Raw genomic sequence first — 72089 nt, 5'->3', positions numbered from 1 at the left:
TGCATAAGTAAGCAATCAACAACATCTGTAGGTATAATAATAATAGTGTATGCACGGATGGTCACCCCGCCCACCACTCTGCACCACGACCCATGTATTGTCGAGAGGCTAGATCCATGACAACTGTACTCACTCAAAGGTCGCTCATGGGTAGTGGTTGAGAGGGTCATTGGCCAGAGTCGCACGCTCGGCCACTCATGGGTAGTGGTAGCTGGAGCAGATGTCGCTTGTCCTATCGTGCCACACTCGACCACTCATGGGTAGTGGTAGCTGGAGTTGTGAGCAGCAAGACCCCCCTTCGCTATGTAGGGGTGGCCTTTGAGTGAGTACAATTGTCATGGATCTAACCTCTCGACAATACATGGATCGTGGTGCAGAGTGGTGGGCGGGGTGACCATCCGTGCATACACTATTATTATTATACCTGTAGATGTTGTTGATTGCTTACTTATGTAGTTGTAAGATCAATCGGGTGAACCTATAGTAGATGGTGCCAGGCAGTAGATGGCGTTTACGACGGAAGCTAGGGCATGAGGACAAGTTTATGGTTGTCGTCGATGATGAGTCAAGGAAGAAAGATCGCATGAGGGGGGAAGGGACATCGTGAGTTGGGCGAAGAAGAGAAGAGGGGAATCGGTAATTATGCATAAGAATCAGGAATTAGTGCTTAGGTTTTTTATTTAAATACGTATGTTAACTTAATTAAATTCTAAGTTAACTTCTCATTCAACTCCCTCTTAATTGGGTATTCTAAACATGCTTTCTCTTAGCCTAATCTATTCATCCTCTTAAACATGTCATACAAACTCTGTTTAGATCCCGAAAAATTTATAAAAATCTCCGAAAAATCTTATAAGATTATTTCTCTAATAACACTTGTTACTTAATTACTGGATCTTACACGTATTGCTTTTGCTTTTAATGAGCAATATTCAACCTTGTTTCTATTGCGCCGATCCTTTATTGTACATTAATTTAAAAAGTACAATAATATAAAATTACATTAATTAAAATGTACAATAATAAAAATTGCATTAATTGAAAAGTATAATAATTAAAAATTATAATAAATGAAAATTATCTATTCCATCTCCCATAATCTCTTGACATAGATGTTCGTGGATGATAAGTTGCTCCTCAATCATATACGAAGTGTCATTCGAAAGGATTGCATGTTCCTTTAGTTGAACTTTGGCTAAGACAACTTTTGCTTTCATCTCGGTAGCTTTTGCTTTCATCTTCTCAACTTTGAGTTATTTTTGTTTCATTTCAACTTTAGTCATTCTTATGCTTATATACTCAATAAACTTTGCAAACATATTGTCTAAATTTATTGTCATACCTTCAATGCCCAATTTCATTTTGCCCTTTCCCTTTCTTTTTGTTACCTTTTGACCCATTGGATGAGTTTATTCTTCATTTAGGTCTACATGTAGACTCACATCTTGGTTAGATGATGTGTTGCTTGTCCCGGACTCTGAGGTTCTTGCTTTCTTCGTGCCAACAAGATGATCAACGGGTTGTGGAGTAAACATTAGACAGTCTTTTACGATTCTCCATTCATGCTTTAGATTAAATGGAATGCCGTTATTTTCCTCGCGATATTTTTCATATGTAAGCCGCAATATATTCTCATCACTATAGTTGCTATGATACACACTATTGTAATTTATGTTAAAGCAATATACCTTTTTTAAAATGATATTGTACTAGTACGATTATATGACACTTGCAATTCTGCTAGGTGTACCTGGATGACGATTCTCATTGTAGTAACTTGCAACATGCCTCCGAAAAACATCCACCTTTTGATCATTATCGATGATTGGATTATTGCTGATAGTGACAAATAATCTCACTGTATACTTGCATGAACCTCCCTCCATATCCGTGGGGTCGGCACTAGGGGGTCGCTAAGGTAGCAGATCTACCTTTTTTGTAAAAGGCATACTGATTGCATGTGGATTAGATATATAATTTTGTGGATGTGAATAATTTGATGGATATGAACCATATGAATTATTTGGTGGGTATGGATTATGTGAATAATTTAGTAGATATGAAAAATATGGATAATTTGGTGGAATTTGTGAATTTTAGTAAGAGGCCTTTTCTAAAAAAATTCTTAAAAATCCTTGGTTATTTTTACCTATTTAGGAGGACAATAGTAGAAAGAATATTTTTAGAGGAATTTAAGTGTTTATATGATTAAAATAAGTTGTGTAAGATGATGAAATGAAATTTTATTTTATTTATTAAAATAATTGTTAACGGGCCATTGTGTGAATTTACTAGTCGTTAATTAGCCATTTGTTGATTTACTAGCTGTTAACTAGCCGTTTATTTTTTTCATTTTAATCGTATCGAAAATATACCATCAATTCAATTTTATTTGTTAGTTTTAATTTTAAAATTTAAAATTAAATTTTATTTATTGGGTTTTAATTTTAAATTTTAAAATTTATATTTTTTAATTAAAAAAATCTCTTAAGTGTGTGCACTAGGTGCGAATTTTATTTTTTTTTTTTATAAAAAAACTTTTGAATGCATTCAATGACATTAATGACATGTTAGAATTAACATGTGTCTAGTATTAGTTTTAGTTTTTTACCTAACCAGGTAGGTAAGATTTTGAAATCATATAGGGTAGTTTTAAAATGATCAAATCACATACCTATTTTCTATTTTTATCTCTATCAGTCAAGTAATTTTTTTAATCAGTCGAATTGTTTTTTCATTATGTAGAAATGTCGAAATTCTAAGTAAATTAGTCGACTGATTTTTTAAATCAGTCGACTGATTTGTTTTTTTTTATCAAAGTCGATATTACGTAAAATTGATTGATAGATCACATGACTTCGGATTGACATGAAACTAGTTCCTATGTATTTGGCTATCTCTTATGATTATAATCATGTCCTCAAACATTAATTTGACTTAATATATTAACAGTAGTGATTTTTTGAATATGAATGTGTTTGAAAAAATCATTGTTGTTAATATATTGGATCAAATTGGTATTTAAGGGTATGAATATAATTAGAAGAGGTAGATAAACATATAAAAATTAGTTTCATGTCAATGCGAGATCATTTATTCCATCAATCGATTTGCTCAAAATCGGCTGATGGACTAAATGATTTCAGATTGACATAAAATTAGTTCCTATATGTTCATCTATATTTCCTAATTATATCCATGCCCTCAAACATTAATTTGACATAATATATTGAGAATAATGATTTTTAAAATATGAATTGAATTTTTTTAAATATATTTATGTTTTAAAAAATCATTACTCTCAATATATTGGGTCAAATTGATGTTTGAGGGCATGCATATAATCAGGAGAACTAGTCGAACACAGAGGATCTAGTTTCATGTTAATTTAAGGTCGTTTAGTTTATCAACCGATTTTGTCCAAAATCGATTGATGGACCAAGTAATCTCTGATTGACATGAAACTAGTCCTATATGCTCGTTTATCTTTCTTGATTATATCTATATCCTTAAATATTAATTTGATCTAATATATTAAGAGCAATGATTTTTTAAATATGAATATATTTGAAAAATTCAATTCATGTCCTCAGCAAAATTGGTTGATGGACTAAATAATTTTTGATTGGCATGAAACTAATTCTTATGTATTTGTCTATCTCTCTTGATTATATCTATACTCTCAAATACCAATCTAATATAATATATTAAGAACAATGATTTTTTAGCATGAATTAATTTTTTCAAATATATTCATGTGTAAAAAATCACTATTCTTAATATAGTGAGTCAAATTGACGTTTAAGAAAATTAATTTTATATTAATAAAGTTCATTTGATCAACTCCGCCCATGATAACCGGTCATGGCCGGTCCCATGCCCGGATAAAGGAGGAGGGTTGCGTTAGGTTGCCAGCCAGCGTCAAACTATGGCAAATATTCAATGAATGAATCCATTAAACTATTGTGCTAATGCTAGCTTGTTCCCCGGAAGGAACGCGTTGCAGGGTCTGACTGTAACGTCTCGGCAAGGACCACTACATCTCCAGAACTCGGATGTAGTGATAAATATGTAAGAGTTCGTGTTACAGGGTCCGACTGTAATGTCTCAGCAAGGACCGCTACATCTCCATGAGAACTTAGGTGTAGTGTTAAATAGGCAAAAGTTCTCACACCATAGGTTAGATAAGAACAAATATGATAGGAAAACTAATAATCTAAGATTTGGAACATGAAATATAGGAACTCTCACTGGTAAATCAATGGAGGTAGTAGATATGATGATTAGGAGAAAAATTAGTATTTTGTGTGTAGAAGAGACAAAATGGATAGGCGAGAAGGCAAAGATGATAGAGAACTCGGGTTTTAAGTTATGGTACATTGGAAAGAGTAAAACAAGAAATGGAGTGGGTATCATTATAGATAATCTGTTAAAGGATGAAGTTGTAGGAGTAGTTAGAAAAGGAGATAGAATTATAGCCCTTAAGATAATAGTGGCGAAAGAAACTATGAACATAATTAGCGTATATGCACCACAAGTAGGATTATATGAAGCTACCAAATCAAGGTTTTGGGAGGACTTAGATGAAATATTACAAAATATTCTACCAAATGAAATGATTTTAATAAGAGGTGATATAAATGGGCATGTCGGAGTGAAAAATGAGGAATATGAGAGAGTACATGGGAGTTATGGGTTTGGAACGAGGAATGAGGAAGAGAAAACTATATTAGATTTTGCAATAGCATATGACCTTATATTAGCTAATACATTTTTTTTAAAAAAAAGAGAAGAACACTTAGTCACATTCAAAAGTGGGAATAATAAATCGCAAATTGACTTTCTTATAGTTAGGAAGAAGGATAGAAAGATTTGTAAAGATTGCAAAGTCATCCCAGGAGAAAGCTTAACTACTCAACATAGGGTAGTAGTGTTGGATATACGCCTCAAACATAGTATCAATAGAAAGAAAATATATACAATTCCTACAATTAAGTGGTGGAAGTTAAAGGATGAGTAACAAAATATATTTAAGGAAAAGGTAGAAGTATAAGCATTAGGTGAAATATACGATGACTCTAATACAACATGGGATAAGATGGTATCAAAGTTGAAAATAGTAGCTAAGAGTGTACTTGGTGAGTCAAAGGGACATGCACCACTAAGTAAAGAATCTTGGTGGTGGAATGAGAAAGTACAAGAAAAAGTGAAGGAAAAACGAATAGCTTATAAGAAATTATATATTTGTAAGAACGAGGAAAACTTAAAAAAATATACAATAGCCAAGAAAGAAGCTAAAAAAGTAGTGAGTGAAGCAAAAAATAAAAATTTTGAACGGTTATATTAAAAATTGGATACAAAAGAAGGGGAAAGAGATATTTATAGAATAGCTAAAGTGAGAGAAAGGAAAACAAGAGATCTTAGCCAAATAAAATGTATTAAAGATGAATGTAATAGGGTATTAGTAAATGATGGAGAAATAAAAGAACGGTGGAAGAGGTATTTTCATCAACTTTTTAATGAAGGTTTAGGTGACCAACTTAACTTAGGTAATTTAATTAGGTCAAATGAACATAGAAATTTTAATTTTTATCGTAGAATTCAAACTTCAGAAGTAAAACAAACTTTAAATGAGATGCACAATGGAAAAGCTATTGGACCAGATGATATTCCGATAGAGGTATGGAAGTGCTTAGGGAAACAAGGTATTGAATGACTTACAAAATTATTTAACATGATATTGAAAACGAAAAGAATGCCTGATCAATGGAGGATAAGTACTCTAGTTCCCTTATATAAGAATAAGAGAGACATACAAAATTGTGCAAACTATAGGGGTATTAAACTAATGAGTCATACTATGAAACTTTGGAAAAAAGTAATAGAAAAAAGATTAAGGAAGGAGACCACAGTGACAGAAAATCAATTTGGGTTCATGCCTGGAAGGTCGACAATAGAAGCTATACATCTCCTTAGACAATTAATTGAAAAATATCAGGAGCAAAAACAAGATCTACACATGGTATTCATTGACTTAGAAAAAGCTTATGATAGAGTCCCAAGAGAAATTATATGGAGAATTTTAGAAAAGAGAGGTGTTAGCGTAACATATATTGAACTAATTAAGGATATGTATGAGGATGTATGATAATTTGTATTTTGATGCACTATTTTGGCTCTGATACTTGACATTTTATACTCTCTCGTATGCTTAATTCCGTATTTATATCATGTTTTACGAGTTGAGTTTTATTGGGGCGTTGAGATAATTTTTCATATATTTTTTGGCATTTTATCTAAAATTATGCATCTTATTTGTAGGTAAGCAATTTGGAAGATTTGGACCGCCCATAGAGATTATCCTCATCCAAGTACAATTCATCTCAAATTGGGCTCTTCTCTTGATCCAAATTGGAGATGAATTGTACTTGGATGAGGATAATCTCTATGGACGGTCCAAATCTTCCAAATTGCTTACCTACAAATAAGATGCACAATTTTAGATAAAATGCCAGAAAATATATGAAAAATTATCTCAACGCTCCAATAAAACTCAATTCGTAAAACATGATATAAATACGGAATTAAGCATACGAGAGAGTATAAAATGTCAAGTATCAGAGCCAAAATAGTGCATCAAAATATAAATTATCAACTCCCCCACACTTATTCTTGCTCGTCTCGAGCAAGTAAACAAAAGAAGAAAATAACAAAATGCATTCCCCTAGTAATTCTCAATCATATATAAAAAATAGTGAAAGAGAGTTACCTAAAATTGTCAAATTCAAATGACTAAAGCAATCATGGATTCAATTTATACACTAATTAACAAGCATGACAACTTACATCCATAATAGATAAATTGAGAATGATAACAAAATAACCTCACAAGGCGAGTGATTGTGGCTCTCCTTTCACATACATGCAATAGTGGAGCTCACTCAAGCTACTCATGATAAATGCACTACCATAAGCTTGATTTTCTTCTAATCTCCACCACTATATACATAAGAGTGCACAATAAAATAATGAAGGCATTATTTGAAATATAAGGGAAACATGAATCAAGCAAATGATAGTATAAGAGAAGAAGTGAAGAAGATAAAACAAGTTATTGGTGGAAGACATGGACATAATGGAATGTTGCATAGATGAGTTCAATAGAACAATGCCCAAAAAGATATTCCATCCAACTCTCAAGCTAGCTTTTCACAACTCAATAAAAATATGAACAATCTGTACGATAACTTTTCAATAAACACCTACTCATGATGATCTAAAATAAAATCTAAATATCGCTACAATAAAGATTGTCACTCACAAAAAATTATATCACCTTTCACCAATACAATAAAAATATGAACAACTCCTACTCTAGCATTTCACACTAAAAATCTACACATGATATACAATAATATCACAATATCGCTAAAGTAAAAATTGTCACTCACAAAAATTCTACCACAAATGAATAAAAATGGCACATGTCAAAGTCTTTCACAAATCCAATAAATATATAGACAACCTCTACTATAGTTTTTCAATGAAAATACAATAATAATATGCAATAAAATCTCAATGTCACTATAATAAAGATTATCACTAACAAAAAGTTCTACAACATATGAATACAAAAATAGCACAACATGTCAAAGCTCTTTTTCTTTTCTTTTCATTTTTTTTTTGTTTTTTTCTTTTCACTTCCTGTTTCTGTTTTGGTTTTTTTTTTCCTTTTTTTCATTTTCATTTCTGTTTTTTTTTCCTTTTTTTTCATTTCTAGTTTTTTCCCTTTTTTTTCACGTTGTGCATCACTATACAACATCATCAATAGCTCAAATAAAAAGATACAAAGCATGGTTTACCTATGGTGATCAAGCATGGTTCACTTATGCCTCTCTTAAATTCTACTAAGCTATTTCTCTCCCCCACACTTAAACTTTTGACCGTCCCGGGCAAAATACTCATCATGTACATTCAAAAATATCTATATCCATGAGAAGAGAGAAAAAAAAATGGAAATAAATTGAAGGAAGAAAAGAATGAAATGACAAATGATAGGAATTTATTCAAGAAACATGTGATAATAAAAGGGATGAATAAAGAAAGTGAGATAGCCTTCATAAAAATCATGCAAACCTATGATAATGTGGTCTTGAAAGAATTAAGCAAGTTCTAGAGTAACATTAACCATAAGTGCATCACACATAAATAGGAATAATAGGCTCAAAAATATCCTCACTAGGTATATCAAAATTATCATCTCAATCTACCAACATGAAATCCATCATCAAGTTGTGATCACATGCAATCCAAGAATTCAATCATGACAATAAATCATTAAACTCGACAATCAAATTTAACTGGCTTTCACAATTTCTAAGATGATAAAAAGAATGCATAAGGAATTTATTATGAAAACCAACAAGGCAAACCAAAAATGAACTACCAACCAAAAGCAAACAACACAAAGAAATATATACAAGCATAAAGGAAAAGAAAAAAAACGAGATGGAACAAACTCCCTTAAAATTTTGGAGGTCGAAGTCGATTCAGTTTTAACAGCCAATCTGGAAGTGGTAGGAGATGGTTCATTTGAAATATTCACTCCAGAAGCTTGCTTATTGCATACATTGTTAGAACTTTCATCAAGTGGTAGAATGCATCCTTGCATGATTGACTACAATTAAAATATCTGAAGAAATTCTGCACACAAAAAAGAAAAGGATGCATTTCCTGCACACATGCTGTGTAAGATGTACTAGAAACAATATCAAAATCAATAGAGCATGAATCAAAAGACATGTTACATCCACTACAATCAAATAGAACTACCTCCATGGTATTTCCTAAAGATTCAGAAGAAATATTGTCCTTACCATCCTGAAAGATACCTGGAGGCTCTAGTTGAGTGAGACATTTTCTTGGCCAGGTAAAAGATCTGGCTCTGGATTAGGTACAATCAATGGAAGTGATTCTTGAGTTTCCCCTACACTTCCATCATCAATATGTACAATAAAAGGCTCAACTGGCTCAGCTAGTCGTATAATCAAAGGAAACGATTCTTGAGTTTCCCCTACACTTCCATTACCACTAATATCACCTACAACATCAAGATTATCTGGAACAACAATATCATCAACAAAAATATTATCAGGATCAACTACAACATCACAATGTAAAAAACTAGAATAGACATGTAGAGAAGAAGAATTAAGATCAGGAATATCACAAACTCTACAATCCATCTCCTCAGGAATTGATGTAGTAGGTTGATCTGATTGCAACTGTAACGGTGTCGATGAATGTGTTCTTGGCTGGAACTATGTTTCTTGATGTTGACAAAATTGTCGTAACTGCTCCCTAAAATCCTGCTCAGGCTGATGATACTGGGTTCTGGTTGGGAATACACTAGCAAAGGAATGAACATCTTCGGTAATCATCGGTCTAGTCCCATACTGCTGATAATTTAAAGCCATAATCTCGATAAGTTCTCTGGCCTGAGTAGATGTCTTGTTAACTAGAGCCCCTCCATTAGCTGCATCAACCATACTCCTGTCCATGGGACACAATCCCTCATAGAAGTATACAATCAGAAGTTGATCGTTTATCTGGTGCTGAGGGCAACTAGCAACAAGTCTTTTAAATCTATCCCAATAATTTTGAAATGGTTCTCCTGTGAATTATTGGATTCCACAAATACTCCTCCGAATAGCTGCAATCCTAGAAGCAAGAAAGAACCTCGCCAAAAATAATTTCTTCATCTTGGTCCAACTGGAAATTGAATTGGGTGGGAGATAATACAACCAATCTTTTGTTGAATCTGCTACTGAAAATGAAAATGCTCTAAGTCTAACATCTTCTTCTGATATGCCATATGGATTCCATGAAGAACAAACCATCTCCAAATCATGCAGATGTCCGTTGGGATCTTCACCAGAAAGTCCATGAAACTTCGGTAATAAATGAACAATTTTCCATAACTCGAAGTCTACCTCCAAATCAGAATAATAAATGTAGAAGGAATCAACCGACAAATTTGGTGCCCAAAGTTCTTTGAGAGTCTTTTTAGTGTTCTCCATTTTACTCATCAAATCTGAAATCCTGAACACACTGAAACTCTGGAACTGCTGATAACACACAAAGATTCCCTGGTCTTACCTGAAACACTCATGCAAATACCATCAAAAGACACAGGAAAATATAAAAGATAAAATGTGTGCATACAAGAGATGAAACAATTAAACCCCTAACAATGTTTTTGAATTTTTGCAACCACAAAAAATAAAAACAAGAAAAGAGAGAGAAACAATCCTAAGATTACCAAACACCGCTACTTTTTCCCCGGTAATGACGCCAATTTGATTACGACCCAATTTTGTCGCGAATTGGGCATCAAACAATGAAGTACCAAACCCCTCCTACGCTAATGTAGCATAGGAATGACTCAGGTCGTCCGCCAATGAAAGCAACGATAGGATGGTAAACTTAGGATCGAATGTTATTTCTTTTTTTGGGGTTTTCAATATGGAAATGGGGTTTTGGATTTTAATTCTAAATCTAAAAAATGAAAAGCAGAACAAGTATAGAAAACTAATCTAATGTTGAAATGAAATCTAACTATGTGTGAATAATTAATCCACAACGCATTGTCACTTTACGTTATGGATTAACTATCAACACAACTAAACTAAGGATCGAAATAGCGAAGCATCAAATGAAATCTAATCTAAATAATAGAAGACAATGCAAGTAATAAGCTATGTCTACCCTAACTAACCATTGAAGATTTTCCTACATCGCATTGTCACGCTACGATACAAGAATATCTATCAATGGGAATAACATGAAACATAATAAAGAACTCAAACATGCATAAAGAAAGCAACAATCAAACAAAGACAATTAACTAAACAAACTTAACAATAATTAAACAAAACCTAATTATGCATAAAAGCTAAACTTGTACCACATTATCACCCTATGATACAAGATTAACAATCATACATAAATGAAACTAACATGCATTAATGAACTAAACATAATGCAATTTAACAATCTAAAAAGCAATAACAAACATAACAACCTAATTAAGTAAGAAAGTAAACTCCATTAACCTAAAACAATTAACATGAAGATAAACTAACAACTAAGCAATATGAATTAAAACATTAACTACAATATCCAAAATGCATAAGAACAAAGACTAACAAATCAAACATTGAAAACAAACTAAAAATCAACCAAATCCACTCCTCCATGATCATACACCAATTGACTACCTCCGTCGTCACACGGAGGCCCAGATCTGGAACGACATCACTGGTGAACAGCAAACTCAACGACTGATCTATGATCGGATGTAAATTGATACACAATTGAGATGCTAGAGTTTGCTTCTCCCGGAATTGGACACACTGAGATGCTCGAGTTCTGCCCACCTTCGGAACACCGTCCGCAGGAAGTCCACAGCAGCATCAGCCTTGGGATTCAGATGGGAAGCTCGCTGGAGAAGAAGTAGAATAACACGGACAACTCAGCTTCTGCCGGAATTTGATACACTGAATTGTTGGAACTCCTGCCTTCGGAACAATTCAGTGTATATCATGTTATTTCCAATTTGGATCAAGAGAATAGCCCAATTTGAGATGAATTGTACTTGGATGAGGATAATCTCTATGGACGGTCCAAATCTTCCAAATTGCTTACCTACAAATAAGATGCACAATTTTAGATAAAGTGCCAGAAAATATATGAAAAATTATCTCAACGCTCCAATAAAACTCAACTCGTAAAACATGATATAAATATGGAATTAAGCATACGAGAGAGTATTCTATGTAACGACGGAGGTAGTCGATTGGTAGTTGGATTGGTGGAGGAATGGATGTGGTTGATTAATTTAGTTTATTTCCATGTTTGATTTGTTTAGTCTTTGTTGTTATGCATTTTGGATATTTTAGTTACATTTATGTTTGAATTGTTTAGTTGTTAGTTTACTTTCATGTTAATTGCTTAATTAGGGTGTTATGTTTGTTAATGCTTCTTAGATTGATAGATTGCACTTTGTTTAGTTTTGGTACTTTGTTTAGTTCATTATGTATGATTGTTGATCTTGTATCATAGCGTGACAATGTGGTACAAGTTTAGCTTTTATGCGTAATTAGGTTTTTGATTAATCGTTGTTAAGGTTGCTTAGTTTAATTGCTTTTGTTTAATCGTTGTTTTCTTTGTGCATGTTTGAGTCTTTATTATGTTTCATGTTATTCCCATTGATAGATATTCTTGTATCGTAGCATGACAATGCGATGTAGGAAAATCTTCAATGGTTAGTTAGGGTAGACATAGCTTTATTACTTGCATTGTCTTCCATTATTTAGATTATAGATTTCATTTGATGCTTCACTATTTCGATCCTTAGTTTAATTGTGTTGATAGTTAACTCATAGCGTAGAGTGACAATGCATTGTGGATTAATTATTGACACCTAGTTAAATTTCATTCTAGCATTAGATTAGTTTCTTTCTTGTTCTGCTTTTCATTTCTTAAATTTAGAATCAAAATCCAAAACCCCAATTCCATATTAAAAACCCTAAAAAAATAGAAATAACATACGATCCTACGTTTACTATCTTATCGTTACTTTCGTTGGCGGACGACCCGAGTCATTCCTATGCTACATTAGCGTAGGAGGGGTTTGATACTTCATTGTTTGATGCCCAATTCACGACAAAATTGGTCGTTAAATCAATGTAACGACCAGAGTAAAGACTTCAGGCGGAGTAACTGAAGCATTTCCAATAAAGATAGGGTTACATCAGGGATCAGCCCTAAGTCCCTATCTTTTTACACTAATTATGGACGAACTCACTGTGTACATTCAAGACACAGTACAAAGGTGCATGTTGTTTGCAAATGATATTATTTTGGTAGATGAGACACGTGAAGGAGTAAATGCTAAGCTAGAATTTTGGAGGGAAACACTAGAAGGGAAATGTTTTAAGCTTAGTAGATTAAAGACAAAATATATGGAATTTAAATTTAGCAATATTAGAAGTAATGAAACAATTGTTAAGATAAGAGAGGACGAGTTGTCTGGAACCGATAGATTTAAATATTTAGGATTATTTTTACAAAATGATGGAGGGATTGAGAGAAACGTCTTACATAGAATACAAGCAGGATGAGTGAAATGGAGAGGAGCGTCGGGTGTTTTATGTGACCGTAAAGTACCTCTTAAACTTAAAGGTAAGTTCTATAAAACCGTAGTTAGACCTGCTATGTTATATGGAGCTGAATGTTGGGCTATGACTCAAGCATATGAGCATAAGATGAGAGTTGCAGAGATGATGATGTTAAGGTGGATGTGTGGATATACGAAGATGGACAAAATAAGGAATGAGACCATTAGAGAGAAAGTCGGAGTTGCATCTATTGAGGACAAACTCCGAGAGACACGTTTAAGATGGTACGGACATGTACTTAGACGACCAATAAATGCTCCAGTTAGGCGATGTGAAACTATGATAAACATGCATATCAAACGAGGAAGAGGAAGACCAAAAAAGACTTGGTTAGCAACAATAAAACAAGATAAAATTTATTTAAATATAGATGATGATATAATAGGAGATAGAGCTCAATGACGTAAAAAGATTCATACAACCGACCTCACCTAGTGGGAAAAGGCTTGGTTGTTGTTGTTGTTGTAAAATTCATTTGATCAATCAATTAATTTTATCTAAAATTAATTTTGATTAAAAGAAATAAATTAATTGATTTCTTTAAAATTTTAGCGTTTCTTATAGAGTTTAAAATTATCCGATATGATTTATTAATTTTAGAAACCTACTGGTTTTATACAAAAAAAAAAAAAAAAAAAAAATCGTATTAGTTTTAACACCAATAACGTTATAACACACGTGTTATAACGCAAACGTGGAAACCCTTATTAGTGATCACTCGTATAGTCACCCTTTCACCCCCACAGCCTTGCCGTCTCGGACGAAGCAAGGGCTTCGGGTAACCATGTTCGGGACCCCGTCGGCTTCGTCAACGCCGGCCTTTGGCACGCCTTCTTCCGCTCCTGCCTTCGGTTCTTCTCCGTCTTTTGGCACGCCTTCTTCGTCTCCGGCTTTTGGAGCGCCTTCTTCCGCTATGGCTTTCGGCGCGCCTTCTTCCGCTCCGGTCTTCGGCACCGCTTCGTCCACTCCATCCTTCATCACTCCTACCTCAAGTCTGCCGTTCGGTACACCTCCTTCCACACCTGCCTTTGGTACGCCTTCATCCATGCCCGCATTTGGAGCGCCTTTGTCGGCGCCAGCCCCTTCCCCCCTTTTTCCACAGCAGTCGCAGCAGCAGCATTTTACAATCCAGCCGGCCTCCCTCCCTTTTGGAAATCCTCAGATAACGACTCAAATGGCTCCCGTCGCTCCCGTCCGGCTTTCCCTCGCTGATCGAGACATCCACGTCAGTGCTTCGCAATAAAATTCACTACGCTGTATGCATTGTACAAAAGATGGAGTTCCCAGGATCAAATCGTTCTAAATACTACCACTTCTTGGTTTGTTTGCAGGCAATCATAGATGCTTACAAGGATGAGCCGGGGAATCCTAAGTACTCGTTTAGGGTGAGATGCTTCTTCTCCAGTTCTACTTCGTTTATTCTACTTTGTGTATGCATATTGCTTACTCATTTATCTATTTGATAAATTTTGCAGCATTTGCTGTTAAGCGTCACAGATCATGCCGCACGGGTGAAACCGTTTGGTGCATCTGATGTGAGTTATTTTATTTTATTTTATTTTTTTGGGTTTGCTTTTTTTCTTTATAGGCGAACATAAGGTTGCCAGATCCTAGTTCAAATGTTTAGTTCGGAATGACAGATCTCCTGGGCAGAGGCAATGAGGAAGCTGGAGGGAATGGACAGTTTAGATAGAGACAGGTTGTGGCCTCAACTTGTACAGGGCTTTAAAGATCTATCCGATCGCCTCAAGGTATAGTGTGTCTTCTTCAAGAGCTTATTATCATTATGCAGGATCAAGCTATTGTTGAAGTTCTTTTCCATCACATAATTTTCTTTTCACTAAATTGAGATCATATCCTCATACTTTCATTCTTGTGCTAGGGTAACCACCAATTTCTTTCCTTAGACATCTCAAATTGAGAATTATTCTTTTAGATGTATGTGCAGCTAGAAGTTATGTTTTTGAGTCATGGAATTGTTTAAGGAAGCACACACTCTCAAGTTTGCATTTTAGAACTGTGGACAACTTTATGTGTACTACATGTTTTTGAACTACGTTATTAAGAATGTCCTGTTTGCTAAGAGCACCATGTAATTTAGGTGCATATGTGTGTGTACATAGAAAAGGCGCAGTGGTCAGTGATACTATGGGCCTATAACTACAGTGGGAGAAAAGCTTTCACACATTGATTGAACTTTAGTGGGATAGACAGGATAGAGTTGCTATATTTCTTAAAATGATTTCATATTCTATGACACTTGCATATGTCATTGATATTATGGTAATCTTAAGTTATACACATTTTGAATTGACTTGAATTTAGGAAATCACTAGATATATCAAAACCTTCAGCTTTGCCACTATGAATAGACAACTGAACTTGCATGAAAGCTAATATGTCAATAAGCCTTGGAATCTGGATCTTGATATTAGGCCATTCTATTGAGGAATCTTTCTTTTGATGAAAAGATGCCACTATGGTTGTTAAGACTATAGTGATCTCACCTCAACATGACTTTGTGCTGTCTTAAACTGCTACTTCAAATCATTTCAGGAGTATGATTTGCTTGAATTACTGACTGTGTTAGTTTGTTTATTTTCCTTTGAATTATTTTGTTAGAATGTGTTTGTTACGTTATTAGGATCTTTGATGGCGACTTTGATAATACATAAGAAAGGGGGAGAAAGCTAATGTGGAATACCAATTTCTTGTCCATGTATCTTTGAGATAAATGGGCTGTCACATCTAATGAACCCATATTGAATCATCAAAATACTGCTGAGCAAAATGGAGGTAGTAGGACATCCTTCAAAGTAATCCATATGATTATCTGCTTATATTTTAGGTAGAATTCAAGAAGAGGAGCCTTAGTGCAACAATTTAATAGCTAGCATGTGACCGAGATATCACAGGTTGGAGTTTGGGAAACAACCTTTTGCAAAACAGGCTGCGTATGATAGACCTTGGACCTTGCATTGGTGGGAGCTTCATGCACTTGACTGCCCGTTTTATTTTTGGTAGAATTCAAATAGATTGGAGCAACTGCTAGATGAAATAATTTAGATTTGTTTTACTGAAAGGATCTACAACTTTGCACAAATTGGCATACATCCTTGTGCTTCTATAACCTTCTCATGCATGAAATAATGGAAAGTGGATATATTGTTTTGGCGAAGTGGATAATCAGTGGCTAAGAATTACCTTGGTTTTATAGAAAATTAAGCCATCATGAATTTTTCACTGAGTATTTCTTTTCATGACCATTTGAACCTTTTGTTGTGATTGACATAATTCTTTAATCTCTTATGGAATTTAAACACAAAAATTGTTGAGTGGAAATAGGGAGGGCAATTCCTTTGTAGGTATGCAGTGAGATTAAGCATCAAGAATACTGCACTTCAGTCTTGATTTTCATTGGTGAATTCATCTTTGAGAAGTTTAGAAATTCTTTCTTATTGAGCAACAGTCCCAAGTGCTGTCTCTAATAAATCTGTAAGATTTAAGGATCAACTTGTACTGTAAAAGGATCTTGTAGGGATCTTTGATGATAAACAAATTAAAAACACAGTGGAAATTGATACCTCCAGGGATCCATGTGATTGCAAAACTACTCTTGCAACTACACTAGCGAATAGGATTATTACCTTTGATGTGCCAACAAACCTAAGAAGACTTCTAGTCTGACTGATCTCAACGCGATCAAAATATCCACTCCTCTACAGTATCCACACAAACATGTCCCTTCCTTCGTCTCACGAATTCCGGACTCGGAGTCTTACACCACCTCACCTTCTTGCTAGAGATGACTATTCAAGGTGGCAACAAGTGAAGAAGAAGAAGAAGAAGAAGAAGATGATGATGATGCCTTTTCTGGCTAGAGATGGGTATTTAAGTTGGTAAGGAAGAAGCTACCTCTTCACCTTTTTGCTAACCCTTCACCTTCTTGCTAACCCTTCATCTTCAAGAACTCTTCATCTTCAAGAAGAACTCTTAGCGGACTCGATAGTTGGGTTGGACCTTAAATGGATTAATCAATTAATCCAATAAGTCTAAAACTCAATTAGATTAACTTATTAATCCAATAAGCTTAAGGTTCGAAACCATAAAATAAATCAATCTCCAAATCAACATGTTCTTTGTGTGTGACCTATTAAGTTCTCATGATGTTGATAGTGTTTCTAAAACTATTTTAGATACACAAATAATGAGTGATATTTAGCAATGCATCATTGCTATCCAAGTGACGAGAATGTTGAGATCCGACCTAACCTGTTCGTGACCATTATCTTATATAGCTTAGTCTTTTTGTTCTTGATATCTAGATTGATCCATGAGACATAGACCGTATCATCCTCTAATCAATCTATGTTTCTTGATCTCTAAGTAGACTCACTTAATCAAATAATGTTAATATCTCATATTGACTTACTTAGCATGACAGTACATTTCAGTACTACTCAATCAAGGGGCCCACAACTATGTCTTCCGTCATATGGAAGACCCTCTGCATAGCTTATTACATACTAACAATTTGATAGTTCACCTTATTACAGGTGACGCTTGTCGATACCAAAGTATACAACTCCTTATGTAGACAACCGTAGTGACTTCATGTCTGAGGATTAATTATACTAATAGTCATTATAAGAATGCTTATGATATTCATATAACGATCCATGAAACTTCTCATGACGAGTCCATTCAGTACAGATTCTCTAATATATACCTATGTATCAACTTGATATCTTATATCAATGTCTTGTGAGAATAAGTCATCAATTGACCTACATGCTAGTCTCAGCATATTAATATTACCTTTGTATATTAATACTTGATTAGGAATAATTAAGAATAGTGTTCTCTATCGATAACCTTCCATAATCAATTCAACAATTGATATACTAAAACCTATTATTTTAAGTCATTATTATATTTATTCAGCTAGCACAAACATGAAATAAATATAATAACCAAAACATTGCCTTTTATTGATAAATATGATAAAATATGTCGTAAGTCAATCAACTCATGATTGACTTTTAGGACTTACACTAACAATCTCTCATTAACACTAGAGCCAATCAATAAAGTATCTAATAATGAGTGACATAGTGTGACCATCATGCTTCTTCTGTGCTATAGCCTTGGTTAGTGGGTCCGCTACGTTAGCATCTGTTGGTACCATGTGTGCTCACATTTCCTCCAAATATCAAGAAATAATCTTTAGTTCTTTTTAAGTACTTAAGTATATTTTTGACCATGGTCCAGTAACTTTCACCCATATCTAACTAGTATTTGCTTGTCATGCTTAATGCATACGAGACATCAGGATAAGTACACGACATACATGAAAATCCAATAGCAGATGGATAAGGAATTTTATCCATGCTATCTCTCTCCTCCATATTAGAGGGACATTGAGTCTTAGAGAGGCTCACACCAAGTGATATTGACAGAAATCCCTTTTTAGAATTTTACATGACAAAACAATTAAGCACTTTGTCAATATATGTACACTGATTTAGGCCAAGCAATCTTTTATATTTATGTCTAAAATATAGACTGCTTCACCTAAGTCTTTCGTTGAGAAACAATTCCCAAACTAAGTCTTCACAGATTGTAGGACAGATCTACATATAAGATTAGAAAGAAAACAGTGCTCTCGCTAAGCCTTATGTAGACACAAGGTTTATCTTCATTCTTAATGAAACCAAACTCTTTGATTGCATCATTGAATCAAAGATTTCAACTTATGGAAGTTTGTTTTAATCCATAAATGGGCTTTTGCAACTTACATACCTTTCTAGCATCCTTTTGGATCCACAAAATCTTTAGGTTGTGTCATATACATATCCTCGAGTAGATTTCCATTAAGGAATGCAGTTTTGATATCTATCTGCCAAATCTCATAATCATAGTAAGCTGTAATAGCAAGCAAGATCCGAATAGATTTAAGCATTGCGTAAAAAGGTTTCATCATAGTCTATACCATAAATTTGCTCGAATCCTTTAGTTATTAATCGCCCTTTATATGTATGCACTTGACCATCCATGTCAGTTTTCTTGAAAATCCATTTATACTCAATAAGTTTGATCCCTTTAGGTGAGTTAACCAGAGTCCATACTCGGTTGCAATACATGGATTGCATTTCAAACCTCATGACCTCTAACCATTTCTCAGAATCTGGGCTCATTGTAGCTTTCTGATAGGATGTAAGCTCGTTCAAATCAACAAACATTATATCATTTTCATTGGATAGGAAAAGTGAATATCTCTCAGGTTGATTATGTACCTTATCAGATCTGTGTAGAGCTTATTCTACTTGAACATGTTATTGCTCTATAACTTCTTATGGTGTAATAGAGTCATGATTCAAAATACATTTGATGTCTGTTTAATTTTCATCAAGGGCTCAGTGCTAATTAGAATTTTTTTAAGATATACTTTTCTTCCACTAGTTCTTCTAGACAAATTCTCTTTCTAGAGAAATATCATTTTTAGCGACAAACACTTTGCCTTGTGTGAGATTATAAAAGTAATATCCCTTCGTTTCTTTGAGATATCTTACAAAATAACACTTGTCAGATTTGAGTTATAGAGTTCTTCTGAGACTTGTCATCGAACATAAGCCTCATAACTTCAAATCTCTATGAAAGATATCTTGGGACCCCAGTCCATATCGTATATGGTGTCTTTGTGACTATCTTAGACGGAAGGCGGTTAAGTGTGAATGTACCGTCTCTAGAGCATGCCCCCAAAAGGACAAGAGTGCCCACTGGTGGAGTGAGTTGGGATAGGATTCCTAACTCAACTAGATGATCACGAAACTCTTGGCCTAGGTACTCATCAACTTGATCTGATCGAAGTATTTTAATACTTTTGTCAAGTTGATTTTGTACTTCATTCTTGAATTCTTTGAATTTTTCAAAGGATTTTGACTTGTGTTTCATTAGGTACACAGACATATCTATTGAAATTATCAGTAAACGTAATGAAGTATTGATAGCTTCCTCTAGCTGCTATATTGAAAGGGTTACATACATTATTATGTATTTGTTCTAACAAATCATTAGCTCGTTTGCTGTGTCCACTAAAAGGAGTTTTTTGTCATCTTGCCTAGTAAACAAGATTCACATAACTCATATGATTCAAAATCAAATGGGTCCAAAAGTCCATCCTCATGGAGTTTTAATATACGTTTCTCATTTATGTGGCCCAAGCGACAATGCCAAAGATATGTTTAGTTTAAGTCATTAGATTGTAATCGTTTTGTATTTATATTATAGATTGAGTTTTCAAGGTTTAGAACATAGAGTCCATTTATTAGTTGTGCATTATAATAAAACACGTCATTTAAATAAATAGAAAAATGTTTGTCTTTTATTATAAATGAAAATCCTTTTCTGTCTAAACAAGAAATAGAAATTATGTTCCTAGTTAAAGCAGACACATTATAGCACTCCTCAAGTTTTAACACAAGCCTAGTGGGCAAAGATAAAATATATGTTCTTATAGCTATAGCAACAACTATTTCGCTATTGCCTACTCGTTGGTCCACTTCACCCTTTGTCAACGATCTACTCTTGCATATTTAGTACAAATGTGAGATGCATAGTTAGTATCTAATACCCATGAAGAAAAAATGGATAGATTGACTTCTATAATATATATACATGAGGCAGAAATCTCACTCCTTTTTCTTTTTTACTTCCTCCCGGTAAAACTTGCAGTTCCTCTTCCAATGTTTAGTTTCACTATAGTGGAAGTAAGTTTTTTCTTTAGCCACTCCACCTTTAGGTTTTAATGTATGAGACTTGGTCTTGCCTTTAGCTTGGGATTTATCCCCTACCTTTGGGTTTTCGTTTGCTTTTGCCCTTTTGCATTATTAAAATGGTATTAGGTTTTGTCTTCTTAAGATTGAGTTCAACAATTCTCAACATGTTTAACATCTCAGGTAACGATTTATCAATTTCATTCATGTTATAGTTCATGAGAAATTAACTATAGCTCTTAGGCAACGATTGCAGAATAAGTGGCCAATTCTTGGCTCAATGAAAATCCCAATCTCTTAAGTTCTACTTAATCATTTTTAGTACATGAATTCCTACGGGATTTCCTTCTTGCATCTTGCATTGAAATAAAGCCTTAGATATTTTAAATCTCTTGTGCCTTGCCTACCTCTGATATAGTTGTCTAAGATGTTCAACCATATTGTAAGCATCCATGTTCTCATGTTGCTTCTGGAACTCAAAATTCATGGTGGCAAGCATAAGACATGACACATCCAAAGCATCATCCTGATGTTTCTTATGAGTATCCTTATCGACACGAGTAGAGCATTAGAGGTGGGTGGTTTAGGAATAGTCTGGTCTAGGACGTACAATTTTCTCTCTTGCTTGAAAACAATTCTTAAGTTTTTGTACTAGTCTAGAAAATTAGATCCATTGAGCTTGTCCTTATCAAGGATAAATTGAGAGGATATTAGATGTGTGCCTTGACATGGTGATCTATAATAAGAAATGTAGCAATAAGTATTATATTTAAATCACTTAATTAGACCTTTAATTAAATAATTCTCCCACTAAAATGTAAAGATTGGTAGGAGTAAGTCATGGATGTGGGTAACCGTAGTCTACCCACACTACTAGCTTTAATAATAATATTCAAGTGGGACAAGATCCATATTATACTGCATCTTGAGTTAGCTTTGGCTAATCGCCTCAGACTTTGATATATTAGGTAGGTAACGTTTACCAATTACATCATATGCAACTCTTGGATAATTTGGTGAAACAAGATTATTTGTTTTGTTGCCTATCGAATGAGCATATGCCTCTAAGTTTTCAATCTAATAAAGGTAACTTAGTTAATTCACACCTAAAGTTCAATAATCGGACATCACAATTGTCCTGTCGCACTCTAGCGAGATAAATCGACTCACATTGCTTTTACAAACATGTCTACAATTGATCAAGATATTAGTGAGTGTTAAACTTTGGTAGGCATATTAAATTGACCTAATTATGATAAAACTACTAATTATACATGCATCAAATTTAAGCATAACATATATTAACATATATGCAAAATAAGCAAATAAACGTGACATGGTTATGACCCGTCTACTACGATCTTCTTAAGTTAATAAGAGGATTGATAAGTCAACCTAGGGGATTGCATCATCTTCTCCAAGTGCTTTCTTGGTTGTGATGTGTTGTTGGCCTCCTTTTCAATTGTCGTCCAATATTATACCAGGACCATAGTTGTCAAAAGCGCAAAGCGTAAAAAAGCGCTCAAGGGTCTTGGGGCTTAAAGCGCAAATCGCAAAGCGAAATTCAGGCTTTACGGAAAAAAACGTAATAAACAAAAGGGCTATTATATCTATTTAAAAACTTTCAAAATGTCTTTGAAAATCCAAATAACCATAAACAAAATATTCTTTGATGAAATGGTAGATTATTAAAAATTAAAAGTCTTTGAAAATATGATACATGAAATATCAAATATCAAAATAATCTTCTTCATCTTCATTGTCCAAATCTATGTCATCAGCTCCATCGCTTGATTTGTATCCATCAGTATCTTCTTCTTCAGTTTCATCATCAAGATTAATTTCTTCATTTACAAGACTAGTTTGAGCTGAAGACTGCTTTCTTTTTGCTAATGCAGATGATGATGCCTCGTTTGAAGAAGACACATTTCGAGATCGAAAGTCATATGCACTTTCACCAATCCCAGATGCTCGTCACTCCAACGCAAATCTTCACCTTCAAAGACAAAATCATTATCATTGTCTTTATCACTGTCATCTAATTTTCCCAACAACCATTCATTACTATCATCTATCTCTGACAAAGCAATAGGATCAATCTTATCTCGCATGTCATATCTTCTCCTCAAATCTCTATTGTACTTGATATATATCAAATCATTCAATCGTTGTTGAGATAACCTATTTCTTTTCTTAGAATGTATCTACAAAAAAAAATTAAAAAGTAAAAGGTTAAGTTCATAATATAAATTTTAATATGTATTAAAAAAAAAATCCAACCTACATGTTCAAAAACACTCTAATTACATTCACAACCTGAAGAAGAGCATGTGAGGTTTAAAATCTTCATTGCAAATGTTTTTAATTCAGGCATTGATGCACCATAAGAAGACCACTAATCAGCTTGAAAAACAAAAACATATAAATTATAAGATTAACTTTATTACCATCCAATATTGATATTGCACAATATATTATTTATAAATTTACCTAGTGATTTTAAAGTTCTTTGTCGGACAGTCATTGGCAAATCAAAAAGTCCTTCTGCTTTCTTGTATTTTTCTAATTGATTCGTTATCTTATCTTGCAAATCCTCACCTCTCACCAATCTAGATATGCACTTGTACAAACCCTCCATCACTTCTGTATCATTTTCTATGTCAGGGTTTGAGTAAAAACACTCTGGATTCAAGAAATATCCGGCTGCGTGCAAAGGTCGATGGAGTCGAATGTTCCATCTTTTGTCAATGAATTCAAAAATGCTACGATACTTCTCTTTTTTATTGTTAAATGACGCAGCGATAGCTTGTTTGCCCTGTCCATTGACTCATAAATATAACCCATGGGAGACCTTTTTTCACTGTTTATCAGTCGTAATATTTTTACCAATGGACCACCAACCTTTAATGCAAAAATCATATTTTTTCAAAAAGAAGACATCAATATCACTTCTGCTACACGTTTTCCTGTAGCCTCCTTAGAAAATCAACTATTTGCCCACTTTTCAGATGTAAACATCTTTCTCAGATTTGCTTGTTGTACATGAAATCGCTTTAAAGTCAAAAAAGCGGTTGCGAAACGTGTATTTACGGTTCTTACCATGTCTCTATGTCCAGTAAACTCTCTCATTATGCTCAATACTTATGGTGTATTGTAAATATAAACATTAACCATCAACGCTCGTTCATGCAATTTTCTGAGATGAGGAATTTTGAATATATCCTTGAGCAACAAATTTAAACAATGAGCTGCACAGGGAGTCCAGTACAAGTGTGGAAATCAGTTTTCCAAAAGATGACCTGAAAAAACAAATAAATTTAGTAAAAAAAATATTAAAAATATAATTCAATTATAATTGAAAGTAACAAAAATTTAAAATATTATTTGCACTGACATTGCAGCTTACATTGTCTATTACAATCTGAATCACATTTTTTTCTCCAATGTGATACACAAATTTAGAAAGTAACTCAAACATCTTGTCCACTTTGTGAGAATAGCCTGAAGCATTAACTGATTCGATAAATACACTTCCTTTGGGACCATTCATCAAAAAATTTATAAGAGTCCTACCTTTTTTATTGGTCCATCCATCTGCCATGATTGTGCACCCAAACTTAGCATGATCTTTGGGATTTGAGAAGCGAGTTCATATTTGCCAAATCCTTCAAATACTTAACCCTTTCATGATATGATGGAGGTTTCATCCCCGATCCAAATTATCCAATAGCTTCAATACAATGCTCAAAAGAATCATATTTAACAACATTGAAGGGAATTCCAGCATCATACATCCTTCTTGCAAATTTCTCAACTGCAATATCTCTTAACTTCTTTTTATTTTCATCAAATTGTCCTTTATTTTGTGTACGTCTTTATTTGACAATTTCATCGACATCTTTCATAAAATAAAGGTTAATAGGTCCAGTTTGTTTACACTTTTTACCTTAGACCATAGGATGATTGTTTGAATCGGATATTTGTCGTTTCCCTTTCACTTTAGTTTGATGATCATCTTCTTCATGTTCTTCCAAATTTTCTAAATTATCAATATCATCAGAATGAGGAATTTCATCCATTTGATTTTTCAAATTATTATTTTTTTTTTTGCATGAACTTTCTAATTTTTTCTTTAACATGCTCGGGATATTTCGAACAAGCTTTTATATTTTTATTGCCCCCAACTAAATGTAGCTTGTGTCGATAAATTCCACCATTTATTATTTTATCACAAAAAATACAACTGACAACATTTGAATTTTTAGGATCCGAACATGTTGCATAATTCCAAACAATATCCTTTCGAGTTGATGGAGTTGTTGTATTTGACATGGTTAAGAATCAATACTGTTGAAAATGAAATCAATAATAATCAATCAATAAATTTTTATGCATTTAAATTTTAAAAATGATTTCCTGATTTATTTGAATTAATAAATTTTTAAAATTTTTAAATATATTTTTTATATATTTAAATCTGATTTATATAAATTAATTATTTTTTTATATTTAAATATATTTTTATAAATTTTAAATCTGATTTATATTAATTAATAAACTTTATTAAATTTTTATATTTTAAATATATTTTTTATAATTTTTAAATCTGATTTATATTAAGTAATAAAAATTATTAGATTTTTTTAATATAAATATAATTTTATATATTTTATTGGGATAATTTAATTAGGTTTTATAAAACCTATTCGAAATACCCCATTTAAGTGAGGAGTTCTTTAATTTAATTAAATGCTTAAAAAAAAACGTTGCTGCGATTATTATTTATTGATTGATTATTATTGATTTCATTTTCAGCAGTATTGATTCTTAACCATATTAAATACAACAACTCCATCAACTCGAAAGGATATTGCTTGGAATTATGCAACATGTTCGGATCCTAAAAACCCAAATGTTCTCGGTTGTATTTTCTGTTATAAAATAACAAATGATGGAATTTATCGACGCAAACTACATTTAGTTGGGGGCAATAGAAATGTAAAATTTTGCCGATATCTCCCGAGCATGTTGAAGAAATTAGAGAGTTTATGCAAAAAAAAGAGTAATTTGAAGAATCAAATGGATGAAATTCCTCATTCTGATGATGTTGATAATTTGGAAGATTTGGAAGAACATGAAGAAGATGATCACCAAACTAAAGTGAAAGGGAAACGACCAATATTCGATTCAAACAACCATCCTATGGTCCAAGGTAAAAAGTGTAAACAAACTGAACCTATTAACCTTTATTTTATGAAAGATGCCGATGAAATTGTCAAACAAAGACGTGCAAAAAATTAAAATGATATTGCAGTTGAGAAATTTGTAAGATGGATGTATGATGTTGGAATTCCCTTCAATGTTGTTAAATATGATTCTTTTGAGCTTTGTATTGAAGCTATTGGACAATTTGGATCGGGGATGAAACCTCCATCATATCATGAAGTAAGGGTTAAGTATTTGAAAAAGGAGTTGGCAAATACGAATTCGCTTCTCAAATCCCATGAAGAAGATCATGCTAAGTTTGGGTGCACAATCATGGCAGATGGATGAACTGATAAAAAGGGTAGGACTCTTATAAATTTTTTGGTAAATGGTCCCAAAGGAAGTGTATTTGTCGAATTAGTTGATGCTTCAGGCTATTCTCACACAGTGCACAAGATGTTTGAGTTACTTTCTAAATTTGTGTATCGCATTGGAGAAAAAAATGTGGTTCAGATTGTAACAGATAATGTAAGTTGCAATGTTAGTGCAGATAATATTTTAAATTTTTATTACTTTCAATTATAATTGAATTATATTTTTAATATTTTTTTACTAAATTTATTTGTTTTTTCAGGCCGTCTTTTGGAAAACCGATTTCCACACTTGTACTGGACTCCTTGTGCAGCTCATTGTTTAGATTTGTTGCTCGATGATATATTCAAAATTCCTCATCTAAGAAAATTATATGAACGAGCGTTGATGGTTAATGGTTATATTTACAACAAACCATAAGTATTGAGCATGATGAGAGAGTTTATTGGACAGTGAGACATGGTAAGACACGTTTCGCAACCGCTTTTTTGACTTTAAAGCGGTTTCATGTACAACAAGCAAATCTGAGAAAGATGTTTACATCTGAAAAGTGGGCAAATAGTCGATTGTCTAAGGAGGCAGCAGGAAAACGTGTAGCAGAAGTGATATTGATGCCTTCTTTTTGGAAAAATATGATTTTTGCATTAAAGGTTGGTGGTCCATTAGTGAAAGTATTACGGCTGGTAGACGGTGAAAAAAAGTCTCATATGAGTTATATTTATGAGTCAATAGATAGGGCCAAAGAGGCTATCGCTGTGCCATTTAACAATAATGAAGAGAAATATCGTAGCATTTTTGAATTCATTGACAAAAGATGGAACATTCAACTCCATCGACCTTTGCACGCAGCCGGATATTTCTTGAATCCAGAGTGTTTTTACTCAAACCCTGACACAGAAAATGATACAAAAGTGATGGAGGGTTTGTGCAAGTGCATATCTAGATTGATGAGAGGTGAGGATTTGCAAGATAAGATAACGAATCAATTAGAAAAATACAAGAAAGCAGAAGGACTTTTTGATTTGCCAATGACTGTTCGATAAAGAACTTTAAAATCACTAGGTAAATATATAAATAATATATTGTGCAATATCAATATTGGATGGTAATAAAGTTAATCTTATAATTTATATGTTTTTGTTTTTCAAGCTGATTAGTGGTCTTCTTATGGTGCATCAACACCTGAATTAAAAACATTTGCAATGAAGATTTTAAACCTCACATGCTCTTCTTCATGTTGTGAATGTAATTAGAGTGTTTTTGAACATGTAGGTTGGATTTTTTTTTTAATACATATTAAAATTTATATTATGAACTTAACCTTTTACTTTTTAATTTTTTTTTGTAGATACATTCTAAGAAAAGAAATAGGTTATCTCAACAACGATTGAATGATTTGATATATATCAAGTACAATAGAGATTTGAGGAGAAGATATGACATGCGAGATAAGATTGATCCTATTGCTTTGTCAGAGATAGATGATAGTAATGAATGGTTGTTGGGAAAATTGGATGACAGTGATAAAGACAATGATAATGATTTTGTCTTTGAAGGTGAAGATTTGCGTTGGAGTGATGTAGCACGAGCATCTGGGATTGGTGAAAGTGCATATGACTTTCAATCTCGAAATGTGTCTTCTTCAAAAGAGACATCATCATCTGCATTAGCAAAAAGAAAGCAGTTTTCAGCTCAAACTAGTCTTGTAAATGAAGAAATTAATCTTGATGATGACTGAAGAAGAAGATACTGATGGATACAAATCAAGCGATGGAGCTGATGACATAAATTTGGACAATGAAGACGAAGAAGATGATTATTTTGATATTTGATATTTCATGTATCATATTTTCAAAGACTTTTAATTTTCAATAATGTACAATTTCATCAAAGAATATTTTGTTTATGGTTATTTGGATTTTCAAAGACATTTTGAAAGTTTTTAAATAGATATAATAGCCCTTTTGTTTATTACGTTTTTTTTCCGTAAAGCCCTCGTTTTGCTTTGCGCTTTAAGCCCCAAGACCCTTGAGCGCTTTTTTGCGCTTTGCGTTTTTGACAACTATGTTCATAACAAATCATTTAGATATTATTATGTCAATGACTATTTTTGAAAATAATTTTTAAGAAAATATTTTTCAAGATGTGTCAAATTCTTTCTATTCGGGGTGAATTTTGATTATCTTACTTAGGAAGTCAAATAATATCATTTATCCTTAATTTCACAGAGTTAATGAAACGCATGAGTATTAAATGCATGTTTCATGTATAATTTTTTTAAAAATTACTTATACTGGTTGACGTAGTTGGTGCCTACATGAGTGTTTACTTCAAGCGGGTGCAAAATATCTCGTTGAGTGCTTGATCTCCCCATACAAATGGCCGTTGCGTTATGACAAAATGTCTCCTGTGATTTTCCTGACTATATCTTGCCGTGGGTCGGCAATAGTGGGTTGCTTGGGGTGAGCGATATCACTTTTTGCTATAATATAATTTAGAATTGACTTAATAAATTGAGGTTCTAATAAATTTTTTTACGCATTTGTATAGTGAAAGATAAAATCTGACATGTTTGACATGTCATGCATATATAAATAACAAACTTGTATAACATGACATGACAAGTATAGCATTCAATACAATGCACATAAGTATGCATAGAATCGGAATATGATCTATTCGTTGGTTTTTAATAATGCATCAAATACACAATTTGACACATTGTGTGTGATTTCCTTGAATGTGCTTTGACATATTTTTAATTTATTTTTATATGTTAATTTCAGTAGATTAAATATTTCATTTGTAAGGCATGATTTTATGATTGGGTTAACCACCCATTTAGTTGACATATTATATTTTGTGTGAAAGAATTAAATCCTTGGGAACCCAATATCTATTTGGGCTCTTTGGTTTACTACATATTCACTAGGGATTACCTAGATATTGTCTTAATGACTTGTTTATGCCACTTGAAAGCTTTAATTCTAGCGATATCCTCCCTTATTACCTTATTATTATTATTCCTAGACTTTGGTTTTGTTCCATAATCAAATGGAACTTTTAATAGGTTGGTATAAGGTTATTTATTTATTTGGATTTATTTTCTAGTCCTTTATTATTTTTGGCCTTATGACCTAAGTTTAGGTTGTGCCTTGGACCAGTAAATTTTCTAAAAGTCTTATCTAAGCTTTCAATTTAATTTTTTAAAATATTATCTTTTATCGAAGTTTTCAATTTTCTAGAGTTTAAATTCTGATTATTTAATTTTTTGAAATTTAAATTATGATTTTTTGTGTGTAAATTTTTTTTTTCTTAAATTTTAATTTCTGTTTTTCTGAAATTTATATTTCTGATTTTCTGAAATTTAAATTTTTATTTTCTTTTTATCTGTAATTTAAATTATGATTTTTTTGTTTTAAAATTTAATTTCTGTTTTTTTTTTGTTTTTAAATTTAATTTCTATTTTTCTGTTTTTTGATTTTCTAAAATTTAAAACTTTAAAATTTAAATCATTTAATTTACCATTATTTAAAATTTTATTTTCATTTTTTTTAAAGTAGTTTGAATTTAATCTATGAGAACATACAAAGCATTATAAACTATCAAATTATCTAATTTACTAACATAGATTTTTCAAAATCATAATTATTGTCATAAGTGGATTTACATAAGAATTGAATTTTGTTATCTTAGAGGTTACCTTGGATACTCTTTGTGGATTTGAGCTTCTTGCTTATCTTTAGATCTCCTCCATGGACATTAATTTTTATAATGACCCATCTTCTTGCACTTAAAGCACATTACATGTTCCTTACTCTTTTGACGTCAGTTAATGATACCTCCTTCACTAAGGGTTGTGCAAGAGTTTTCTTCAAGTAGGAGGACATTTATTCTTATAGTGTCCTATTTCTTTGCACAGAAAACATATTATTTTATCTTTATTTTTAATAGACAAAGTTATACTTGTGAAGTTCTCGGCAGTTCTCTCCTTAATTCTTGGTGATGTAGATTCTGGTTCATCCTTTTCTTTTTCTGATAAGGTAGATGCTCTGTTGATCTCAACTTCCTCTTCTAGATCCTCCTTTGTGTTTTTGTTCTAGTTTCAATGGATTCTCATGTATCTCGATTAATCTCATCTATAGATTTAATGCATTTTTGAATATACCTATTATGCACAAGATATCGTTAGACACATTATCGATCGATCCACCAAAAACCTATCATATAACAAGGCGGGCCGACCCGCCATCTTGGCGGGTTGGGAAATCCCCAACCCAACCCAAGGCGGGTTGCTAGTTAGGTGCACCAACGTATGAGCTCACCCAAAAATTAACAAAAAAAAATAGACAATGTTGAAATGTTTAAGTTTGGATCGTGGATTAGATGACTCAAGCTCACGAGACCATTGGGCTTTTCCATTTTAGTTTTAAATTTTAGAAGATTTTTTTTCTCAAACCACGGGCCAACTCGGAGCCCACCATGGGTCGATCAACCGACGTAGGTCGCGGGCCAGGCAGGTCGACCCATTTGAATCCGTCTTAAAATGAATTAATAAAGTCTCAATCTAACCTACTTAAATTGTTTAGCAAGGCAGGCCAACCTGACAGACCTAATCCGATGGCCCTAATCCTCTATTATTAATTAATAGATTAATTACCTTATCGTTTGCCTTTGAATCTGATCCTTTGTGTATTGACTTTTCTTACAACTTTGCCTTGTCTTTTGGTGGTTTAAAGCTTCTCATCAGAATGACTCAATCTTTAAAATTTACCTTGATGAAATATTCCATTTTCGACCTTCAATAATTGAAATTCTCCATTTCGGATAGTCATGGTTCGTTAATGTTGTAGCCGAGTTTGAGTTGTACTTCCTATAAGGAACTAGATGCGCTAAACACGCAAACGCGCAGCGGAAAATACTAGTTCCTCCAGAAGATCCATGCGAAGGGAAAAAGAAATTACTACATATACTAAGCTTTCTAACATGATAGTATTATACCTTTGTAGCGTGTTCACGGACTCCCGACAGTTCGGATCACAGCACGATCTCATGTTCGCGCCTCTATGGTATCCACACAAACAAGCGTTCGTTTGTCTCACAAACTCACAAGATGGAGATGAAACCACCTAAGGTTGTGCTAGTAACCTTGAGAAGGTTTCGGCCAAGAGGAGAGGAGAGGAAGAGGAAGAAGCCAAAAATGAAGAAGTTACAAAAAATGAGAGGAAAAATGACTTAAGTATTTTCATCCAATGAAAACACTTAATGTGCATTAATTCCATTAATGAGCCTTAATGATCATTCACTCTCCATTAAGGACACATTTGAAAACCTCTCATTTTAAATTTAAATTTCGAAAATTAAATGACATGATTCAGTGAATTCGAAATTCAATGAATTTCTTCATTAAGCCTCACTTGAGTCTAACTCAAGTCTCCTCACTTGAGTCTAACTCAAGTCCAATTCACTTGAGTCTAACTCAAGTCTAATTCAATCGAGTCTTACTCAATTAATCTCATACAATTCAAATTCAATGAATTACATTTCATTAATTTGAATTAACTCCTTGAGTCCAGTTTGAATTGGACTTAATCCAACAATTAGATCCAATTGAGTCTAACTCAATAAGTCCAATTCCAATGATTCATCATATGAACCTATCTCCAAATCTATTTGTTCTTTTAGTGTGCCCCAATAGGTTGACGTTGACAATGTATCTAAATCAACATTTAAATACATAAGCAATGAGTGACATTTAGTAAGACATCATTGCTACCCAAGTGACGAGAAAGTCGAGATCCGACCTAACCTCTCCGTGGCTATTATCTTGTATGACTTGGTCCCTCTATCCTTGATATCCAGGTTGATCAATGAGGCATAGATCGTGTCATCCTCTTATCAACCTTTGTGTTTCTTGATCTCTAAGTAGACACACTCAATCAAATAAGCTCAATATCTCATATTGACTCATTTGCGCATGACCATGTTTTCTTGTGTCCTACTAATCAAGGGGTCCACAGATATCGCTTCCGTCATATGGAAGGGATAGATCCCATCTACATCACTTACATCCCTCCGCATAATTCATTGCATACCCAGTGATCGACTTTATTGTCCACCTTGTTACAGATGACGTTTGTCGATACCAAAGTACACAACTCCTTATGTAGGGAACCGTAGTGACTTTAGGTCAAAGGACTATTCATACCAATAGTCACATAAGAATGTTTATGACACTCATATAACGATCCATGAAACATTCTCATGGCGGGTCATTCAGTATATATTCTCTAATATATACCCATGTGTCAACCTGTATCTCATATCCATGATTTGTGAGATCAAGTCATCCGTTGACCTACATACTAGTCTCAACACATTAATATTGTCCTTGTATATTAATGCTTGACTAGGAATAGTTAAGAGTAGTGTTCTTTACAATATCTCACTATCAATTCAACCAATTGATATATTGTAGATAAGAACCTACTACCCAAAGACATTATTATACTTATTCAATTGGCACTGAATTGAAATAAATATAATAACCAACTTTGCCTTTTATTAATAATGATATATGATACCATAATGTGTCATTTACAATCATCTCATAATTGGTACTAGGGCTAATACTAACACTTCCATCCTCCTATTCTTTTACAATAAAAAGAACAGAACAAAAACAAACCACTAAAGTTAAAAAATAAAAAAATTGAATTTCAAACTGATTCTGCTAATTTTATTGCTTGAATGAGAGTAAAGCCTCTTCAAAGCGACCTGCTCTGATACAATTGTAGGATGGAGCGTGTTGTTTATTTCATCACTTTTTTGTCAATTGTGCTTATCTACAATTTAGTATGTAGTGGAAATATACAATGCAAATAATAAAAAATAAACCACAATGAGAATACCAGGATTTACTTGGTTCTGTAGCTCCCAAGTTCCTATTCCACGACCTATATCTCTAGCACGAGTAATTATCTTTCTCCTTTTCAAAAATTCTTTGTAAGTGGAAAAAACTTTTACTAGTCCTATCTTTATAACATTAGCACAATACAAAAGGTTTTAAAAATATAACGATATTGGAAATTAGTCTTTATAGAATTTGATCCCTTCTAAAAACTCTGAATGTAGCAGCACTCGTCTTGACACTTCTTAGATCTCACTAACAGTAGAGTCATTGATAGCTTTGGATGTAAAAATGAATGTTGAGTTCTTTTTTTCGAGATATGCTCGGAAACCTTTTATAAAAGTTTTTCGATGAACCGATCCTCTTGTAAATCAAGATCTTGGTCGTGAGTTTAGACCTATTCTTCCAAGTCATTTATTTTTTTTGATCGTTTGATCCGTTCGGTCTACCAAACACCTTTTTTGATCATCTTTTTTCTCTAATCCTTTTGGTTGACTAGAATATTTTTTCAAGTGATTGAAAATTAAAATAAAACAAAAATAACTTTCTGCAAACTTAGGATTTGAATTTGTGACCTCTTGCAAACAAGACATGTGCTAACTAGTTGAGCTACAGAACCTTTAGTTCAAAATTCCATGAACAATTTATTTAACTAATTCATCCATGAGTCAACTTTGACTTTGTAGAATTTTAACTTTGTCTAGTATCTTAATCGACGTACTAGAATTTCTCCTTGCTTAAAGACTCTTCACCTCTAGGATTTCACTTATTGCCCAACCTTATAATGCCATGAGTTCCACTTGCCCAACCTCACTATTAGGACTTCTACTTGCCCAACCTCTAGGGCTTCCATATTTGACTAAAGTTTTCTTCTTTAGGACTTCTCTCTTGCCAAACATCCGACCTCCCTTTGACCTATTTGAAGTTTACACCTACCTAGATTTCACTCTTTAAGGGTTTCCTACAACTTGCTAGGACTTTTACCTTGCCAAGTATTCGGTCTCCTTTGACCTGCTTTGACATCACACCTACCTAGAGTTCATTTCTCTAGGATTTCCCATCTTATCTAACATGTAGTCTCTTGTGACCTGCCAGGACTTACACCGACTACCAAGCAGCTTGGCACTTTTAGCTTGTTTGGATTTTACACTTATTAACTCTTAGTTAATAATGATTGAAGGTAGATTGTTCTAATAATCTCCCTCTGATACTTATTCAAATGTATTGATCAAACATTAAAACCCTAAACTAGAAGTCCATTGTACCAATATTTTCTTAGTTTTTACAAGTGTATAATAACTTATAGTTTATTTATTTTTTCGCCACTCTTGAACTTTCTCATTCCACCTCTAAAATTTTTTATTTGGCGGGTTAAGTCGAGTTAAGGCGATTATGCTCTTGGCCACCGTATTCAAATTTGATGTCATCTTATCTCATGTCGAGTTAAGTTGCCATGTATTTCTCCATATACTCGTGCTTTTACCTTCTCCTTAAAAATACTTTGCTTTCCATCCTTTAACTTCCATTATTTGATCTTAGGAACAATGCACGTTTTTCTTTTATTGCTACTATTCTTGAGGCACATATTTAATAACATTAATTTATGTTGGGTGGTTAAGTTTTCTCAAAGGATAACTTTACAATTTTTTGAATCTCTTTTCTTGAATATAAGAAAGTCAATTTGCAACTTATTATTCTCATTTTTTAACATAGCCAGGTATTCTCTCTTATTGAAAAAAATTTAGTTAATAAGTTCATAAGCCATCAATAAATCTAATATAATTTTTCTTTCCTCATTTTTTGGTCCAAAATCATGATCCCATGCACCTTATCATATTTCTTATTTATTACTCCTATAAGCTCATTTAAATTTCCTATTGAAATCATCTCGTTTGTTGAAATTGTTTATACTACCTTATCTAGATTTTTCCTAATTTAGTTTTGATGTTTTCATCTATTTATGCTTGAGATGCATATATGCTAATTGTATTAATAGTTTTTTTTTCTATAGAGTTCATAATCATATCTTCCTAACTATTGCTACTTTCTCTCATTTAGGTACTTACTCCATTATTATTACTCCATTCTTCTTATTTTACTTCTTTTGTTTTATCTTTACGTTCTTACATACCCATTTTATTTCTTTGAAGTATAAAACATTAATTTTTCTTCTGTTCATCGTATTCACTACCTTCATTGAACATTCTTATGTTTCATGTTCCAAATATAAGACAATCAATATTCCTATAATATTTGCTTATCTAATTTAGGGTGTGAAAACTCTTGCATATTGAATACTATGTCCAAATTCTCATTGAGATATAGTGATTCTTGTATAGATGTTGCATTTGAACACTATAATACGTTCATTAACATAATAGTTTGATGGGTCCATACATAATACGTGCCTTTGTTTAATGTTGACCGACAACCTAACATAACCTTCCTTTATCCAGGCTTAGGACTAGGTATGATGGAGTTTTTTTTTCATGAGCAGAATTACTTTACACATAAATATTTTTTGGTATTTATATGGATACTAAAATAGTCTATTTTTGTAGAATGATTTTAGGTTTCATTACTTCTTATTTAACCTTATAAATTATTTTCAAAATCATTATTTTAACTTTATGCATAGGGAAATCAATTTCATTGATCAGATGGACTTATTTACAAGGTTCAAATATTGACTTTTTCAATAAGATTATCCACTGAGCTTAATTTTGCAGTGACAACACTACTATATTTACCGCCTAGTTGCTAGATCACTTATGAGTTATTATTTTTAGTTCTTCTCAAGCCTAGGAGTTGCAAACGTTAATTGCTTCATTTACGAGATAGACTCTATGCTTCATAATTGATGGTTCAAAAGTCTTGACCCTTAACGGGTCAAGATTTACAATTTGGAATTGCCCGTTATGGTTCGGGTCATGGTTCACTGCCGGTTCAATGGTCGATATTTATTATGTTTTATTTTATTTTTTTTAAAAAATATCAGCTCCAATGAAGAAGGCAAATGGGTTGATTTATAAATGAAAAATGACTTGAATGAAAAGGTGTAACAATCCCATTGGTAAATTCAAGACAAATGGATTTGTTTACATTGAATGACGTTTAATGTTATAAATATTATTGAATGAGGCACATCTATTTTAAGGAAAGCCTCTTTGTTCTTCACTAAGTTTGCATTTTTAATTCTATATTTAAGTTTATTAATGTGTTTTTATCAACAAAAGGAATGACCAAGGAATTCATTCTTTATTCTTTTCTCTCCAACTATCTAATCAAGTAAAACATTTCTATCTCTCTTCCTATGATTTCTCTCTACAAATTTTTATCCTCCATTTCATCACACTCTTCCGTTGAATGTCACTATTTTATAATTATCATCGCTTTTACTATAATAATGTATCATAAACCACTAAACCAATTGCTTTTTTTATCTAACATTAACATTATTATATTTTAGTGTCATGAGATATTTATATATCACACAAGTTATATCTTTTGATCAATTTTGTATGCTTGGTGGTAGGCTCACTAAAATTTTATTTTTGAACAAATTATTGATGAACATATCATACAAGTTAATGTTCTTTATAAACTCAATAAGTTAGATGTTGGATGGATAAAAAAATAAAATAAGACCAACGAGGGATCTGCTAAGAGAACTAAATGGGATGAAAAAATTGAATGAGTTGAAAGTGGAATAGTTCCACATTGAAAAATTCGAGGCAAATGGGTTGGAAAATTAGTTCCAATAAAAATGTGAACTAGCCTTGTATTGAAAAAGGCAAATGCATTGATTTACATTGAATCAAACTATTAAAATGTTATGAATATTATTGAATGAGTTGAAAGTGGAATAGTCCCACGTTGGAAAATTCGAGGCAAATGGGTTGGAAAATTAGTTCCAATAAAAATGTGAACTAGCCTCACATTGATAAAGGCAAATGAGTTGGTTTACATTGAATCACACTATTAAAATGTTTTTGAATATTATTGAATGAGACTCTTTATTGATTGAAAAAATCTAGACTGTTAAAAAAAAAAAAATCATCCAATGTGTTTTTTAGTGTAAACTGACAATTCAAACCGTGGGTCTATTGTGAGGTTGCCTTAGAAGGGGAGCTGTGGTTTTTTTGAGGGTGGCTTCTCTACATTGCATTTTCATTGGGACTTTATAAATAAAAGAAAATAGGTTAATATGGGCATCTTCTAAGTTCTAAGTCCATATTTACAGTTAGACAAAACTAAAGTCGTGAGTTCTATGGATACTAAAAAAACACTATTAAAAATGATTTTAAGATATGGCCTAAATATTACTTGCGATCTAATCTAGATAAAGAGGTCAATGAAGGATAAGAATTATGTAGTCAACATAGTCAACATCAAATAGTGATTGTTTATGTAGAATTTAGATGATGTGTATGGACCTATAAATATTCTCTTTCTTACATCTACTTTTTCTATGTTATTTAGTTATAAATAAAATTTGAAGAATTCGTATGATTGATCTATATCTAAGCAAGAATCATGAAGAAGTAAATCACTTCTTGTCCTGAAATTATCTTTAAATTTTCAGATCATTCTGTTTTGAATGCCATTTTTCCTATGATTATCTTATATAATTTTAAATGTCTGTGATAATGTGTTTGTATTCCTGCAGCTTCAGGATGAAGTTATTATTTCGGATGCTGAGAGGCTGAAAATGACACAAGCTAATGTCAAGCTAGTTAGTCTCAACAATTTTGTGGTAACTAGTAAATTTTTTTGGTAAATTGCACTAAGTGCCCATAGAAAATTTTGATGCATGAAATTTTAAAAAATTTCAAATTGTTCTCTGCACACTGATCGATCTATCATTCATTTACTGACTAAATGTCACCCAGCATTTTTGTGTATTATTTTCATCCATGTTAGCAAATATTTAATTTGATTGTAATTAAAAATTTGAAAACTCCTATACATTACTCTTGACGTACCACCACCAATCTGTTCACCATTGCACATGCCACTCTTTGTTGATCTTTCTTGCTAAGAATGTTGGCCCATATCACTTGATACTAGTGAACAAGGGGCGTGCTTTCACCTTATGCCAATATGTTGCGTCCTTGAGCAAGAGTGATAAAGTTGTCACGAAGCTAGAATGGCTTATCAATGGCAGAGAAAAGGGAGTGTCAGAAGGGGTGCAAATCATCTTAGAGTAGAAGGGGATGGACATAAGAATGGGGTTTTAGCATTCAAAGGGTGAATTGGTAACTAAAAGTGATAGCTTATAGCATGCAATTGATCTATAGTCATTTGCCCGTCATTCATAAATAGATCCTTAAGCTTCTCAACCTCCCATAATTAGTTCCCATTTTTTGTGATCAATTTTCTTTCGACCAAAAACCCTTACGAATTTCATTAGCCCCAAGGAGCATTCCATCTTAGGGATGGCAATTGACCTGCCTTGATGAGAACCTGCATGAAACCCACCCTCTTCCCCATGACAAGATTGAGCATGTTGGCTGGGCTTGATCCTGTCCCACATAAGAAGAGGGGTAGGGCAGGGTTTGGGAGGAAGGATTGTATGAATAGCTACTCCTAAACCCAAATGAGAGGTTAAATCCTCACCCCTCCCCTTCCCCCAATAGCGATTCCTACTCTTCTTCGGTGGTCTCCTTGTTATGGAAAAAATATTGAAGGTTGATTTCCTTGTGATAGGTAGGAGGAAAATGATATTGGGGTATAAGGATAAAATTACCCATTAGTCATCTCTTTTGGGTTGCAGTTAGCATCAACAATCTTTTTCATGATCACCAAATTACCCATCAGCCTTCCCTCTCCTTTAAGGGCACAGTCGAGCTGACAGACTCAACTGCAAGCACTGACCATGGTGGTGGTGTTACCTATGAAGAGCCACACAAGTACTTGCAACAACGTCAAATTGTGCTACCCTTGGAAGTTGGCTGGTCAATCATTGTGATAAAGTCAGCTCTCCTGAAGGACATCATCATATCAGCATTATCAAGATAGCTAATGTTGATCTTTTTATTTGGGTTCTAGTATGCACAGTGGTGAGGAACATCAGTGAGGGTAGGGGGAAGAAAGACATTAATTCGTTGATGTAATGGGTGGTGAGTATGTATGTTTTAGGGGGTAAGACAAGGCAAAAAAAGCCAAGGGTGACATGGAGTGGTCAGTAGCCCAGGTGATTCAATAGGGTTAGGTGTGTAATGGATGGAGGAGGTGCAATGTGTGTAGATGGCCATGCAACAGTAGTATTAGAGCAAAACAGTGAGCAAAAATAGTCCAAATCCCTTCCATGATGTCTTTGGTGTAGTATCCCTTTGGCGATTCGTCAAAGTAATTGACGCAAAGGGGCATTTGTGTAGTTGAAATTTCTCTTTCTGAAGTAATTATAACCTTAGCGCTGAGTGTTGACAAGTGACCTTTCAATGAGTAGTGCCAATGTGTTAAGGGGAAGTGATGTGGTATGGGTGAAAATCATTAGCCTTGGGTGTGACAGGCCAATGAAAAATAATGAGAGAAGACAAAAATAATTCAATATTTATATACATAATTTTATAAGGTGCAGGGCTAACTAAACTCTATAAAAAAAAAACTTATAACATAAAAGTTATTAATATTTTTGAAAAAAAAATTCTACATGTTGCCTTTTTATATATTCTATCATGTCATAACATTTTTGCACTTTACCTCTATTAATCTTGTTTCAGATCGGGGCTAATATTGCCAGCTTTAATAAGATCAAGGATCAAAATTTCGTTCCATACCGCCCGGCACAGACAAAATTTGTCGTTCTGCTTGACGCACGAAACCTTATTTCGTTCGTCACAGTAGTGACAGGAGGAATCACGTCGTGTTCGTCGCGCGTGCATCGCCAACCAAGAATCGCGAGGCAGACGAAGGCAACCTTTAAGCGGGGAGGCAGCTGCGAAGCGACGAGGTAGCAGCAAGCGTCACTCTCTGAATAGGTATGAGTTTAATTTGCCCTAAATGCGAGCTGAGGCTCACCGGAGGCGAGGGAAGCTCACCTGGAAGAGTCACGGGACCTCCGATCATCTTCGCAGAACTACAGAAGATTCGAAGGCGTCGCAGGCGGGGCCAGAGGCGTCGCGGGATGCTTCCGGCGCCACCGAAAGCGTTGCCGGACGCCTCACCTGATTTTGCCTCCAGCGTCGCCCGACGCCTCGTGTCCGCTCGCGGGAGCCCTCCAGTGCGGCGCCCGTGTTTGCGTTTTTATTCTTTGTGAAGTTCGTGAGAAAATAAATCCCATCATTTATTTAATTAATTGAAAATTTTTCTAACTTGATATTTCAAACAGACTTTTCTAAACTCCGATTAAATTATCCCAATAAAATATAAAAAAAATTAAAAATAAAAAATATTAATTAATATTTTGAAAAATTAGTTTTATTGATTTAAATTTTATTTAAAAATTCTAAACAAATTTTTAAAATATTCTAAAAAATCAGATTTATATTCTGATAATTTTTAAAAATTATTTTGTATTTTTTACTGTTTTACATAATTATTTAAATTATTTTTTAAATATATATTATTTAAATTAATAATTAAATTAATAAATAGTTAATTTATATAATTATTATATATAAAGTAGTATTTTTGTGTTAATTTATATACTTATTATACATAATATTTTTTTATCTCTGGAGTTGACCTAAGCAGAATGTTGCAAGAACCAATACTTCCATTTGATTCATGTCGTTCCTTTTGGTATTAGTAATGTACATATTATGATGTATCAATCAAGCTTGGTATCAATTTTAATTAAAGTCTAGATCCATTTTCTTAAATGAAAACTATATTTAATTATTTTTTCAAACAATATTATGTTGTTCAATAATTGAGAATTTATATAAAATCAATATACAACTTATTTTTAAATTATACACAATAAACATATTTATCTAATAATTACTCTATATATATATATATATATATATATATATATACCGAAACCGTATTGGCACGACACGATACGATACCGAAACCGTATCGTTCTGATCTGGAATCGAAACCTCGGCACAGGTCGAGATTCAAAACCTTGAATAAGGCTCATTTTTTGTTAGCCGAAAGATGCCACCCCAGGATGCTGATTGCAATGCTGAATCCTTTCAGTCATGTCATAACACTTACGAGCTGGCCTCTATTAATCTTGTTTCAGATGGGGGCTAATATTGCCAGATTTAATAAGGACTTATTTCTTGTTATCCGAAATGTGTCACCTCAGGGTGATGAGTGCAAATTTTGAAACCTTTCAAGGGCACCTAGTACAGTTTACCCTTTCTTTACTTGGTTGTTGTAATTATATTGCTTTATTTCAGCTCCAAAGACATTTTCAAGCAGACAGTTTTCAGTGGATTCAAAGATTGAAACAGAAAGAACAAACACTTCTGAGGCGTCTTTTGAGGGTAGGAAATATTGTGTCCTTTTCATTATAGGAATGTAAATGATATAATCATATTTGTGACTGCACTAACATAGTATGTTGGAAAGGTTATGAGGATAGTGGAAGCTCTGGAGAGTAAGGGTTACAGGATACCTCTGATGAAAGGTGAAGCTGAACTGTCTGAGAAGTTGGCTGCAATCACAAGACAAGTAGGCCATCTGTTTAAATCTCTTCTATTTAATCTTTTTTTTCCCCAAACGTTCTTACTGAAATGGCATTTGATTCACTTGAAGCTGAAAGGTCCTGGAACAGAGTTATCGAGAAGGGTACATAATCTTCTTTCTATAACCCGCATGCGTGCTAACTCTGGTGATTTCAGAGATTCCATCCATATTCTAGGGTCAGCAAAGTTGCAGGAGCAAAGCCTTTGTGACTTGCAAGAGGTAAGGTTTTTGTAGCTTCATATGTTGTCGTCCTCTTCAATAATTTTCATTATTCTTTTGGTAGGCACTTCAACAAGAAAATGAAGCGATTGCTAGGTTGGGCAATGTCTTGAAGCGAGATGTGAGAGATTTGGAGATCATCATGTCTGAGGGCACGGATATGTTGGAAGATGGTAGGCAGATTTTGAAGATCCAATAGTTTATACTTAGTGTTCCCCCAAAATTGACTTTACTGCTAGGAGGCAGCAGAAGGAAATGAAATCAGACTGTACAGTGATGAAGAGGATGAAAGTATGCTAATTCAACTCAGCTAAACATCCTTCTATTTTGACAATACATTTTTCACTTCGGACCACTTCAAAAAGTTTCTAACATAGAGTTGACAAAGTCTTTGGTAATTCTATTAACAGAATGTTATCTACTATGATTCTGTTACACCTACTTTTTTTTTATTTTCATTTTAGTCTATTTAAGATTTTTTGGAATCTTAGCCAAATAGTACGTTATGAATTCCCCTTGCGAAAATGCAATCTTTCTGTCATATAATAGATATCCTGCTAGTTGTTTCTGTATGGTAGTTTGCGTTGTGCTAAATTTGTTTATAACATTTTTGGTTCGAGAATTTTTGGCCTAGTCGAAAAGCTACATGAGTTTTTAGTTTCTTATTATTGAGGTATTCTTAAAAAGGATTCGGCAGGTCACGGTCTTCGGGTGGTGGCTTGGACGTCACTCCTAGTAAGGAACGTGGCAATAGGAAATTTGTTGTGGATGCTTATAGCAAATTTTAATTTGTCTTCCAGTAAATGCAGTCAGAGGTACTTAAGTCAAGTTGAGGATCTAGCTTCACTTATACCTATTGAACCAAGGTCAAAATGATTGGAAAAATCAGGCATTCACAACCAACAGTGAAGGATTCATTGAAAAGATAAAGATCAGCAATCCTTTTAAGAAATGAAATAAATTTCGTTTTATACATACGTGAGAAAGCTAACAAAAAAAGGAACGAAGATGATTCTTCTTTCTTTTGGCAGTCAGGAATCATGTTTGATCAAGGTCTCACGCACATTTTTGTTACTCCAAGTGTAAGACCAATGATAAGCAACTAGAAGGGGAAGGGTGAATATTTGTTGTCGATTTTTCTTGTGTGTTTTATCTACAATGAGTTTGTACATAGTAGAAAAAACTAAAGCGAACTCAAAAAGAAGAAACACAAACCACATGAAGATTTAAGTGATTTAGAATTTTGATTTCTACTTAGTCTATCATTTATAAGGTTGCTACAACATAAAACACAAGTATCAAACAAGCTAATGATAGATAACAACTACAGAGTAAATCATAATATCCATTTTAGTTTCTACGGGGTACCTAGTTAATTAGAGGGTATAGTTTTATTATAATGAGACAAGAGGTCAATTTTCGACCGGGTGCAAGTTCTTGGAAAACAAAAATCTTTTTCATCCTCTAGCCACTTGATGGTTGACCATAAACTGATCCTATAATTTACATCTCTTCACATATTAAGAAGGATTGTGTGGCATGTTTTTTTTCCCTTTACTTCAATGTATAAGGTTGATCACTCATCATAACACCTGTAGAAGCGGAAGAAAGCTTTTACGACATCTGTTATTATATAAGTAATGAAATTTAATAAATATAGCAAATACAAGACATGCACAATAAACACTTACAAGAATGAAGCTTCCTCTTGATCACTTATTGCTTGCTTTTCTTTGGTAAGGTGGCTTCTGTAACAACATTTATAATATAATTAATTGTCCAAGGATGTTGTTTCAAAAACCTCTATGAAATCAACTTTTGTAAGCCTCCACATGAATTTGGAATTTGTTGACCAATCGACTGCTCTACTATAGCACGTATGAATTCGACTACTCTTTTCTAGTTTCTTGATTTGGTACCAATGGATCGATATTACCATCTCAATTGATTGTTGATACACTTGTCAATTAGTCTCCAAGCAAAATTGAACAAAAACATTTTATTTGTTCTATTTTTTATCTGAGTCAACTGCTTAGTTAATTTCTTCGTAAGTTGATTGCTATTAATATCAATTGATTGCTAAAACTCTAAATTCATCCAAACCACACTTTCGTGATTTTGAATTCTCAATCGATTGAATCGTTCCAACAATCGGCTGAACTATTAATCGATTGCCAATTCATATCAGTGGACTATTATAATCCTAAATTCAATCATACCATAATCTCATGGTTTTGAGTTCATCACTTAACTGCTTCTTTGCATGTACTTTGATTTTTGCTACACTAATGTTGAATTTGTGTCACGACAAGAGACCCCGTGTTTCTGAGACTTCCTCATCTCCCTAATACACGCCAACTTGGACTTATCAGACTTAGCTAGTATCAGCTCTACCTACAAACACTTTCTCATGCCAAGAGACTTCATGTCTTTAGGACTTCAACATGACAGGAAGCCTCCATGCTTTTGGGACTTCACTATTACTATTTACTAAGCATCCAATACTCTCTAATATGCTTGGACCTCCAATTGTCAAGTAGTAGTCCTCATTGACTTTCTTGAGTTCTATTGTCAAGCACTCAGTCCTCATTAATCTACTGAGACTCAATCCTTTTGATCTATTGAACTTTTGACATTAATCAGGTATCCAAACTATGTTGATTTGTTTGGACTCCCATTGCCAATTGAATTTTCCATTTTCAGTACCTATTGGATTTTCATTAATGTGAGCACCTGTTGGAGTTTCCAATTGTCAGCACCTTATTGCTTTCCTGATTGCCAAGTGTCTAATCTCTCTAATCTACTTAGACTTCATCCAATGTCAAGTATTAGGTCAATATTAACCTACTTGACTTATTACCTCCAAACATATTTGCTAAACATATTGCTTAAACATCAAATAATACATCTTTGCCAATCTTATAAGTACATAGATGGTCTACTAGAGAGGAGGGATGAATAGCCTCTAGAGTTCTTATTTATGTTTTGATCTACAAGAAAGATTAATGCAGTGGAAACAAACAAAAAACACGAGAAGAGAACAAACCCAATCACGATAATTTAATGTGGTTTGGACCTCAATTTCTACTCCACTTTCTATGACTTATTAGGTATCACTCTCAAAAGCCTCTATATTTTCTCCTTTGCAAATCCCTAGAGGTGGAGAAACTATGGACAAGGATTACCATATTACAAAGGAGAATGAGATTGACAAATATGACTTCTAACATGATTGTTCCAACTCTATTTCACCAACTATCAAACCTCCAACCAAGCTTCCTTTTATAACCTTTGAATCTTTTGTTGGAAGTGTTGTTTGTCACATAGTTGGCTGGTCTTTCACCATTCGTCGATTGCTTGAGATCCAATTGTGTTGGATAGAAAGCGCTAGGGTGGGTGAATAATGCTCGTAATTTTTTTACGTTTTTCGGAAGTATGATTGAGTAAATGCAGCGGAAAGTACAGTAAAGAAAGGAAAGAGAAGAATCACTAACACTTTATTTTTTACTTAGTTCGGAGTATGTAACGACTCCTACTTCAAGCACGTGATCGTCGATCATTTTTGTTGGACAATCCACTAATAATTCGATATATTACAAAAGATATCTCGATTACAAGATGAATGTGAATATACAATTTACCGACAGCAAGGGATTTGGAGATTCGGGCTTTTGGTCATCAGAGCAGTGTTACGACATTGTCGAGTCGTCATTAGAGCAGCGCGCAAGAGAATGAATCGTCGGAATTATTGTTCTGAAGTTGTTGGTTCGAAACCTTTTTATAGCACGTTTTTCGGGTGCCTGGAACCACCCTTGGGCGCTTGGAGTGTGTTGACATGGCTACACCTCGTCAAAAGTTTATCCCGCAAACTTTATCCTCCTCTGGGCGCCCGGACCGTTGAGTGATTATACTCAAGATAAAAATCCTAGTGTTAGGATTTACCAGTCGACTGGGATGAAGGCCAGTCGACTGGTCCAAGGCACAAAATATTTCTGTACCTTTGGTTGTGAAGATTAGTCGACTGGTAAGAATGTCAATCGATTGGTAGATAATCGTTGACAGAATCACGAATTCTGTAGAGAGCCATTGGCTAGCAACAGTCAACTGATGGAGAGACCAGTTGACTAGTAATGGAAAAAATAGCTTAACTATTTTCCTCAAGCTCTATATAATGGAGCTTGGGGGTGGCTGGCTTTGGTGGCAAACTTAGATGTGGTTGACCCCTAATTAGAGTCTCCAAGCCCTCAAGTGCAATATAAGGTCTTGATCAAGTTTGTGGTAAAGCTTCTCCATCGACAAGGAGGATTGTGCTAGTTGGAGTTCCGGGGATTAATCTTCTGATGGATTGAGGGATTTTCCATCTTAAAGACAACTATAGAGTAGGAGCTTTATTTCCAAATCATGTTAACTGAACGTGTTAGAGTTTGCATTTCTTTATTGTCTTTAACTTTTCTATTCGTATTAGTTTTGTATTTCCGCTGTGCATTGACAAATAAGTAGGAGCGAACAATTTAGGGTGATCATCTATTCAACCCTCTTCTAATCGGACCACGATCCTTAACACATAGCAGTACCAAGCCGCTCATCCTCAAGTTCAACATGGTGAGCAACATCAAAGCAAGTCTTAATGCTATTATTGTGAGTCAGATTAACTTTCAGATGCTCTCACTTGATGGGAAGAGATCAGATCAAAGCTTGAACATGTTGCTCGTCAGAGAGCATATGACCAACTAATTTCAATTCACATATTATGTTTGACATAGTTAGTAAATGTTGTTTGATACTCTAGTTAGTTAGTTTCTTATAAGTGTTAAACTTGATAGTCAATTGTCTCAGATGGGTAAATATAGTACCTCCGTACTCTCTCTTAGGTACACCTAAATGTCATGAACAGTAGGATGCTTCTCACATTCATGGATGAGATCATTAATTTCAGAGCTAACCAAAATAGCACGAGTAGTGGAATCTTTGTTTTTCCATGCCTAGTAAGCTTCTTGATCTCTCCTCTGCTGAACATTGTTCCCCACACCAGGATCCTGCATGATTTGATTGATACCCTTTAAGGCATCTTGCTCATCAAGCACATACCAAATCTTATGGCACTAAGTATTTAGTTGTCATTATTCATTTTGCCACCTTTATTAAGAACAACAATGATAGATTTCGGTGCCATGGTCTGTAATTTTTTTTTAGAGGTGGAAACACAATAACACATGTTAATGCTCATTAAATGTACACCTTAGTTTATGAATTTGTAATTAAATCTATGATGATTTAACATAAGGCTTAGACTTGAAAGTTCACTAAGTTCCCATTCATTATCTACAATTATAAAGTTGCATCACCATAAATTTAATTTCAAATTAAAAAATATCAATTAATTTTAGGTGAGTATCACTCAAATTTGTTCAGCCTAAAACACCCACATAACTTGGAATATCTTAATAGATTCTAAATAAAAATATGTAGAAACACATGACTTAAAATAAATTAACATTAAAGTCTACTATTCAGGCTGGTATTAAAACACAAATTAAACATAAACTATATTACATATGCCACATTATATTCATGTGAAAAACTTTGAAATATATATACATCATAACCGGTCATTCTAAATAAAATCTAATTTTTTATCATTACACATGCATATTATCAAATTGGTCATTCCTTTTGAGAGCCTATTTGATAGATCAAACTATAAGAGATGAACACAAGAAGAATTTATCCTCTTGGATAATATTTTTTTCATCTCGAGTTTAATCTCTTTCCTCCATGTCATAGTCAATGAAGACTTTATTGTATCAAGGTAAATCGTTGATCCGCTTTGGTTAAATATTTCATCGATTATGTTCTTCCAACATCCAGGCAAAGAATCTCATAGAATTCAAACTTTATCATCATGTTCAAAATAATGACCAAATGTATAAGATATAATCGTTTCTCCTCCTAAACTTTAAGATGTTGAGATATCGTGTGCATATGATTCATTTTATAATGCTTAAACATATTCAACTTTGCTATTCTCTTCAGGGCACTTTGGAGTTTAGCTACTCCGAAGGATGATAAAATTTGTTTAATTTAGTCATATCTGTACTATGAGAGAAAAAAATTAGATTAGATAGAAAGCCAACCTTAAACATCTAATTGATCAAATAGCCAAAACCCAAATCATACATTTCACTATTATTGCAGCATGCAATATTTCACTGCCCACGAGAATATTACATCCGTGAAGCAATAATTTCAATTAATTGCAACATAAAAAAACGTACGCGATGTTAATTTTTCTCTACCATTCCAATATGATATAAGAAAAATGATATGCTTAAAAAAAAATCTTAATGAAAAACTTAAGGAGAGACACATAAAATGATAGAACTCACAAAAAGTAAAATGATGGGTCATGAATTTATGTGTCTATCCTTGAGCTTTTCTTTGAGATTGATTACGCGGTTTCAAATTTTTTCTTTGCATGTTTTAATTGAAAGAAAAAAATAAAAATAAAAAACGTGGTTTTATTTTATTTCTCTTCTAATTTGAAACTAAACCTAACATCCCCGATCATGTTTTTTTTTCGTGACCTGTTGATGACACATTTTTTTTTTCTTTCTCCGTAGCCACACCGTGACCAACTGGCGGTGGCGGTTCCCTTCCGCTATGACACGGTTGCCGACTACGAGCAGATATCCACAACGTGGTTGCGGTTCCCATAGCTTGCGACGTCGTTGACTCGGGAGGAAACCGCAACACACAGCCGCGATTTCCCGACAACTCACTTGACGTGCAGCCGGGAAGGGTTCATGAGGGGGCCGTCTTTCTTCATGTCTCGGGACCTCCGGCTGCGATTGGTTGACATTGAACAAGTTCATCTAGGCATCCTTTAGATTTCTTAGCCGAGGGTATTTGGAGAGTTTCAAGTTTTTTTAACTCTTTTCTTTTTATTTAAATGCATCAAAAATAAGTTAGAAATTCAACTATATATGATCTGAATGAGGGACATAACCAAATGATGTTGGATTTTTGGGCTGGCAGCCACATGCGCTTCCTGATTTATCCTGATGATCGATAGAAAAATTTTATGGAACTAATCCGATCATCCTAAAGATAATTAATGAAACTAACTAAGATTATCATTTTTTTTATTTCTAAGAAGGTTATTGGAAGGGTAAAAACTACTCCCTTCAAACATTAAAACAAACCTTTGAATTGATTTAGATCGAGCTTGGGTCGGTCCTCATGGACTACTCATGTTACCATCATCTATTTCTTATTGTTTGGAACTTTCGTCTCCCATTATTTATAGTATGTAATTTTTAAGATCTTTAAATGTTATGATAATATGAAAATTTTAATAGTAAAATAAAATGAATGGAAAATTTTTCGTATATTTATGTTGGAGACAATTACAAAATATATATATATATATATATATATATATATATATATATATATTGATCCGACGGTAAGAATGGAGGGGCCCACCCTCTGAAGGGTCCGAGCGGAGCTATAGATAACCCATCCATGGGCTTGGGTTTCCGACGCTAAGGCAGGAGGATCGAAGGGCCGAGCGGGTCGCCCGTTCGGCCAAGATAAGGGCGAGGGTACAAAGGTAGCCGAGCGGCCTATTCGCTTGTCTCGGGATCTGGGATGTCAGAGAAGGCATGTCTGATGGTTGGGCCGTACACAAGATTGCACGATGGAAGATCTCGTCGTCACATCATGGAAAGGTTGATACAGTAGCAGTATGGCCTCATGGACGTCTTCCTGACAGATCCATGTCTGGGCATGGCCCTTTTGACAGACCCATACCTGGGCATGGTCAAAAGGAGGTGGTTGCTTTGATTGGCGCGCCCAGGCTTCTTTGAGAGGTCTATATAAGGTCTCCATTTATTCACCGGAGGTACACGAGTCTTCTACTTAAAAGTCACTTCTTTGCTATTTCCTCGCCTGACTTGAGCGTCGGAGGGCCGTCGCCGGGACACCCCTCCCGGCTCGGTTTTGTTGCAGGTTCGTCGGAGCACTCGAGGATCCAGCAGGGAGCGCCACGTCCCCAGCGTTCGTTGACCCCTGGTTCGGACAGGATCAATTTGGCGCCGTCTGTGGGAAACGCACCTGCATCCGAACAGAGACAATGGACGAGGCTGGAAGAATACACAATGTGGCACTCTCACAAGAAGAGTTGGACGCTCTGGTCGAGATGAGGGCCGCCAAACTCGTGGAGCAGAAACAGAAAGAGGCAGCCGAGCGGCCGGAGCAACAAGCAACATCTGCGTCGGGTGGCCGAGCGGACGCACCTCAAGCCACCGTCGCATTCCACCGGGCCTTATTTCGCACTTGTGAAGCCGCACCAGCTCGGAGAGATAGAGGATCTTCTTCCGACGAAATGCCTAGGCGAGATGCCAGAAAGGGGAAAGCTCCCCGAGCGGACCCATCTCCCGAGCGGATCAATCGCCAATTCTCAGAGGCTATTCTACGAGACCCTTTGCCCAAGCATTACGTGCCTCCGACGATCGGCGAGTACAATGGAACAACAGACCCGGATGACCATCTAGGTAAGTTTGATAACACGGCTACGCTCCATCAATATACAGATGGAGTAAAGTGCCGCGTCTTCCTTACAACTCTCTCGGGATCGGCTCAACGGTGGTTTCGGAGGTTGCCGGACGGATCCATCACTAGCTTCAAGGACTTCCGAACGGCCTTCCTCCACCACTTCGCCAGCAGTCGACGTTATCAGAAGACAAGTGTCAGCTTGTTCGCCATCAAGCAAGAGTCGAGAGAATCGCTTCGAGCTTATATCCAGCGATTCAACCAAGTGGCGATGGATATCCCAACGGCCACATCGGAGACGATGATGAATGCCTTCACGCAAGACCTTGTGGACGGGGACTTCTTCCGGTCGCTCATCCGAAAGCCGCCCCAAGATTATGATCATATGCTGCACCGGGCCAATGAATACATAAACGTAGAAGAAGCACAAGCCGCTCGTAAAAAGGAAACTCCTACCGAGCGGGCACCTATTCATGCCGAGCGGAAACAGCACGCCGCTCAGCAGCCCCCTAGAGGACCGAGAGCCGAAGCAATAAGATCCCCCCACGCCAGGTCGCACGTACAAGAAGTGGCTGCCGCTCGGCCCAAGCCAAAGAAGAGGTGGGTCCCTATGTTCTGCTCATTTCACCAGACGGATACGCACAACACGAGGGATTGTCGAAGTCTTCCCTTCGTGGTCAATCCTAGTCCCAGGAAAGCCGAACGGTGGTCTACTCCCATTGACAGGAGACAAAGGACCCATGAAGCCGAACGGACACGCACCGAGAGGCAACATCGACAGACGCCCGATCGGCACCGGTCCCCAAGACCGGAGAATCGACGGGCGTCCAGAGAACGGTCCCGATCGTCCGCTCGGGAAGAGGAGAATAGAAGTAATATTGCCCGGGGCGAGATCAATGTTATTGCTGGTGGGCCGACCGGGGGAGATTCCAACCGAGCCAGAAAGGCGGGCCTCCGGCAACTACAAATTCACGCAGTTGGTTGTAGCCAAGAGCGAGCAAGCGGACCGGAAATCACTTTCGGGCCCGGGGACTTGGAAGGAATAGAAGTGCCCCACGACGACGCTCTGCTCGTCAAAGCGGTAATAGCAAATTACACTATTCACCGCATATTTGTTGACACAGGGAGCTCGGTCAACATTATATTCAAGAAGGCGTTCGATCAGCTGCAAATTGATCGAGCCGAGCTGCTTCCCATGACTACGCCGCTCTATGGGTTCACGGGCAACGAGGTTCAGCCGGTCGGACAGATCCGGCTGGCTACCTCGTTGGGAGAGGAGCCGCTCAGGAGGACCAGGACAATAAATTTTGTGGTGGTCGATTCTCCCTCGTCCTACAACGTCATATTGGGCCGACCGGCTCTCGGCGAATTCCGAGCAGTCGTCTCAACCTTCCACCAGAAGATGAAGTTCCCCGTCGAGGACAAAGTGGGAGAAGTACGGGGAGATCAGTTAGCAGCTCGGCGGTGTTACATAGAGATGGTCCGGGCAGAATCCAGCTCCGCTCGGAAGGCGCCTCGAATCGAGGTAAATGCTATCACTGAAAAGCCACCCGCCCTAATTTACGAGGAAAAAGAGGAAGTCCAGATTCACCCGACTCGATCGGAGGCTACAACTTTCATCGCCTCTGATCTGGAGGAGAAGCAGAAGGAGGAGATGATCCAATGCCTCCGACGAAATCATGATGTGTTCGTCTGGTCGACACATGAATTGCCTGGAATTTCGCCGAGCATAGCACAGCATGAGTTGCATGTCCGACCAGACGCTCGGCCGATAAAGCAGAGAAAAAGAGATTTCAGCGCCGAACAGAACTCCATCATCTGAGCGGAAGTGGAAAAACTTCTGGAGGCCGGCCACATACGCGAGGTGCAGTTCCCGAGCTGGCTGGCTAACGTAGTATTAGTCTCCAAGCCGGGCGGCAAGTGGAGAGTCTGCATCGACTTTCGGGACTTAAACAAAGCATGCCCCAAGGACTTCTATCCTCTGCCTCGGATAGATCAGCTGGTGGACTCTACGGCCGGCTGTGAATTAATTTGCATGCTTGACGCCTATCAAGGATATCATCAAGTGCCGCTCGCCCGGGAAGATCAAGAAAAAGTAAGCTTCGTAACGGCCGACGGCACATATTGTTATAATGTGATGTCGTTCGGATTGAAGAATGCCGGGGCCACCTATCAACGCTTGATGAACAATGTGTTCAAGGAGCAGATCGGGCGTAATTTGGAAGTCTATGTGGACGACATTCTTATCAAATCCGTCCGAGCGGCCGATCTCTTCAAGGACATGGAAGAAACCTTCCGAACGCTGCGCAAATATGGAGTCAGGCTAAATCCTCAAAAGTGCATGTTCAGAGCAAAAGGAGGGCGTTTCTTGGGGTACATAGTGACTGAGCGGGGAATTGAAGCCAACCCCAGCAAGGTGAAAGCTCTGCAAGACATGCCGCCTCCCAGAAATACAAGGGAAGTGCAACGGTTGACCGGTCGGATAACTGCTTTGTCCAGATTCATCTCGAAAATCGCCGACCGGAGCTTACCATTCTTCAAGATCCTGCGCAAGGCTACTAAGTTCTAGTGGGATGAAGAATGTGATCGAGCCTTCGAAGAATTAAAGACATATCTTAATTCTCTGCCTATTCTTGCCAAGCCGATCGGGGGTGAGTCACTTTATATTTATCTATCGTCAACTGAGCATGCTGTGGGCTCAGCACTTGTGAAGGCGAGCGGCGAAGAGCAGCCGGTGTATTTTCTGAGCCACATTTTAAAAGATGCTGAATCTCGTTACACCGGGCTCGAGAAGTTGGCTTTTGCTTTGATTCTAGCCGCTCGGCGCCTTCGACAATATTTCTTGGCTCACACCATCATCGTCCGGACGAACAGTCCACTAGGAAGAGTGCTGTTGAATCCAGAAGCGTCCGGACGGCTCATCAAGTGGACGACAGAATTAAGTGAATTTGACATCCAATATCAACCCCGCTCGGCGATCAAAGCCCAATCCCTGGCTGATTTTGTGACCGAAGTGCAAAGGCCAGAGCCGGAAGCTATGTGGAGAATATATGTGGATGGATCCTCTACTCGGCTCGGAAGCGGGATTGGAATATTGCTACTCTCACCTCAAGAAGAGAAGATGCACCTATCCGTCCGGCTGGATTACAAAGCTACCAACAACGAAGCAGAGTATGAGGCCCTCATAACCGGATTGCAGGCAGCCCGGCATGTGGGTGCCGGTCGGGTGACTCTCTATTCGGACTCACAGTTGGCCGCTCAACAACTTTCTGGCACCTTTGAAATCAACAGTGTTCGGCTTAAACTCTACGTTGAGGCCTTTGAAAAACTCAAAGCTACTTTCCGAGAGGTTCTTATACAGAAGATCCCCCGAACGGAGAACCAGGCAGCAGACGAGTTAGCCAAACTCGCAAGTTCAATAACACCGGTTGCCATTCAGCAACCAATTGAAAAAGTACTGCTGGTGGCACACGTCGATCGGATGCAAGGCCTCACGTTTCCAAGCGACTGGAGGACACCTATTATAGAATTCCTCCGTTCGGGCACCACACCCTCCGATGAATATGCAGCCCGACTCCTCAGGAGAAGAGCCGGTCGGTTTACACTCATTGGAGATCAGCTTTACAAGAAAGCTTTCTCGCGCCCGTTGCTGAAATGTGTAAGCTCGGAAGACTCAGCTTACATCCTCCAGGAAGTACATCAAGGATCATGCGGGGGTCATCCGGGCGGGCGCTCATTGGTCAAGAAGATCCTCTTGGCCGGATACTTTTGGCCAACTTTACAAACAGACGCCGCTCGGACAGTATCTACCTGCCTTTCATGCCAGAAGTATCACAACTTCTCCCACCGACCGGCCGAAGAAATGAGGGCGTCAAGCGTTTCATGCCCGTTCGACCAATGGGGAATGGATATTGTCGGTCCATTTCCGATGGCGTCCGGACAAAGGAAATTTTTACTAGTGGCGGTCGACTATTTCTCCAAATGGGTGGAAGCCGAGCCGCTGGCAAAGATCACTGAACAAATGGTTAAAAAATTCATCTGGCAACACATCATTTGTCGTTTCGGCATCCCTCGTCGACTAGTGTCCGACAACGGGCGGCAGTTCACAGGGAAGATGTTAGAGGATTGGTGCAAGAGCTACGGCATTGAGCAACATTTCACATCCGTGGCCTATCCTCAGAGCAACGGTCAAGCTGAAGTGGCCAACCGGGAAATTCTCCGTATCCTGCGCGCTCGGCTCGACCACTTGGGAGGAAGTTGGCCAGATGAAGTGCCGAGCGTTTTATGGGCCATCCGAACAACTCCTAAGGAAGGAACGGGCGTTACACCTTTTCATCTGGTGTACGGAGGTGAAGCGGTCATTCCGGTTGAGGTCGGCGTTGAGTCCATCCGGGTCCAGTGTTATGATGAAGGCAACGCCGAGCGGAGGAATATGGAGCTGGATTTGGTCGACGAAGAGCGTGCCAAGGCATCCGTTCGGCTGATGGCGTACCGTCAACGGATGAAGCAAAACTACAACCGGCGCGTCATCCCCCGATCATTCCAGGTCGGCGACCTTGTCTGGAAGAAAGTCAAGCCGGTCGGCGACGTCGGCAAGCTTGAAGCTCCGTGGGCAGGTCCCTTCAAAATCATCGAAAAGCTCCGCTCGGGCGCGTATTATTTGGAGGATGAGGACGGTCGGCAGTTAGATAGGCCGTGGAGCGCGAACCACCTCCAGCCTTACCGGGCGGGGTGAAAGGTGTGCCAATGTAAATCATCCTATGTACTTTTTTCAACTAATACTGGAAATGCAGAAATGAAGAATTAAGAGAACAAATATAAGGCATTGGCAAGAAATGAAGGCCATGAGCCGCTTAGCCGGAGTTAAATGGGTCGAGCCAAGCGCTCGAGGATCAAAGACCCAGTACCTTCCGGATGGAGATAAATTATCCGAGCCAAAATGCTCGAAGCAGACCCTGAGCCGTTCGGCCAGGAATACGTTCTCCAAGCTGGGTAAAAGGGGCATAGGGATTATCCGAGCCAAGCACCCGAATAAGTGAAGGCCTCCCAGCCGATTATGTTCGCAAGCAAATGACCCATGCCGTTCGGCCGGGCACAAAGACTGTTCAAGCGCGAGATAAGTTATGAAGGCCAAGGTCGCTCGACCTGGTAAGGAGTTAGCCTTGAAGGCCGTCTAGCCCAGACGTTAAACCGTAGAGCCGCGCCGACCGGCTATAAACATCCGCGCCGACGAGCCCCGTCGTTAAAAATCGAGAGCCGCGCCGACCGGCTATAAACAACCGCGCCGACGAGCCCCGTCGTTAAAAATCGAGAGCCGCGCCGACCGGCTATAAACATCCGCGCCGACGAGCCCCGTCGTTAAAGATCGAGAGCCGCGCCGACCTGCTATAAACATCCGCGCCGACGAGCATCGTCGTTAAAGATCGAGAGCCGCGCCGATCGGCTATAAACATCCGCGCCGACGAGCACCGTCGTTAAAAATCGAGAGCCGCGCCGATCGGCTATAAACATCCGCGCCGACGAGCACCGTCGTTAAAAATCGAGAGCCGCGCCGATCGGCTATAAACATCCGCGCCGACGAGCCCCGTCGTTAAAAATCGAGAGCCGCGCCGATCGGCTATAAACATCCGCGCCGACGAGCCCCGTCGTTAAAAATCGAGAGCCGCGCCGACCGGCTATAAACAACCGCGCCGACGAGCCCCGTCGTTAAAGATCGAGAGCCGCGCCGACCGGCTATAAACATCCGCGCCGACGAGCACCGTCGTTAAAGATCGAGAGCCGCGCCGATCGGCTATAAACATCCGCGCCGACGAGCACCGTCGTTAAAGATCGAGAGCCGCGTCGATCGGCTATAAACATCCGCGCCGACGAGCTCATGATCGTTCACAAGTACCAGATTGATTAATGCCGGTCGGCCGTCGGTTTGCCAATACTTCGCGTGCACTGAATGCAAACAGTATGGTTAAGCGCTAAGTGATTTTGAGGAAGCGAGTCAATTGATTAACCCGATCGGTCGTTTAGTATGAAACCCGGGGAGCCCAACAGATTATACGAATGAGCAGCAACGCATTAAAAAGGGGCAATGAAAGGCGAACAAAAAACACAAGGTGCATAAGGGAGCTGAACGACACGTACAATAAAGTTTTTGCATCCGCCGAGCGGATGAAATACAAAGAGCACTTGAAAGGACTCGCCTCACTCCGGGTCTTCAAAATTAAAAAAGGCGTCCAGGATGTCATCAATCATGGCCGCCAGGTCGGAGGCGGGAATATGCATTCCCTCGGGAAGGTGGCCACCCTTCTTCAGGTACGCCAGGGTGACTTTGACCGCTTCGGCGAACGTAGAAGAGACATTGTCGCCGAACTTCGCGCCGAACCGCTCTGAGTGGAGATATTCTTGGCGCGCCGTTGCTAAGCGACTCGGCTCTCCCTCCTTATACCTTTTAAGCACCGCCCGGGAGGCAATTAGGGAATCTTGGACTGCCTTCAAGTCCATCACAGCTTTTGTGTGTTCGGCCGAACGGATCTCCCGCTCGGCATTCAGATCGGCCTCTAGCTTCTTAGACTGCTGATCTAGGGCCCGGACTTCGACTTTCATTTTGTCCAGATCAGCAATCGCCTGCCTCTTTCGGCCACTGGCGCGTTTCACGTCCCCGTCCCGTTTCTTCACCAAGTCTTCGAGTCGGGCCACCTCTGCAGCCAGATCAGCAGCCTTCTTCTGTTTGGCCTCGAGAGTTTGTTGCTCCCGCTCGGCCGATGGACCCCCTGATACTTGGAGTTTTTCCAGGAGATCCTCCAGCTCGGCCAGCCGGTGGCTGGTGGCGATTTGCTCAGCCCAACGCTGTAAGGAAATAATAAAATCAGGAGTCAAACAATAGCATGGCACATGAAGAAAGATGAATTTACTTGTGTGGCCTGCTGCATATTGTTATCGCCGAGCTGCTTGGGCGTCATGAGGGCAACCTGAATCTGGGCGTCCTCAAAAAGCTTGGCGAGCGGACCCGTCAAGGTTATTTCGTGAATAGGGTTCGATGGCCGATCGGCAGACAGTAAATATTCCTCCGATAGGAATCGGAGGGTGGTCTTGATGGTCGGATGGCCGGACGGCGCTTCTTCAGTTGCAGCCGCTTGTTGCGAAGACTCCCCTATGGTGGAAGTTTCGCCCAACCGACGTAAACGGCGACGAGTCCGGGGAGGAGAGCCGGGAGGCTGTGCGGTAGGCGAGGCCGCTGGAGTCCCGATCTGTGATGGCGTGCTAGCAGGCGAAGTTACGCCGATCGGCACCTGTGGTGCTCCCTCTTGCGGCGGCGGAAGGCTGGAGTCTCTTCGACGCTTTCGCCGAACTTCCAGCGGTGGATCCCCGACCTGAGGGACCCCCAGCTCGGCGGGGGCTGAGGAAACAGGATCCGCCTCAACCTCTGTTGAAGCGGATGGGGCAGCATCTGTTTCAGGGGCGGACTGCGCCCCCCCTCTCCCGCGTCTGCCGGGCGGCTGGGAATGAGACCCCGCTCGGCGAGCTCCTTTTTGGTGGCCGCCTCAATTTCCACGGCCTTCAGTTTCAAATGAGCGGTAGCCTTAGAGCGCCACATGACTTCAGCTGCAGTAAAAGAAATTAAAATCAATTAGACAAAAAAGACTAAGAGAGTAAAGAATTCTTACTCATGCGGAAGGGGAGATTCGCCCGAACGGGAGACAATCCGAAAATATACAACACCCCCTTGAGAAGCAACTGGTCAATCTTGTATCGCTGACCGGACAACCAGTTCGCCGCATGAAGATAGGCTGGATTGCTTCTGAACTTGCCGAGCTCCGGCTGAGTCGGCACAGCGGTCTGCCATTTGGTTCGGAATGCTGGCCGCTCGGGAAGTCGGATATAAAAGAAAAACTCCTTCCAGTGTTTGTTGGAGGTCGGCATATTGTCAAAAAATTTAAAGCCTATTCTACTTTGGAAAATAAAAGTCCCCAGCTCGGATTGTTTGGGGTAGAAGAAGAAGTGGAATATTTTAGGGTCGAGAGGGATACTGTGCAGCTTGAAGAGGACGACCATCCCGCTCAGCAGCCTAAAGGAATTCGGCACAAGTTGGCCGAGCGGGATGCGAAAATAGTTACAAACCTCTAAAACAAAGGGATGGGTAGGAAATCTAAGGCCACCCTGGAATTGGTCTAAAAAGAAACAGATTGTGCCGATCGGCGGGTCATGTGGTCGGTCGGTCGGGTCGGCTACGACTATTTCATAGTTATCGGGAATTCCATACGTCCGAACAAGACGCCGAGCACCCTCCTCATCAAATCGACTCTCCATGGTCAGGTACCAAGGGCCATGAACACCAACAGCGGGTGCAGAGGAGCTTGCCATCTCGGAGAAGCGAAAGAATGGCAAGAAATCGAAGGAAGGGAAACGAAAGGGGCGAAATGAATAGAGAAGATCTTGTAAGGGAAAGGAGAAGCTTACTGAGGGAAGGTAGACAGAAAGGATCACCAAAGAGCCGGAGACCAACAAGAGATGAGAGCTGGGACGGCCGGAATGATGCAGCAGCAGCGGGCACCTTCGACGGAGAATACGCGATGAAACAGAGAATGCGGAGTAAAAGGTGAAGACGAGGGCTTTATACGAACGAAGCTGGTCGGCCTCGTCCGTCGGATGCAGGTCACGGAAGACGAAGTCATCATCTAGCCGTCCGTTTCAAAATGACCGGCGTCCCATCGTACGGATCATCACCGCCACGCCAGAGAAGCCACGTGGCGCTCTGTCTCCAGGCACAATTAATGCGCCCATACCGCGCATGCTTCGACTTAATGGAGAGGATTTGCGTGATTTTCGAGAAGATCTAGACAAGCAAACACCCATGTTGAGCGACAAGACAACCGAAATGAAGAGTCGAACGACTGAATTTGGCAGAAGGGCCGAACGGCCCTAGAGATATTATAAGCGACTGGAAGGCGACGACCGCCCGCTCGGACACATAGTCCAGTCAATCGGACTCACTGGCTCCTTCGACTAGACTTGAAGGGAAGACAAGTGATCCGGCGGTAAGAATGGGGGGGCCCACCCTCTGAAGGGTCCGAGCGGAGCTATAGATAACCCATCCATGGGCTTGGGTTTCCGACGCTAAGGCAGGAGGATCGAAGGGCCGAGCGGGTCGCCCATTCGGCCAAGATAAGGGCGAGGGTACAAAGGTAGCCGAGCGGCCTATTCGCTTGTCTCGGGATCTGGGATGTCAGAGAAGGCATGTCTGATGGTTGGGCCGTACACAAGATTGCACGATGGAAGATCTCGCCGTCACATCATGGAAAGGTTGATACAGTAGCAGTATGGCCTCATGGACGTCTTCCTGACAGATCCATGTCTGGGCATGGCCCTTTTGACAGACCCATACCTGGGCATGGTCAAAAGGAGGTGGCTGCTTTGATTGGCGCGCCCAGGCTTCTTTGAGAGGTCTATATAAGGTCTCCATTTCTTCACCGGAGGTACACGAGTCTTCTACTTAAAAGCCACTTCTTTGCTATTTCCTTGCCTGACTTGAGCGTCGGAGGGCCGTCGCCGGGACACCCCTCCCGGCTCGGTTTTGTTGCAGGGAGCGCCACGTGCCCAAGTCGATCATATATATATATATATATATATATATATATATATATATATATATATATATATATATATATATATATATATATATATATATATATATATATATATATATATATATATATATATATATATATATATATACACACACGAGTGAGTGTAATAATCAAAACCTATTATTAAAGATGAAGATTTTTTTATCCTAATTGAGTTTCTTAATCACTAATTGATGTAATTATTTTTTTAAAAATGTATAAACTAAATTTATATCACTAAACAAATTTAAAAAATATTGATAAATTATTATAATAAAATCGTTAATTTCTTATTTGTAGAGTATCCATTTTTTTTAAAAAGGTGCTGTTAGAGTATAAATAATATAATACGGTAAAGTAGAGAAAAATTCCCAACGATAACTCGAATTTTGCATGTAATTCCCACTCATAAAAAATTTTGTTTTCACTTCCTACATGCAAAGTTTTATTTGCTTCAACTCCCTCATGCAAATATTGTGACCTAATTGCCCCTCAGATATTTTAAGTACAAAAGGTCCAAAAATGAGTATAATTCCTCTTAAATTCAACACTTTATATTAAAATCGAGTATATTTTCTATTAAATTGAGCATATTTTTTTTCTATTTTAATATAATTTCTCCTAAATTCAGTACATGTAAAAAGAAAATTTAATATATTTTTTATCAAATTAAGTATCATTTAAAGAAAATCTAGTATATTTTCTATCCAATTGAGTATCATTTAAAGAAAATCTAGTATATTCGAGTATATTTTTTATTAAAATTGCCCTTCATATTTTTTAGGTATAAATAGTCTAAAAATGAGTATAATTCATATTAAATTCAATATTTTAAACTAGAATCAAGTATATTTTCTATTAAATTGAGTACGACTTTTTTCCTATGTAATATAATTTCTCCTAAATTCAGTACCATTTGAAAAAAATCTAGTAATTTAAAAGGATTTATACTCATTTTTAGACTTTTTATACTTAAAATATCAGGGGCAATTAGGTAAATATATTAGACTAGGGAGTGAAAACAAAGAATTTTTCCAATGGGGAGTGCATGCAAAATTGTGTTTGTCAATGGAGACTGTATGTAAATTTTCCCATGTTGAGTGTATTTAAAGAATTAAACGGTGTTACAAATTTTATATAAAAAATGCAAAAAAATAATAAAATAATAAATTTTAGATATAAAAATAAAATAAATAAATAGATAATGAAATCCACACATAATTAATATTAATATTAATATTAAAATGAATATAAATAAATATTAAAAAAATAAGATGTTAATATATTAAATATGCTATTTAAAAAGGTAACATACATTAATGTTCAGACTAATACGAATGCGTATAAGGTATATTAATGTTGAACAAAAGTAACATAATCCACGATCAAAATAAAAATCAGGAACATAATTCATGAGCATAAAAAACAATAACATAATTAATGAACATAAAAAACAATAATTTAGGTTATGGAACGTGAATTTAGTCCGTTCTAATTAAATTTTAGATTTTTAATTTCGTATTTTCAAGGCACGAGTGGTTGGCCCAGGTCGGCCCAAAGCATGGCCCGTCTCCATGTGAGGAAGCACTACTCGTCGTCGGGTTTATTTCCGAGCTTGAATTCTAGGGTTTCGATAAATAGGCGCTACAATTTTAAAATAGCTGGATCTTAGTTCTCCGACCGACGGCCATGGTGTACCTCACTCTGGAGCAAGCGTGCCGAGAGACAAAGAATGATGCCGCCGCTACCACCATCCTCAAACTCTCTTACCGAGTTCTTACTGATGTGAGCTGATTCGCCTTTGCTACCAACCACTCGCTCAAGAAAGCTTTTGATCAACATATCGTGACTTGTGCCTCATAGGTATCTTGTTTGAGCAAATTCCGGAACTTGGAGAAACTTGATCTGAGTGGCAACTGCCTCTCGTCTCTCAAGGTGGGTTTTTATTTTTTGGTCCAGACAAGTTTGTGGTTTACCGCAAACGTTTATAGTTCAAAAGTTGTCTTTTCTGTTTTTTTTTTTTCATGTTGGTAACCACAGGATCTTTCATCTTGCGTCAACTTGAAATGGCTGTCTGTGGTAGAAAATAAGCTCGAAACCTTGGAAGGAATTGAAGGTCTCTCTAAGCTAACGGTGAGTAGTATAGTTCAGTGTGCTGTCATGAGATAGGACCAATTAAGTACCATTCATGTTTTTTTTTTCTATTTAAGCAACAGTGTCGTTTATTTTGCTTCAATCAGACTGATGTTATAAGTAATCTTCTAGCTATTTCTTGGTTTGTAGTATTTTAAGTGGCTAAGAGTGCTGGGGGTACGTGTATTCTAATGTATTGTCCAAAAAAAAATGTTGCATCCAAATGGATCCTCAATACTCCTTGACCATTTCTATCTTTTTTGATATAATTAATGTGGAGCTAATACTAACATAAATTGGATAAAGTAATGAAGTGAAAAAACTACCACTATAATTCAACAACAACCAAATCTTATCCCACTAGGTGAGGTGAACTATATGAATTCTTATACGTCATTGGACTATATCCTCTACTATATCATCATTTATATGCAAATAAAGTTTATCTTATTTTATTGTTGCTAATCAAATTTTTTTTTGACCTTCCTTTTCCTTATTTAATGTACATATTTGTCATAGTTTCATATTACGTAACTGGAACATTTATTGATTATCTAAGTATATGTCCTATCATCTTAAACATGTCTTCTGGAGTTTTACCTCAATAAGTGTAACTTCAACTTTCTCTCTAATATTTTCATTTCTTATTTTGTTCATCTTTCTATATCCGGACATCCATCTTAACATTTTTATTTCTGCAACTTTCATTTTCTACTCATGTGCTTGAGTCATAGTCCAACATTCAGCACCATGTGACATAGCAGGTCCAATCGTTGTTTTATAAAAATTTTCTTTAAGTGTTAGATGTACTTTATAATCATAAAAAACACTTAACACTCTTCATTTCAAGCACCCCACTTGTATTTTATGTAAGATATTTCTGTCAATCCCTCCATTCTTTTTGCAAAAATGATTTTAAATACTTAAAATTTTTAGTTACAGACTACTAGCCATCTCCTATCTTAATAAGTCTTATTACGTCTAATATTCTTAAACTTAAATTTTATATATTTTCGTGACTTTACTAAGCCTAAAACCTTTAACTTATAGTGTTTCTCACCAAGATTCGAGTTTAACATTTACTCCTCTAATATCATTTGCAAACAATATGCATCACGATACCATATCTTGAATGTGTCCAGAGAGTTCTCCCTAATTAGTGTAAAAAAATACGGATTTAGAGTGATCCTTGATGTAACCTTATCCTTATAAAAAAACACTTCAATTAATCCACTTGAGTTTTCATTTTTCAATATACATTATGCTAATTCTTCTCTTTTCTAGAATTAAATTCTCTATATAATTTCCCGTTATAAGCTTTTTTCAATGAATACTATAGGTAAATTTTGTTTATGTTCCTGATATTTTTTAATTAGTTGTCTAGAAGATGTATAACTTCTATTATCGACTTTCCAACATAAATCCAAAATGATTTTTGATCACCGTGGTCTCCTTAGTTTTTTTTATTATTCTTTTCCAAAGTTCATAGTATGATCTGTTAATTTAATACCCCTATAGTTTGTAAATTTTATACGTCTCTTTTATTTTTATATAAGGGAACAACTACTTACCCTCCATTAAGCATTTTTTTTTTTTTGTTTTAATATACATTTGAATAACTTTGTAAGTTGTTCAATACCTTATTTCCCTAGTACTTCCATACCTTTCGCTGGTCCAACTACTTTTTCATTGTATATTCCATTTAAAGCTTATTCTATATATGAAGTTTGAATTATACGATAATAATTTAAATTTCTATACACATTTGACCTATTTAAATTACTAAGTTGATTACCTAAACCTCATTAAAAAATTGATAAAAATATCTCTTTCATTAGTTTTTATTTCCTCATTATTTAATAATACTTTATTGCTTTTATCTTTAATACATCTTATTTGAAAAAATCTTTTGTGTTCCTCTGTCTTGCTTTCGCTATTTTGTAAACTATCTCTTTCTTCTTTTATTGTATCTAATTTTTGATATAAGCATTTAAAAGATTCATTTTTGGCTTCATCCATTCGTCTATTTTTGCGCTATTATATACTTTTTAAAGTTCTTATTCTTATAAGGGTATAATATCTTATAAGCGTTTTTTATTTTTCTTTCACTTTCTCCTATATTTTCTTATTTCACCACCAAGATTCTTTATTTGGTAGTGCACGTCCCTTTGATTCACTGAGTATACTCTTCACTCCTATTTTCAACTTTAATATCATCTTTTTCTATGCTGTATTCGAAGCTCGTTATATCCTCTCTTTAAATATGTGTTGCTTCCTATTCTTTAACTTTCACTACTTAATTTTAGAAGTTGTGCATATTTTCTTTCTATAGATACTATACTCGAGGCGTTATCCGACACTTATGATTTATTATTCCTACTTTTGAACATGATCAAATGTTCTTCTCTTTTCCCAATTTTAGGAGTTTTGTATATTTTTCTTATAACCTATGTTGGGTAGTTAAGCTTTCTCTAGGATGACATTATAATCTTTACAAATATTTCTATTACTTTTCTAAACCATAAGAAAGTCAATTTGTGAATTATCATTCCCACTTTTAATTATGATCAAGTGTTCTTCTCTTTTCCTAAACAACGTATTAGCTATTATAAGGTTATATGCTATCACAAAATTCAATATAGTTTTTTCTTTTTACTTCATTTCTTGTTTCAAACCTATAACTCCATGCATCTTATCATATTCCTTATTTTTCACTACTACATGCTCGTTTAGATCTCCTCTTATTAAAATCATTTCGATTGACGAAATATTTTATAATACCTCTTCTAGGTCGTCCCAAAATTTATGTGTTCATTTAATCCTAGGTGTATATATATATATATATATATATTATAATCCTATTTACCTTTCTAACTATTCAAAGACTTCATTATTTAGCGAATTATGACAACAATATCTATTCTATTTCTTGTTTTACTCTTTTCTGTACCATAACTTAAAATCCAAATTATCTATTATCTAATTCTCTCTTATCTTTGCCTTTTCTTTTATCCATTTTGTCTCTTGTACATAAAATATTAATTCTTTTAATTATTGTACCTACTACCTCCTTTGTTTTACCCATGAATGTTCCTAGATTCCATGTTCCAAATCTTAGATAGCTAGTTTTCCTATAATATTTATTTTTCCCCAACCTATAATGTGAGAATTCTTGCATATATAACCCAAGTTCTCATGGAGATATAGCTATCTTTTCTTAAATATTACGGTTGGATGGTGTAACGTGTTCCTTCCGAGGAATATCCTAACATTAGTACGATAGATTGATGGACTCATTCATTGAATATTTGCCTGCAAGTCTACGCTAGCGGACAATCTAATGTGCAATCCTTGCCCATTTTAATCTAGGCTTAGGACCGACATTGACAGGTTTTACCACTATAATAATCTTAATAAATTAGTTTTCTCTAGTGAATCAATTCAAGACATTGTTGAGGGTTGAGAACTAATCCACCCCACGGGCTAAACTAGCTCACCACCCCGCTGGGTTGAACTGATGCAACCTAGTATTATAATAAATCAGAATTGTTTTTAGATCACATAATTGGATTATTTGTTTTGGAGTTGTAGGGAGTGAGGTTTAGTTTGAGGAAATTTTTAGTTGAATTAAGGCTAAAACACTGTGATTGAAGCTTGATTCAATTGGTCCATTCTATCATTCTACACAAGCCTATAAGTACCTTGTATTCAAAGCAAAATCTTCCTTCTTGGTGTGAGACTATTCATGATGACACTCTTTGGTGACTTGAGGTTGGTATGAGGTCAATATGTATCACCGCACCTCAATTTATTCCCTATTCTTCCATTGCATGCCATTTGCTTCTCTTTATAATTGTCCTCTCTAACTTTCTTGCTAAGTAGTCCCAAGCATAGCAAAACTTCCTTTATAAAAAATCATATTTAGGTGGCTACTTCAATGTTCATCGACACTCAGGTCTCACATTCTTTACCGCTTCTTTGTCAATACTGTTAGAGCAAAAAAACACTAGGTAAATGATTTTGGGGGGGGGGGGGGGGGGGGAAAAATATTTGTTCTCTTGTTATATTCAGAAGGACACAAACATAAATTAATAGTTGAATGAAAATAAAAGTTGACAAATATACCACAACCACTGACATAGTTGTTTAACATGTTTTGATAGCCCCAAGCTTCAAGTCCACGACCCATGATTTGTTTGGTGGATCGCCTTTAGAAGCTTCTGTTCTTTCTCCTCCTTTGTGAATTGTTGGAGGTAGAGAAACCTCTTACAAGATTATCATAGTACGGATAGGAGGCTCACAATCACAACATTAGCTCATAGTTTTGGACAATGAGGTTCAATAAAAATAACAATAAGATGATGTCTGTTATCAATTTGTTGCTGTCTTGTTCATAGCTCTTCAAACTCATTTTAAAGCCTCTTCTTGCAATGAAATCTTGACACTATCTTGCTGATATATTGGTTCTTCAGACTGATTCAAGTGGGTCACAACCATTTTCTTTGTTTCCCTTGATGACTGTTTCATCTAAGGTTCTCCGCTTGATTGGCTAGTCGACTAGCCATGATCGAATCTAATGATTGCAATTTTTTTCTCCATTTCCTTTGATTTTCGAATCATCACGATCATTTTCTTAGTTTCCTTTAATTTCTTTGATGGTTGTTTCATCTAATCATAGGCAATTGGTGGATGAGTCAACAAATACAATATTCTGATAGTGAGTTAACTATCCGTTGATTGGTCAACATTTCCTATCAATTAACATATTTATTACGACCCATCGAATAATCTAGTGGTAAGTTTTCAGCCTCTAAAGTTTTACAACTTTAGGATATGAATTTTCTAATCTAGCCTCTAATGAACCTACTAATTCTTTCAAATCAAAATATTTACTTCTAACTTTATACAATGATCTAGACTGCTAAGTAATGAAATCATGTAACTTTTTTGAAGGTAGCTTTATTACCTCACTTACCATGCGTTATTTAACTCATTTGGTATAACTCCCCCTTTACTAGGGCTCCCATGGTTTTTATCTTCGGATGAGGTTGTGAACTTTGTTATTTACTCCATCATTTCTGGGTAAGCTATGATGCATCTCCATCTGATGCTTCTGATCTGTGCATTCTGTGCCATAGGCTATTGCTTAACTTTAACCTTTTCTTTTCCTTTTTCTTTCTTCAATTTAGGGCATTGGCTCTTCATGTGACCTTTACTATTAAAACATCTTACCTTTTGAGCTTTCTCTGTCTCTTTTCCTTTCTTAGCAACTTCTTTGCTTTTTGTATGTCAAGGTTAGAATTTTTGAAAAGCTTTCTCATCTTATCAGAAACACTTGTTCGTTATTGTTCATCGAGGAAGATTTTGGTGAGGACTTTAGATTCTGTTTCTTTTGTGCTTGGCTAAGGCTAAGTTGCGCCTCCTGTAATTCAATTCCTATCCATCAAGCTAGACTCGTGTAATTCCATAGTCGAAAAGAAGTAATCAAGATTACTTATCTCGAAATCTTTTTGACATATAATAAGAATCTACCATTGATATCCATTGTGGTAGCTCTCAGCAACATATCCATGTCACACATAAGTTTCACCAATACTTACTAGTCCATTTATTAGTTCTTTTAACATGCTATAGAGCTTTGCCACTAACTCTCTTTTTTCTAATTTCAAATTGTTGATATGACTCCTCAAAAGATCTCTATTTGCTAGCTTTGACTCCGAGGTGCCTTTATATAGTTCCAACTTGTCCCATAAATCTTTGGCGGAATAGTAGGCTCTAATTCGATTAATCTTATTTGTGGGTAGGACTCTCAAGATATAGTATTTGACTTTATTGTTTAGGTGTGTACCATACCTGATATTTTTTAGTCCACGAGTGATCTTTCAGAACATCTCCGCCTACGTCCTTCGGCATATCAAAGTTATGTTTCATAGTTAACATTAATTCAAAATTAGTACAAAAAAAAACCTCAATCTGGTGCTTCTATGTTGAGAATTCTCTTTTAAATCTCAATGGATGAATGCTCCTAGCTATTTATTTTTGATGATGCTTTAGTTGGTGGTTAGTCCTTCTAGGCAACAACTTGGATTTGATATCATTGGTTGGAGCATGATCGTTAGGTAAACACTAAAGGGGAAGGGGTGAATAGTGATCAAATACTTACAAATAAAATATCTATTCTCTTCTTAACTAATTCACAAAAATAAATTAGCAACGAAACAAAAAATATAAGAAGACAAACATACCACAATTGGTAACACAATCGTTCAACATAATTTTGCAGCTCCAAACTCCTAATCTACAACTTATGGTCTGTATGGTGGATCACCCCAAGAATGTTTATATTTTCTCTCTTCAATGAAGTATTAGAGGTTGATAAATCTTTTATATAATGATCATAATATGTATATGAGGCTCACAATAGATGTTAGGGTTTTTGAGAATGAGGCTCAACAAAAAATAATATAACAATATATATATATATTGCTATCTTGTTTGTAGACTTTCAAATCCTTTTTAAAGCCTCCTTTCTGTAATGAAATCTTCACACGGTCTTACTGATCTAGCACCCATTAGTGTCCTATCTTTGCCGCGATGATTGCTTTATCCAAGGTTCAATAGATGACCAATCATAGCCACCACTACTTGATTGATCTTGACTAATTCCAGTAGATCCTGACCTTTTCCTCCATTTCCTTTGATGGCTACTTTAACCAACATGCACCAATCAACTCGATTGGTTAACATAAATAATATTTAGTTAGTTTCTGAGTCAATTATCTAGTTGATCAACAATCAGTTGTCGACTCGACTTTTAACATTTCTAGTTGATTGACATGTTGACAATGCACCAAAAGTTGAAAGCTACCCTCACATGAGTATAATGTGCCTACTTTCACCAATACTTGTCTTTTGCCATGAGATTTTCACGCGTCAAGCTTTTTGTCCCCTGGATGCATCTAGTCCTCGGCTCCCTTCCCTTATTATACTTCTTGTTTGCTTACGTAGTGTGCGTCTAGCCATCTTATGTCAATCTTTTTGTCTCTTAATCATATTGATCCCTCGGCTATTCTTATGCCATCCTTCTTGTCATCTTACGTAGTGCGCTTCTGCCATCTCATGTGAAATTTTTTGTCCCTTAGATACATTGAGCCCTCAGCTCTCTCCTCGTATCATCCTTCTCGCTCCACTTATATTTTCTGCTTCCCAAGTACAACTGTCTCCAATGCTCCTTGTCCTACGGTCTTTTAGGTGTCATATAATTGAACTTTCAATTTCCAAATGGTTTAGTCCGACAATGTGATCAAGAGTTTTGATATTTGGGTAAAGAGTTTAAGTTATATCTTGTATTGTATTTGACTTGTGTGTCTAAGTGTGCGGGGGTTAGGTATACACACATAGAATATTCAATTGCTTAAGGTCAGTGGAAGATTTAGGAAGGGTGGTATGAGACGCTCAAGGGGCCGCAAGACATTAAGCATTGGGGGTGGCTATGCTTGGGAAGCAGGGTAGGCAAGTTGAGCGAGAAGGAAGATATAGAAAAGGAGATGAGGGCGCGGTGCGTCCGAGGGATAATAACCTTGGTAGAAGAATGCTATAGACGCATTATGTAAGCGGAGTGAGAAGGATGATATAAGAAGGAAGCCAAAGAGTTCGATGCATATGAGGGATGAGAAACTTATGGGAGAATGTCTTATGGTGGAAGATAGGTATTGCGAGCTGAGAATTAGCGAAGTTTTACTTGAGTGAGGGTAGAACTTAAATTATGAGTTGATTAGGGCAATGGACTGAAGGCAGTCTCTTGGAGCAGTCGATTAAGAAACTTATTATATGTTGGTTTCTGATGGTGTAGTAGATTAGGCCACAAGTTGACTGATGTAGTTGACTAAGAAACATTCTAGTTCGTATTTTTGTTGGGCAAGCCAAGTCAAATGATTGATCAATTGAGTATGTAGGTATTAATCCAAAGAATCATAGGAATTGGTTTCAAGTCGCAAGGATTTAGTCATGGCCATCCTGCGTCTAAAGGCCACGAGCAACAAGAACAAGTTTAAGCTATTATTTTACTCTATTTCTTTGTTAAGCCTCTTTATAAAAGCTCTATTATTATTATTATTATTATTATTATTGTATCTACTATTAAATCTTGTAAAATATTTTCCACCTTCCATATTTTATCAAAGAGGAGAAAGATATAGGATTCCCAGAGTAATGCACCTAAAGGATCATAGGCTGTGGACTAATAGCCAAATCTTGACTTTTGATCTAAAGACAAAAAGGAAAATGATTTTGACTTAGCTAGTAGATACATTTTATCTTGTTATAATGAATAATCTATTTAATCTAGTAAAGGTCTAAATCTAGAAAATGTATCATCATTCTTCTCCAATGATGAAAACTCAACTTTGACTAGTTGAATGATTTCAACGTCTTCATTCTACTATTGTTCCTTCAGGAGTTTTGAACAAATGAAGTATTCAACGAAAGGGGCATAGGATTGTGTGAAGGGTGGAGCAGTGACAATGAAGATGCAGATGTGGTATGATAGATATGACGGAAACATAAATGGAGCTCTACCAATCTTTCATGATTTTTTTTAAGAAGATTTCTTTGATGTTTTTACTAAGCAACTCAGTAAGACTTGATTCATGTACAGTGACAAGCTAAATATATTTCTGCAGATATACGGGGTGCTAGAAATAATTGGTTGGTCTCACATCACTAATTACTAAATGTACTATTAACACTTTTGTGTTGTATATAGAGGTTTGTAATCTCTTGTTTGATTGATGAAATGCGACTCTAATTATAACTACCTCTATAACATACTTTTGTATTATGTTAGGCATCAGTTATATCAGTGCATTTGATGCTAATAAGTGCCTTTTTTTTTATGGATATTAAGTAATTCCTGTAAATTTCATTGAGGTTTTACTTGTGTTCTCCATATGACTTAGGTGCTGAATGCTGGCAAGAATATGCTACAGAGCATGGGTGGGATTGAATCTATAACTAGTCTTCATGCTCTAATCCTGAATGGTACCTATCTCATATTTACTAAAATCAAACTTTAGCATCGTAGCTGTGTCTGTTGGTAGCAATCATGTAGAACTGAATCTCCTAGCTTTATCTTTATATGGATTCTTTATGGCACAACATTTTATACAGATAACAAGATATCCTCGATTTGCAAGCTTGATCAACTGAGCTTTTTAAATACGCTTGGTATGTTTTCACCCAATTTCTACAGTTCGTGTACACATTCATTCATGATGAGACTTGCCTGTTTCATTCAGTAAATTATTGATACTCCCTTTGAAAAGTTCAGTCAATATATTCCTTGTCTGTATATGAAGTTGTTAAGCCCTCTTATAAATATGTTAATGATTTTCTTACTGTTGCATTTTTAATATATATA

At 36.2% G+C, this 72089-nt stretch overlaps 2 protein-coding genes across 4 annotated transcripts in view; both read left to right on the top strand.

Moving 5' to 3' along the window:
- Positions 1 to 13930: 13930 nt before the first annotated feature.
- LOC122041083 (nuclear pore complex protein NUP54-like) lies at positions 13931 to 42936 on the top strand. 3 transcript variants are annotated; one of them, XM_042600651.1, is made up of 9 exons: positions 13937 to 14466; positions 14573 to 14626; positions 14717 to 14776; positions 14882 to 14992; positions 38173 to 38259; positions 41861 to 41947; positions 42033 to 42134; positions 42219 to 42368; positions 42433 to 42936. In XM_042600651.1, exons 1-9 carry the CDS (start codon positions 14026 to 14028, stop codon positions 42565 to 42567), a joined length of 1227 nt encoding a protein of 408 aa, XP_042456585.1. In that variant the 5' UTR covers positions 13937 to 14025; the 3' UTR covers positions 42568 to 42936. The 3 variants fall into 3 exon arrangements, with proteins under 3 accessions (XP_042456587.1, XP_042456585.1, XP_042456586.1); XM_042600652.1 differs by having other exon boundaries at positions 13938 to 14466; positions 38173 to 38238; XM_042600653.1 differs by lacking the exons at positions 41861 to 41947; positions 42033 to 42134; positions 42219 to 42368; positions 42433 to 42936 and adding an exon at positions 40229 to 40858 and having other exon boundaries at positions 13931 to 14466.
- Positions 42937 to 62152: 19216 nt separating this feature from the next.
- LOC122041082 (protein phosphatase 1 regulatory subunit 7-like) overlaps positions 62153 to 72089 on the top strand; it is a 15039-nt gene continuing 5102 nt past the window's right edge. The window contains exons 1-5 of the mRNA XM_042600650.1: positions 62153 to 62323; positions 62402 to 62473; positions 62579 to 62671; positions 71629 to 71710; positions 71840 to 71896. Of these exons, the coding sequence (XP_042456584.1) occupies positions 62228 to 62323; positions 62402 to 62473; positions 62579 to 62671; positions 71629 to 71710; positions 71840 to 71896 (400 nt within the window). The 5' untranslated portion in view covers positions 62153 to 62227. The remainder of the gene's footprint in view (positions 62324 to 62401; positions 62474 to 62578; positions 62672 to 71628; positions 71711 to 71839; positions 71897 to 72089) is intronic.

Source organism: Zingiber officinale, chromosome 2A (assembly GCF_018446385.1).
Source record: "Zingiber officinale cultivar Zhangliang chromosome 2A, Zo_v1.1, whole genome shotgun sequence".
Lineage (NCBI taxonomy): Eukaryota > Viridiplantae > Streptophyta > Magnoliopsida > Zingiberales > Zingiberaceae > Zingiber > Zingiber officinale.
The sequence above is the reverse complement of the archived record's forward strand: the minus strand, read 5'-3'. Positions and strand labels throughout refer to the sequence as shown.

Excerpts from the sequence above, each read along its gene's own strand:
- LOC122041083 (XM_042600651.1), top strand. The coding sequence starts at position 14,026 with ATGTTCGGGACCCCGTCGGCTTCGTCAACGCCGGCCTTTGGCACGCCT. Across the intron at positions 14,467-14,572 it reads TCGCTGATCGAGACATCCAC|GCAATCATAGATGCTTACAA; the intron begins GTCAGTGCTTCG and ends GTTTGTTTGCAG. Across the intron at positions 14,993-38,172 it reads ATCTATCCGATCGCCTCAAG|CTTCAGGATGAAGTTATTAT; the intron begins GTATAGTGTGTC and ends GTATTCCTGCAG.